At 42.9% G+C, this 72089-nt stretch overlaps 1 protein-coding gene across 3 annotated transcripts; it reads left to right on the top strand.

Annotated features, from left to right (window-relative positions):
* Positions 1 to 33965: 33965 nt before the first annotated feature.
* On the top strand, positions 33966 to 52649 carry pcdh10a (protocadherin 10a). Of its 3 annotated transcripts, none has more exons than XM_034588171.1 (5): positions 33966 to 37121; positions 38444 to 38502; positions 39125 to 39231; positions 49564 to 49724; positions 51963 to 52649. In XM_034588171.1, exons 1-5 carry the CDS (start codon positions 34575 to 34577, stop codon positions 52014 to 52016), a joined length of 2928 nt encoding a protein of 975 aa, XP_034444062.1. In that variant the 5' UTR covers positions 33966 to 34574; the 3' UTR covers positions 52017 to 52649. The 3 variants fall into 3 exon arrangements, with proteins under 3 accessions (XP_034444062.1, XP_034444047.1, XP_034444055.1); XM_034588164.1 differs by having other exon boundaries at positions 33967 to 37121; positions 49564 to 49947; XM_034588156.1 differs by lacking the exon at positions 51963 to 52649 and having other exon boundaries at positions 49564 to 51952.
* The last annotated feature ends 19440 nt before the right edge of the window (positions 52650 to 72089 follow it).

Here is a 72089-nt window from a genome sequence, read left to right as displayed (position 1 = left end):
TCTTTAATACTGTAATGTAGATTTAAATGTAGAGCTCTTCTTTATGAGTGATTCACAGTCAAGGGCAAATTTAAGTGCCATTTTTTGAAAGGGTAGGTTCATAGCTTTATAATTCGTCAGTTATACTCCCTTGTGGACATGCACACGGACAACTGTGAACACTGAGGATCAATTATTCTTCTATTTAGTTCACTTAGAGGAGCGCATGCACAGTCGGTGCCCTTTTGACACAACACATTTGAGGGTACAAGGACGTCTCTTGCACTGCTTCTGATGACTAAATTGACATCACATACTGTACCTAGCACACCCTTGCATCCTTGCAGATGCGCAAAGTACTACACTAACTTCAGGTATTCCTGAAGTAGGAGTTGGTAATAGTAGTTTGTGTTAACTTCGGAGCTAACAATGAACAAGGCTGGGCATGAAAGTTCATTCTTGACCTTGGAAATAAAAACTCTACACAGCCCTTGATCAAGGTCGACTGGTCATTTTCTTCCAGTGCTTTCAACCGTTAAAGCTGATATAATCAACTTGTTTTTAACATGTACTGTCCGTCCAACATTCACTTTCTTTTGGCCCTGGTTTTGGTGACAACCAAATCCTGAGTGAAATACATGGCTGTGCTGTTAAATCTACAGGATGTCCCAGAACTCCTGGTGTAACTGGTCCCGGGTCAGTGGCCCATAACTTTCAACACCTTTGGTACCCTATGAGATCAAAACACAAGATGCATTCCATTTCTTTGAGATTTCAGATTCTGTGGAGAATACTTCCCTAATCATAATCATACTTTAACCACTACATTAGATTATATTGTTGGAGTAACCAGTTAAAAGAATTTGAAACTAAAAATACTATAGTGTCAATTTGTGAAATTGTTTAAAGAATTGGAAGCCAGGTGCTGTAAGCCCCCCAAATCTGAGTCTCGATGCAAAACATCATATGACCATAACATCTGCTGATACTTCTAGGAAAACTATTTCATGTTAAACTTTTAAACAATGTGCGACACAGCAAGGCCCATATATACGTCAACATTATCTTTCGATCCATTGACGGGCTGCACCCATTTTCACTGAATATAGTTCAAAGACGTAACATTCATGTATAGCTCAGATAAAAATGGCTTTAAAAGAAAGACAATTTTTATGACTGCAAACTCTGAGTGTTACATGCTACACTGGGTTTGACTAGTTAAACTCAACTCAAACTGAGTGACACCGAGCCGTTCCCCCTCCACTTAGCCATGCTCCAGCTAAGACCTGCCACTCCCTCTCTCTCCTGCTCTCTCTCTCTCTCTCTACTTGACAATCGCTCGCTTGGCTTCTCTTCTACTCCTCTTTATCCTTTCCCTGGCTACAAAGTGCCACTCTCACATGTTCTGTGCATGACAATATTCACACCCTTATCCCCCTCTGACAGCGATGACCTCTTTCCTCCTCATTTATCCCATCCCTCATTTCCTCCCTGGTTAAGATCTGTCCCATCCCCACAGCATACGGAGAGGCTAATGTTAATACGGCTTGTGAATCCGGAGGGCGAGGAGACAGGCATGGAGACAAAGACGGTGATAGACATGGGCACATGCATATGTATGAATACACACATATGCATAATCTCAGAAAGGAAATTGTATAAATACACACACACACACACACACATACACACTTAGCCTGCACACAAACACTAAGCCACAGCAGGGCAGAAGGTGCACGCACATCTAAGGGAAGGAATAGAGAATGTCATTTGTGTTCTCTGTCAGTCACTATTTCAGCAGAATGGGAAGGAGGAAATGTGCGTAAGTGTGAGATTTTCTTAGTAAATGCGATTGTGTGTTTCGTCAGAAATGGCGTGCACATCCGTGCGGGTCAATTTATGTTTTTCCGTTTCTCTGCATCCTAATGAGCCATCTCATCGGAGGGCAAAGGTGGCATTAACAGCTCTCTGTCCCGAGTTCTTAAACAACTGTGACTCACAGCAGCTTAGGTTCTCTTCCCGTGTGACTGGAAGGAGCCGGACAGATTATCTACATGTAGAAAGGAGGTGGTATTTACACAGGGGATGAGCCTCAGGTTTCAACAAAGATGACTCATAAATATATTTAAATACAGTGTGATTGATTGGGATGCTAGCGAGTGAGGTATGTGGTGATTTCCATGATAGCTGGGGGCTGTAAGAGAGAGAAAGAAAGATTGTTTTTACATGTCAATCTCGAACGCAATTAGCTTCTTATACAGTTTATAATGGAACAGTTTACTCCGCACTCGGCATTTGGTAGCTGACGCACAGTGGTACAAAGATGAGGCTAAAATATTCTGGCTACCGGAGTCTCCGCTCTCAATCGTGATGTCTCACCCCGTTCAAATTACCAAAATCAAACTTACCAGAAAATTAAACCTCGAACATACATTTATGTGTTAAAAACACTCACACCATCAACGTATATATATATAAATATATCAACAAGATGAGCATTCTTGCAAACAGTGTCTTTTTACACATTAGAAATGTACTTGGAACTTGGGGTTGTGTTCATGTCCCTGTGACAAATAGAAGTCCAACATTCACTCCCCTAACTCTTCTTCTCTCTTGACCAACAGGGTCGACCAGTTAGCCGCTAACTTTGTCTGTGTCCTTGGTGCCAGGCCGGCGGAGTAGAATCAACATTTAGAGCTTATTTTGTGAACACAGCTACCTGCTGTGGCTGAGAATAACACTGAATCTAAACAGCACTTTTGCCGGTCGTACACACTAAGCTGCAAGGAGATAAATTGCTCTGCCGATGCATAGAGCTGTTCGAGGGCCACAGCAGTGTCAGAAGATAATTTTCTGGGAGTATGTCTCAATGCATTACCCCTCACTCATTACACACAGTTCTTAAACATTTATTCATATACAAATATTGATTAGTGCAGCTTAAGAGAGGGATTTTCCACAATTTCTTTCAAACGACAGTAGAAAATGTCCCCTTTGGCTATTGAATGCTGATTTTTTTTTATTGTACTAAATATCTGTGGTGGTTGAACTGTGAATACAGCGCCACAAATGTAAGCAATGTCACAGGTTTCATTTTTTTTGCTGTATTTGATCTGTATCTCTTTGGATTTTAGTCGCTGCATGCTCCACCAGGTTTTGCTCGCCTCACCACTGGGCACACTTTCAGACCCAGGCATCCCCATGTTTCAACATTTTGCACAAATCATTACATTCTTACTGGGTTTGATAGTGAGTGATCTCCAGTGATGAATTCAACTCAGTGTAGTGTGACTGTATCACAGAAGCTCCAGCTACATAGAATGGGCTTGCGGGGGATTTCTATCACACAGTACCAGTGGGATACGCCGAGCACAAGATGTTTTGATGATATTTGTACATTTCCCACTGTTGTGTCCTTGCATCTGTTTGATTCTCCCTGCCTGGGGGAATGCCAGTGACAGGCATTAAAAATGAATTTTACACTATGTCATTAGGTATTTATACAATCAGGAAACACTGGGTCTGAGCATGATAAAAAGTAAAGTGACAAGTATAAAGAAGCAGAAACATAATGTTAAGCAGGGGAGCTCCTTTTTTTCCCCACCGCTAATGACACATCAGGGCCAGGAACTGGATGTGATATCGCAGTTGTGCTGTGTGGGTGGTAATTTTCATGTGAAAAGACAAGATCGAGGAACAGGTGTGTTACTTCAAACACCTTGTACTTGCAACAGTAGAAACTGAAACTACTGCATGTACAAGCCTCCACTACCCGTTTAAAACCTGTGAAAAATTAGAACAGCGAAGCAACACTTATTTATTCTTTGTATGCTTGACTTTAGTTGGGTGAGTATTAATGCTCTCTTAACACCAGCCTGTTTCAAAACAGCACGGCTTCACACATTCGCACCTGCAATCAGTCACCCTGGTTAATCACTGGCTTATACTCCTGCATGTCCCCCCACTGCTGTTGACCCCCCCCCCCCACCTCCAGAAACTTTGACATTAATTACCATTTAAAGCTCCTTCCCGTCCCTCCTCGGCACTAGCATCATTAAAGCATAGCGAAAACTAGTGTGGCACCACTGCTGTGACATATGGCTAGCCCACCTGAGAGAGAAAGACTGACACAGACCACCACCCACATATGTGTTGAGAAGATGTGCGTGAGCATGTGTGTGTTTGTGTGTGGATGTTTGCGTACATGTGTTTGAGGTAGAACCAAGCCAACCTCTAATTACATAGTTACTCATTAGTGCCCAGGTGCCAACTTGCTATTGGCAGAGGCTAACTCCACGCAGGCAGCCAGGGTGACATGCTAATGGTGTAATTGTGCTGACCCGTGTACCCTGATGGTTGATAATTACCCTCTCCATGTATTTATAATGTGAGGGATTAAAAGGAGAAGGGATGCTGGAAAAAAAAGGGGCAGGAAGGGACCTGAGACCCCGTGGAGACCCTCTGGGAGGTGCACAAGCAGCAGTTTAATGGCGACAGCCAAATCAAAGTAGAAAGAGAGAGCCTGGTGTGTGTGGCTGGGGTGGTGCAAGATATGTCAGGGGTGGCAATGCCTCAACAATCAGAAAGCTTGGCCTGCTGGGAGAAAATGCTAATGATGGTTTCACTTTACACGCTATATATAGAAAGAAGAAAAAAACTGTGATTATGATTTTCCTCATCATTTAAAAATAACACATTTCATTATCATAGTTATATGGTTGAGCAGTGGTGATGGGGGAAGCTGTTGGCCTAGCTAATAGTTAATGGTAGTTATTTCCATCCACTGAAATTACACCCTTAATGTTGTGTTGCAGCACATCGTTATATTTCCCAGTAATGTCTACGTCCTAACCAGTTCCATCAGGATGTAGTGGAAACCACATTCCCTGACATTGTTCTGGTTTGCTAAGCAACGATGATTAAGTATTATAATTATTCTTGTATGAACAAAGACAGAGCCCTCTAACTGGGCTTTATGGGTTTTAACTCTCAAGCTCACAGATTTACACACTGAAAATTTGAATAATGCACGCTGAGCCAGTCAACCCATGATAAGCCCACAAATGTGAGCCCCATATAACTAACCACTGTATCCACTGAGGTTCAGATACTGGTGGAATGGGAGGCTTTATGGGATTAGGGGGTAAAATTTGATACCAAAATCCCAAACTGTGTCAGTGTAGGGGAAATGCTAAACCCAACACTAAATATGGTCCGAGTGATCAGATCTCAAATGTGTTGTCAGTGCACCTTGAGTGCATTCACACCTACAGTGCCTACAGCTATCTGCTTGTGATCGGATCACCTGGGACAAATGTGAACGCCAGGTCTGAACGGGGCCTTTGTGCCACATGGCTGAGCACAGCTAATAAGTGTGACTACGGACTTTATAGACAATACCCATGCTGTCACAGTGATGAATGCTGGTCACATAGCTGACCTTGATGAGCAAACAACTGAAATTACAGATTGCTGCAGACACACGGAGGCACTGGTAATATCGCCACCTTGATCCAGGCCACTACACGCTCAGGTCCCATGAGAATGTTATGCATCAACCTGGCTATATTGCAGATGTATAGCCAGGTTGATGCATAGTAAGCATAGTGCCGCCATGTATCCGACATAGCATGATGTCGCATGGCATCAGAGGCTGTCACAAAGCAAGGGAAGAATCAAATTAAAATCGAAATGCATATTGCAACCTTTCAGAGAAGGGTAACTGAAATCCATCCTGTCTCATGATGGATCACTGTGTGTGGACAGAGAAAATTACAAAGGGCAGTGGACTTAACACTCAGAGGAAGTATATGTTTACTCTCACTGCATCAAGCAATATGGATCAGGTAGTACCTGCCGTTGTCAAGTAAAACATGCCTGCGTCAGAGAAGGGGGTGGGAGTGCTTCCCGTTTTGTTGACACTGTTGTAATCTCCAGTTGGCTGATGGGTTAACTATTGGCCATGTATAACCTAAAGCCATCATCAGTCAGAATAAATGAGGCTGTCCAGACAGAGGAGTGCTCTCATTCCCTTATGTCTAAAGAGGTCCAGTGCCAAGTCCACTCTGAGAAAGTGTTGGGTGAGCAGGAATATCTCAATGTTATCCTGTTACATTTGTAGGCTTATCTCTTGAAAGCATAACCAAACACAGAGTATGATTGTGTCTCGGTACAATGAAATGTGGAAAGAAGATGTATCCAGTCTATAGATGCAAACTAAGGGCCAGCTGAACTGAAATCTTTCATGGCCACATCAGTTACTAAAATGTGCCATTCAAACAGTGTGACCCCTGAGGGGCCAGGATTGATGAGGCTGTTTGGACAGGACGACCAGTGAATGGTTGTCACATATCTGTGGATTCCTGTCAAGTCAATATATATTTTTCTTAAACTCACAGAGATCGACCTTAGGAAAGCAAACCCTTTCAAGGTGCTGTCTTCAGTTATGGCCCCAATTATTCCACTGTCCTAAGTTGACCTGGTTGTTTCATTCCTTCTTTCATGGTTGACAGGCTGTCAAAGCTGCCAAGTAAGACGTCGCTATAATCCAACCTTCTCTGCTGTTGGGCAGCACTGGGCCCAAAGCAAAGATGGGAGTTTCAACACTATGCAACAGCTAAGGATGGGATAATGCCACAGAGTGCACTCAGTAACAGCATCTCTCTAAACAAGTCAACACCCCACACCCAAACCATCTGTCTAAAGCAGTATAGTGGAGGCGAGGCAGTTCTGCTGCAGCACTTATGTCAGGCAGGGGAACACCCGCAGTGTGTTCCCCTTGAAGCCGCTTGGTAGATGGCAATCCCGCCCTGAACCAGAGCCACGAGGCGGGTTGCCAGCTTTGCATGGGTCAAATACAAGACAAGGTGAGAGAGTAATAAAGCAGATATAAGAATAGAAAATAACAGGACAGATATGCTGGTCTGAAAAAAATTAGATGGGAGTGGTGATAATTTAGCTGCACAGAAAAGGGCTGAGGTCTTGCTCAACAGTATGAGCCTGCCTCGGTACATGGTGTATGTGTATATGAGAGAGTTTTATGTGTGTTATTCCTTTGGGCCATGGCTACAGCCACTCCAACAGCACATAGAATCAGGTAGCACCAGGTACTAGCAGGCTTTAACGGCTTTAACACCTCTCCTTCATTTCCAGTTCAGAGTGTAATAGAGAGTAGTGATACAGCTGGCCAGGGGGTAACACCGCTGCCTCGACACTCGTAAAGGAAACAGATGAGGACCATTCACAACTCAGGCACACTCATTTCGGGCCTGAGAAATGGTTGGTGCAATTCTGTTGCCGTTTTTTCCGGGGCCGAAGTCGGAACAGCAGGGATGCACATACAGGCATATGTGGACTGTGTGAGGACGATGGAGTCATGCACACAATGCAAATGTTCTGCAGCTGCTCTATTTGCTTTCCATTTGCATCAATATTTCACAAGTATATCAAAGAGGCAAAAATTATACAAAAAGCTGCTCCAAAGTAAATTCAATCAAATGCCTCCCAACTTTTATGTGCTTTACCTCTAGGGAATTATTTCCCCGTGTACAGCGCAGTTTCTGTCACATGTATAATGTCTCACTCAGTGATAACACTCCTCTCTTGGTTCTTTGGTATACTACGCACATTGCTTTTGACTCATTCAATAAAGCCTATTGTTCCAGCAAATCCCTTCTTTATATTCCTGAATAACCTTGACTGCCTCTGCACTGAATCCACCACTTGGGGATCCAGGGACTCTCTTTGTTATTAGGCGCTGTTACGCAGTAAATCTGGAAACTAGATTGCGGGGCAGTGAGCTGTGGCAGGGTTCAGGAAGGTAGCGGGATTGACAGTATTGGCAGTTAAATCAAACAGACGAGGGAGAAATACAAACATTTGACTGGGATTCAATTGGCTCTTGATCAGGCTGTATTATAGGTGTTATAGGACGGGCCGCGGCCCTTTGTATTACCATAGTGACACACAAATTTCAGGTTATTAGCAGATAATGCAGTGGGTGGTAGAGGAGACAGGGGAGAATGAAGGAGATTATTAAAGCAGAAAATAAAGAGTGAACTGGTATGTAAATGAATATATGCAGATACAGAATACCAGAGGGAATGAGTGCTGTTTTAAGGAGGCAGGAAGACAGAGAATCAAGGTGAATGCTGATTGGATTAGGGGTGGCGTGGGTGACAGTTCTGATGCAGCCTCTAATCAGTTGGTTTTGTTTTGCTCTGACTCCTATTTTGACTGGGAAGAAAGTGATGAAGGGAAATTGCTAACACTTACTTCAAAGATGAGCACGAATAAACCGCAGCACCTAAAGGTGAACCAAATTAGGGGGACAGGGACAAACAATGAGAGCGAGTTTGATTGCTTACTCGCCTCAGATCATGGAGGAGTGGTGATTGATTTAACAGCATGGCAAACATTCATGTGTAAGGTCGGTTTCATTTAATGTGAGCAGCAGAAAAGACGATCTGATAACTCTGCACTTGGAGCAACTCCTTTGCCTCTGAATGGGAATAGTGAGCCCAGGGCCTGCCTCGTCAGGCTATTAATCGCCAACACAAGCCCTTCACCAAAACGGGTGACTGAGTCATTCCACTTTCATATTCTAGGATTTGTTCTTTATTTCAATAAAAACTGAAAAACAATGTGTATCGGAAAAGGGGAAACAAACGTTGGTGATGCTTTTGAGCTAGATGTTTGGCATGTGTACTATCCATTTGTTTAATATTCTACTCCCAACTACTTTTGTAGTTTCTAAATAATAATATTCTAGTTAATAATAGGCATAAAAAAAGTTAGTGAAAAATATGAAATTGTTGAAAGAAAATTATAATGTTCTTGCAAAGGAAACATGAGGATGAGGACAAAGCTCTTAATCGCACACTATCATTTTATAAATCAACAGAATTACCGCACTGTGGTTGTGTGCCTTCACCAGTGCAGTTTCCATGCACATATTTCTACATATATTTTTGTTTCTAGATTCATAGAAGGTCACTGTGATCTTTGACCTTTGGCAACTGAAATCAAGGGATTTAATTCTTGAGTCCAAGTGAATATTTGGACCAAATTTGAATAAATCCCTTCACGGTGTTCATGAGATCTCGCGCCAACGAGAATGGGACGGAACGCGAAAACATGAGGCCTCCGGCCACCGGCTGTCGCTGGCGCGGAGACATAATTATATTGATACAATTATAAATGGTCATAATCTGTTATTTAAAGGACCATCCAAGTATTATTTTTGTCATCGTTTTATTCTTTACATCTTAAAATCCAGTTACATTTAGTGTGACAGATTTAATAAATGGTTGAAAGTTTGAATTTGACATCAGGCAGTGTGGAGAATGCTTTGTAACAGCATTTGCACCCTAAGAAAATGAAGCTGACATTTTAACTGTTATCTGCACAAATACAAAATAAAAAAGGCATTTATAAAACCATGCCCACAGCCCTGTTCTTAATGTTACATGAATAATAATGGCTACCATTATCCTATTTGTTTTGCAGTCATTTTATAAAAAAAGTATTGATGGGCATGATGAAAAATCTGTGTTTTTATGATTCATATTCAAATGTGTTGTTGAAGCCAGTCTGACACAGTTTTAAAATGTCTGTTTGTTGACTTGATTCCGAACATTATCTCCTACATGTGACTGGGGCTCATATTGGCAATTCAAATTAGTAACACCTCCTTCACCACAGCTCAGATTGGACGATTACACCAAGCAAACCTGCTGCTGTGATGTTTGCAGTTGTCTCTGGTTTGTCTAAATAAAACTCTGCCTCTCAGGGAGAGAATCCTCACAGCACTCACAGCCACTGCTGGTATTCCAGTGCAACACAATTAGGTCTAAGTCATGTGATTTCACATCCTAAGCAACACATGATGAGGATATAAGCCCCCACTAACAATCAGTGTATAATTGAGCTCGATGATTGAAAAGATTTGCCCTGAAGAGAGCTAAAAACAAAATGAGAGCGGGTCTGTGTATGATTTAAATTGCAATCACGTTAATGACCGGCTCAGTCCCAATCACGGTGGCTCTATTTCCACATCTGTTCATAATGTGCATTTTCATTAAACATAACTAGCCTTGTTTCTTATAAAGGCACAATGCACGAGTTCAATGTAAACAATAGGGTTAAGGTACTAAGGAAATTCAAATTGGCTGATGCATCTTTAGATTGCAAGACTAAAAAAGACGAGAAATAAATGAAAGTAATGTTTATTGTGCTTAGAGGTCAGTCATCTTTGTTAGCAGAAGAGTAAAACACACAATTGTGCAATTCCTCCCAGCACTTTTAAAAATGTTCAATTGTGATCAGTTGAAAAAGACTGAACTGCTTCTTTTCCTTGTATCAGTCAAACCACCGTGTGTGAATCAAGGCTGTTTTGTCTTTAACAAGTGCTCTGCACTCAAATAGCGTCTTACGTGTTACATCGTTGTATTTGTGGAAGATTATGCAGCTTGGTGGACACTGACACCCCCTATTGACCCATAACGACGAACCATCTTCATTCTACAACTCACTGACTGTATATCATCAACAGATCCCATCACTTTGATGCTCGGTCACACAGCTCTTCACTCTCTCACACACGGCAGTTTCTCAATGTGTCTCAGCAATTAATCCCACAACGTGTGTGGTAGCCAGCGGCTGTTTCCAGGAACACAGATCAGAGGGCCAAGTTAATGTGTTTTTGGTAGGAGTATGAGGCTGTGATATCAAGCTGCCAACAAACCCAGCAAGCAAACAATAATGTGTCTGTGAACCGGCAGACAAACTCTGAGAATGGGTGGCCTCTGTGTCCCATAATGGCCAATTGCATGCACCCATGGTGTTCAAACAGGCGAACAAACGGCTGAAGCATTGAAACTACTGTGTCCATAAGGGGCAAATTTGATTTAAATGTTTTTTTAGCGCATTTCCATGGATAAACTATGTACATTTTATATTGTTTGTGCAGCACGAGGGGAAAAAAATCGCCCAAAACCTCAAAGTCACAGTTTCATTACAGTTTACTTGAGGGACAGTTTGTTGACTCAAATGATTGGATGGTGACAAATACAAAGCTGCAATCGTGGATCCTCAGTTATTGTTTTGAGTCTCGCAGCCTTCCACACCTTCTCCTTGACCAAACTGGTGTAACTAGAAAGGATAGCTACATATAATTCAGTCAGGAACACTTTGTCATGATTTAACCATTTATTGCACAAATGGGAATACAGTTGTGCTTGGCGTGGATTGCTCCATTCTTTGGATGTTCCCTGGATTAGCCACGCAGCATGCTAAGATAAAACAGGGAACATGTGCCAAAACCCCCAGTGGGCGTAGCAGGCAAGATACATTTGTTCGAGATGAAGACCATTTACAACAACCATGTTCGGTTGGGGTGGTGGAGGCAAGTTGCCGGCAGCAGAGCACGAGTGGCAGTGAGGAGGAGGTTGTATGTAAAGGGGCCGCTTTGTTGAGAGAATGTGCCGTGATGGGTGAGTTACTGACGAGCACCCATAAACCTGGTCAGTAGCTGACAGCTTATGACAGCTGAGCACATGACCCCGTGTCCTGCATGAACTAACACGATGCTTCATTAGAATGATTGTCATTCATCAAAAAAGACCTATCCAAATTTGCAGTTGCTGTCCTCCATGAAACATGCATTGTCTCAGAATATATAACGTGTGCATACCTAAAGCCTTAATTACAGACAAGTATACAGACAAATAGCAATAGTAAAATAAATGATAGGCTATATACATGTCAAGAAAAATATAACTGACTTCCATCAGTGTTGAATCACAGAAAACCCACTCCAGTATATTGTTGCTATGTAATCAATGAGCCTCTATCATCCCAATCAAAAGACAGCATGGCCCCTATGCTCCAAATTGGATAATAGGTAGGAGCACACTTTGCATAATTCCATACAGTATGATCATAACAGAGTTTGACCATAATTTATGAGTGCGAGGTGGTTGCTCACAAATGCTGCTGATCAATTTCAGTAATTCCTCTGTTAACTCGATGGAGGGTGAGATTTCAACCTTTCTAATCAGGCAGCACGGCCCACTTCTCCGATCTCCGAGGCAAACTGACCTATATAACAAGCACCACAAGTATGGTATGGTTTAGCATTACGAAAGATAAGATACAGCAGAAGTTGCACTGGAAATGTCGAGGCAGCCTCAAACTAATGTGGATTTGGCATTGTCGAACTTCTAACGTATTACCGTACTTTCATCTGCTTTTGTTTTTTTGTTAGCAGAATCACGCAAAAACTGCTGGACGCATTACCACGAAAGTTGGTGGAGGGATGTTGTAAGAACCCATTCAATTTGGGTGAAAATCTGGATCAGGAGCAAATCCAGGATTGGTTTTTTTTCATGAATCTTGATGAAAAAAAGCATATTTAACAGAATGATATGTGTGAGTATAAGAAATGTGGTGCAGATCCAAATACAAATCTGCAACTAGTGTATTCAAATGTTGGGTCTTGGTAAAAGTTCCCACTCTACTAGTCTTTGATGATGTTGCTGATTTTGTCGACGTAGCATGCAGATATCAGCTTGGTACAATGCTTGCATAGTTGTTTATTAAAAAAGCGTTAACCTGTACTCATATTGGGCCTTGTCTTACTATAATTTTCACGATGAAAAACATGAATGAAACTCAGAACATGAGTTGGGTTTGGTCTAATAGCACAAATCTATCATAAGACAAGCATATTGGATGATTGTGTTAAATCATGAATTATGTTCGGGTTCTAGGTGTACCTGCTCACATGGCATGTGTATGTCAGTGCATGTCTGAAAGCAGCTATACACACAATTTAATCACTATGATTTGAACACATTTACTATTTTGCCAGTGTTTGTTTTGATTAAAACAAGTTATTTTATTTGCCTGTGATACAAAGGCTGCTTTCAGACATACACTGACAATCCTCCTGAAATGCTCTGGAGGGGGCTATATGTGGGAGTGCGAATGTCCAACTCAGTTGCTCATTACAATCCCCAGAGATTTTCCTCCCAGCCCCTTAGCAAAACCTATACCTAATGTCTGAGTTAGCCAACGTGAGAATACAGCAGGATATTATCTGGAGAACTCACAGTGAGCGAGTGGACGTTTCTAACACGGCCGATGCAAAACTGAAAAAAAACCTAACAGAATACAAACATGTCAGGATGACTAAGAGAAGCCCTACACGTAGAAGACAGTGACAACGATATCGGCTGCTGCTGATGTTGATGTGATGTAAACAAAAATGTTGATTTCTGCAGTGGAATTTATTTCTCATGTCCTGCCTCCTGCATGTTCGACCCAGACGCCAACCCACAGCTGAATGCCGCGGAAATGTTCCTGTTGCTTTGAATGCATCTGAGCGGAGAATCTCCTTCTGCGTTCTTCATTCGTGAAAGGCGAAGTTCAGATAATGTCTGAAAATGGCTTATGTTACAGAGGAACACACTTTTCATGTGCCTTCCATTTTTAAATCAAAGCTCTACTTTAAGAGACTGCTAGCCCCTCTTTGCAACAGCTTTTTCACAAGTTAATTTATAAGCTAATTTACACCTTTTGATTGTTTGATTCCAGTGTTTGTCACCCATACTGTGCAGTAACAATGGTGAGAATATCATGCAAATTCCAGACTGCTACATAAATATTACTTCTTGTATTCTTATAGCTAACAACGCATTGGAGAAAACCAGTCCGGCGTCTCTTCGCTGAGGTGGTTTCTGTAGTTTCTATGTGCGAGCCAACCAAGACTGTCATCTCTAATAGACTCTGTTGAAAAGATAACTGTGTTTTGCTAGTGACGGGCGGTATAAAGTGTGATAATCAACACTGAAAGCGACGGGGAAGGGGCTGATTTAGACCCTTCACAGCCCTGATGAGAGATGCTGTTTATCTGTGGAGTGGACCTCAACATCTGCTCCTGATGAAAGGAGAGATGAGATGAGATGGGGGGGAAAGAAAGGGAAGAGAAGGGGTGCGACGTGGCAACGACACTAATTCATCTTGATGTGCCAGTTAATGCAATGGATCAACATGGCATCGGGCGCTGTTTGCAAGGTTTTTAGATAAAGAATTTCAAATGAAGCCGTACATTTCACACCGGATCATTTTAAAGAATTGTTTATAGGTTTGTTGATAACTGATGTACCTGTGAAGCAGTGTATTCAAATAAAATGCAGATCAAATGGAGGCAACGTGTGCATAGGTAGTGACAGTACTGGATATATCACATCAATACACGTGTTAGACTGGTGTCTTTTATTTCCCTGAGATAGAAAGGGTTTGTTCCTCTTTTTCCTTTTCATTATTAATAGCCGATGTTCATCTCCTTTGATTGTGTTCTCCCGGTCCTCGTGGACTTCAGTGCTGCCTTTCAGCCAGTCTGTCAGGCCACGCTGATTTACAGTTGCAGTGTTGCAGACATTGCGTTGGAATGATATGCTTCTTTTCTCAGCAATAGACTCCGCTCAGCCAAATAACTAACAAACCAATCAAATACAATCAGTCAGAGTGGTCTGATCCGCTGTGCCATGGCGCTAACATGATGCATTTTATCTGTATCACATTTAATTTCTTTGGAAAGCATGAAGTGTTTGATACTTTGATATTTAGCTGGGAGCTGAACGGTGCCCAGTAAAGAGGATACAAAGCCTTGCAGATTAATTGAGGTTAAAGGAACAAAGAGCTGGAACTAAAAGAAATAATAAGGCACTTGTTGCCTCTGACTGTTCCCAGCTTCTTCTCGGTTCGCCAGCTGTAGCCATTGCTTGAACATTGGCTAATTTGAACTCATCATTTTCAATCATTATGATTTGAACACAGTTACTGTCTTGACCAGTGTTGTTTAGATTAAAACACATTATTTGATTTGCCTTTGATACAAAGAAATACAAATCATTACGGCTAAAGAAAAGATCAGTGAAGCATATTCCACTGAGAACCAGTCGGCAGTCCAACTCAAAGCTGGGGCGAGAGCAAGACACGATCAGCACTTAAATCAGTGAAACTTGTGTATTTCAACTACTACTCATCCTTTTTTTTATGGAGTGAGAGCTGGAGCCAATCCCAGCTGACAATGGGTGAGAGGCGTGGCACCCCTTTGACGGGTTGCCAGCAAATCACAGGGTCGACATGCAGAGACAAACAACCAGTCACATTCACACCTACATTCAACTTACAGGTAAAATCCACAGCAGGCAGAGGCAGGAAGTAAAGTATTTATTTCCCTGCGAAGATCACGTGATCTTGTTTATAATGAGTTACGACACCGTCGTCAGCTTTTATCACTACAAACTGTCTTGACATCTTTGTCGGTGTCTTCTGCTTATATAACACCGCTTTTTCACCAGGAAATAATTGTTTTCTTTTTGCATCTGTCGCATGTTAGAGGTGTCATCAACCCTAAACAGGGAAGGCCACAATGTAGCTTTTTTCAAAGCATGACCATGATCGTTGGCTGACCCTCAGCCAATGGGTACTATTGCAACCATGATGCAGACGGTTATTCAACCTTAACGAAGTAGTTATTTAATCCCAACCTACAACTTCCCCCAAACCCAATGAAGCGATTTTTGCCTAAACCTTTTGCCTAAACCAAACATGGTGTTGTCACATCATCAAAAGTGACTCAGTGGTTTTGGATGGCGCAGACAAATCAAACTTCTGAGAGGTGCGTCAGAAACCACCTCTGTGCCTTTCTAAGGGACGTGAACACATGTCATAGAAACCCTTATCATGGGAAATAAACAAGTTGGTTTTTTTTAGCAAATTGAACAAACAACAAATTGTGTTTCTTTTGTGAAGACAGCCTCCAGTTTTGAGCACCTCTCTTTTCGATCTGGCTCTCTTGTAGTGCGAATTGGCATTTTGTCTAGAGCAGGGTCTCATTGTCTTCAATACTTCTGAGAATAGGAGAAAGTAAAAAAGCCTGTTAAACAATCTCACAGTTGGCACAGCGTGGGGAAAAAAAGATCATAAGTTATCAAAACCATTGAAGTGTGTCTTTAACCAGTGAGAATAAGCTGAAAGCTGAAATTACCTTTGTATAATACCCGATAACTGCAGGTTCTTTCATGTGCCGCTGACCCGTGGACACACTCATCTAACTTTTTGGGGCAGTAGATGATAGCACCGCATTCCAACAGACCTCTCATTTAGTCACTTTCAGTCTTGTGACTGAGAATGTACCCAACCGCTACAGTCTGCTAAGACTGGTGTTGTTGTAATCATGGTCTTTTAGGGTTGACTGCTTATCTGATGGAGACTCTGTCAGTGTTATAATAAGCAGCTTGTCTTTAAGGTTTCAAAATCTCTCTACCTGTAATTCAAGCTGTGTCGGAACTGCGCCGAGGCTTTGCACTCACCAGATCTGAAACCTCCACCGTTTCCCTTCCGCTTCACACAGACCTTTTGATTTTGAGCTCCATCTATTCCGAGCACAAATCACGTCCAAGTCCTATGCCTCCGAGTATAACCACCAGCTTGATATATCCCAAGCCCATCATTCATTCCCCCAGTGTCATTTACTCTCCACCTACAACTTCACCTTTTACGCCACTTTCAGAAGTCATTGCCACCCAGAGAATTACACCCACCTGAGGATGAACCCACGGAAGAATCAAAAGAAGCCCATTGCTTTTGCATCGACCGCCTCGGGGCGTGTTGGGTAACCACAGGGAAAAAAAAGTGATATTGGAATCAGAGTGAAGTGTGTTTCGTTGTGGAAGGTTTAAGCCTCATTTCGTGGAAGCCTAGGGGCTATGTAAAGGGAAGAGGAGAAGGATTGAGGTATTTCTCCAACGCAGGCCTTGAGGGGTTAAAAAATTCACTCCACCGAGGTTGAGATTCAGGTTTGATTCGCCTCAGTGCGCCGGTGTGAGTGTATGACTGGTGATGAGTGTGCGCGCCAGCTTTATGTGTGTGTCTTTGTAGGCAAGAGATGAAGTGTATCTGCGTTTGTGTGTGTGCATATGTGTGTGTTTCTGTCTGCAATAAATAGACAGACACTTGAGCATCGCCCCCCTGGCTCTTCTCGCTTTAGTGCATTTCAGACTAGCTAAGCCCCCCGGAGCCAAACATCTAACTGGATCTGTCAATACTGACACAGACGAAACACACTTTCTCCATACTCGCCGTTACAGAATATAAGCCCTCATGTTCAAAAACTTCATGTTGGAATAAACCGCTTAAAACGACATGCATTCTTATTTCCCAAGAGACAAATTCTAATCCTTGACCAAACCAAAACTGTCCTTCTACAGAAGTACAATAGTCACTTCTGCTGCAATAATAACAATAATAACAATATTAACACACATTTCAATATGGCACCTCACAAAACCGTGACAAAGTGCTGTACGAGACAAAAATGAAGACGTGACAAGAACTTCCTTTGTATGATGAGAATATGAATGATATTATATGAGGTGAACAAAGATAGGTCACACCTAGTCAAGTTAAAAACACTGAGTCATCAGGCGATAACATATCCTCCCCACAGCCACCAAACCTGAGAGAGCAGCCCATGTGGAGCTATCACAGCTTCCTGAGGACATACGTCCTAACCCCAAATATCAAAAGGCACAAGTTCACTACTTGATTAACATAATTGTAAAATTTCATGAGAACATTTCAAATGGGTTTAATTTCTGTTCTGGAAATTATACAGTTAGTGTACAGTCAAACAGATAGGATGGACATACTGAAAACAAATTTATATCCTCTGCATTATTTGCCCGGGGAGAGTAAAATCAGGACGCTTCTTCTTGTAGTTGGAACAGGCGCTGTGAAACAGCTCATTGAAGAAATGAAGGTACCAACACATTTCCAGTCCAGCATCCATGTTGTGTGAATTGCCAAAGTACTTGCGCCCATCTGAGCGGCCATGGGTTTGTTGATCTTAAAGGGATAGTTCACAGGAAAATGAAAATTCACTCATCTTCCACTCACCACTATGCCGATGGAGGGGTGGGGGAAGTGTTTGAGTCCACTAAACACTTCTGGAGTTGAAGGGGTAAACAGTGTTGCAGCCAAATCCAAGACAATTTAAGTAAATGGTGACCTACACTTCAGATGTAATAAAACAACAGAAAAAACTTAACATGCCTCCATACTGCTCCTGTGGTCTCACCCAAGTGTCTGCAAGCCCCGACATTCATATATGACTCGAAACAAGGTCATTTACTCCCTGTTTTTAGCCTAAAAGCCCACTGGAAGTGGCTAAGCTAGCAGACGTAAACCACGATGGTGTGTCCGACGGTCCGTGAACGCACCTTGTAGGAAGATATCAGAGGACAGTCGCCATTGACTTCAATTGTATCGGACTCGGCTGCAACAAAGTTTACCCCTCGAACTCCAGAAGTTCACCCACCCCTCCATCGGCATTGTGGTGAGTAGATGATGAGTGCATTTACATTTTTCGGGGAACTATCCCTTTAAAATGAGGTGTACTCAGTTGCATTGTGGGTGCATCGTTATCTTGAGGCAGCAGAGGGCTTTTTGTTTTGACCAACAAAAATTCTGAAATTAAAGTTAAGCATTCACTGATATTATAAGGGCACCTCATCAATATAGTAATATGCGCCTACATATGCAGACATGTATAAATAACTACTTGTCACAAACACAGGTGGTTTGCTCTTCCCCAATGTGAAAAATCACAGAAAAGCATGATTTCCAACTACTCTACTCGCTGGCAAATCCTTCCTTTTCGCAGCAATCTGCTAAAGTGGAAGCACACCTGGCTTTTAAAGGGAATGAGAGATGGCACTCTGATTGGTGTGCTGCATTTTATGCCCAAAACACACCAATGATTAATCAAGAGCCTAAGTACAACCATTCTGAACCGTGCACCTGCCGCAGCCACATTTTCTTTTTTTCCAGCATTAAAGCAAAAGTGGATAAGGAGTAAATGCACTTGATCAAGCCCCAGAAGTTGCCTGAAAGTCACCATGTTTTTCAAAGTAATCCGGTGATCCATGGGTGCACTTCAGACAGGAGCTGCTAATGGCTAATTTGGTCCTTTTTAGTGGTGGCACTGTGTCAAATTGTAATAAATATATGCTGAATTAGGATATATAGTTAACTGTATAGTCAATTAACTGCCTGTATGGCTACATTATATTTCCCATTTACATTCCCTGAACAATTATTGGAACTGTACTCGTAAAACTAGACCTCGGGGCAGACACAGAACTCGTAGGAGGTTTTAAAATCTGGGAACCTGGGAATGCCTCGGGATCCCCCAGGAGGAACGTCTTGCTGAGGAGAAGAATGTCTGGAAAACCCTGCTTACAGGCTGCTGCCACCATGCCCCCACCCCCCATGCCCCCATACCATGCCCCCACCACCACCTCAGAAGAAAATAGATGGATGGATGGATGAATAGAGAGAGAAACAAAACCATTATTATAATCTTTTTTTCAGGTTATAATCATATATACATGTCATATTCAACAATGCTGAGGTTCAGAATGTTCTCTTAGAATGGGTGAGAGGGCAGATAATTATTTTTCCTCTCTTTTGTGGGGGTGTAGTCTTTTCTTTTGTCAGTGTCAGGTATTGAAACTCCCTGATCTAAAACAACCTTCATAAAAGGCTGATTTGACTCTATCATGATGAAAAGTCAGGTTGAAAAGCCTTCAGAAAAAATCCCAGGTGGCTTCTCTCACAGCTGCACCGAGGCAAAACACACATTTTCTGTATCGGTTTAAATCATACCAATTTGGGCTGGCGACACACAGTGCGTGTGACTTTGAAACACTGACACTTAGAAAATGGTTGAAATTACAAGCTTTGAATATTTAGCTGTGACCTAACTATGTTTAACTATTTTTTTTAAATAAAATACATCAATTCTGAAATCAAACTTATCCTCTATGTTTACAGACACAACATTCAAAAGAAAGGATGAAAATGCAGAATAACAAATGGTGTGCCATCACCAGTAACTGGTGTCAGTACAGAAGTTTCATGTGAACCCTCAGGAGCAAGTGCTCACAAAATAGACTTTACGACTAAAAAAGGTAGCTATCCCATTACGGGCCGGGACCGAAAACACCGGGATGACATTTACTGTCTCTGCCTGTCGGTCAGAGCATTATCCAATCAGACAGTGACATATGGTGAGAAATAAGGCCTTTGTCTTGTGAGATCTGAAGATAAGAATCGTATTTCCATTAAATCAATGAGCTGTGTGCTTTACTGCAATGAATAATGCATCGCCCCTTCAAACTGGCTTCTCTCTCTCTCTCTCTCTCTCCCCCCCCCCCCTTCTCGCTCAGTGCTTGCGATGCTCGCACAGTCGTACAGTGTCTCAAGTGTTTTCATACCTTTGCACTTCATAATAAAGTGAAGGTCTTGCTCCCTCTCCGCGAGTGCTACTTCATTTACTCTTAACGATCCTCCCGGGTTGACTGATGAGGGCGGCAGGGGCGGGCACCGGAGATGTCAACCAGACCTTTTGCTATCCAATGATCTGCTCTTTGCAATGATACACGGACTTGGAACAAGCGCTAAACAACTATTTATTCTTTTTCCACACTCTTGTCTCAAATTGTCTCTTGGATATTGCGTGAAAAAAAAAAAAATCGACCGAGGCAAGTGTGTGTGTGTGTGTGTGAAGCCACACACTCTCACTGTAGGTTAGCGCCAAAGTGAAATCCCAGGGAACTACCCCCAAACCAACTGCCTCTCTGCGTGTGCCACACTTCATTAGTCCACCTCTTGTACCTCTCCTTCTCTTGTCTGTCTCCTCTTCAACACTCCCACACATCCCACATCCATTAGCTCCATTAAGTCCCATTCACCATCTCCCCCACTGTGAACTTAAACCAAGCCTACATCCTTTACGCCCGTTCGCTCTGACAAGGCTGCAGGAGACACAAAGGGCCCGGTCTCACTTCCTTAATAACTCTCTGTATAGAAGTGTACGGGCCCGTGTAAAGCCCTATTGATCCCCCGTAGAGAGGCAAGGCCAGTATTCCACCGTTGTGTGCAGCGTTGACCTTGCCTCACTCTATGTAATTAATTAAAACTTCACAGCGGGACTGACAGCTGATGGATCGCCCTCTTGTTGATTGTTGCTGGTGTGGTAAATTGCGCACACACACACACACACACACACCCACAAACACACGAGCGGACACGGTCTGGCAAGCCGAGCTGTGTCCATTCACACCACGTTGAGAAGGAGCAGGGAGCACTCACAGGGGGACGGAGGGTGAGTGTTGTGGTTGTGTTAATGGTGACGCCAGCAGTGCAAAAATCATTATGTATGTGTGTGTGTGTGTGTTTGTGTGTGGTATTTGTGTGTTTGATTAGAAAAAAATACCCACTTGTAGCTCTAATGCAATCCCCGTGATTGAAGTGTTGCTAACTACAGACACCAGGTGTGTGTGTGTGCGTGTCTGTGTTTCCTCATACTCGCTACACACACCATGGCCTGTCTACCTGTGTCTTTGTACTCTATCCCTTACCCTCCCTTCATCCTACTCAGCCAAGCAAAACTACAGTGTGTCAGTCCCGTTTCATCATTTTCTCTCACTCTTTCAAAGTAAGACCCTTTTTTTTTTTCTCCCGCTCGCTCGCTCGTCTGCCTGAGCCACACCGAGGCCATTTGCACCACCACTGATCTGACATCGGCCGAGCGAGGATCCGAGCCTTTGGATTAATGTTGCATATGACACATTTAACACTCATCTTCAGCAATCCAGTGTGACTGCAGCTACTCGTGTGCAAATAATGATTGTCGATATCAATTCATGGGTGAGTCCCTCCGGTTTTTTTTCCTCCTCCCTTGTTCTCTTTATCAGATGTACAGGGAGAGAAGTGTGGAGCTTCCTTCAATCATACTTTTCTTTTTCTTGCAGCGTTGTTTTGAGAAAGAGAGAAGGAGAGAGAGAGGGTATCCAGATCCAAAAGGAAAGTGGCTGGCAGTAAACAGACTGGCTTGGGATCCAACAGCTGTCTCTTGGCTTTCTTCTTAATCAAAATTTATTCACTGCTACCAATCTATACTAATTGACTGTCTTTAATATGGATGTGAACAGAGAGATTATGAGTAGATCCCCTGCCAGTCTTTCTAAATGTATTGATTCGATTAAAGGCATTAACTGAGAGACTATGAGGGGGACTGCTGTAATGAGCCACATGTGATTGTCTAAAACTATTAAAAAAAGACTAATTGACAATATATATTGGAATGTAATTTGCCTATCCCTTGGGCTATTAAAGCAGTATTAGAAATATGAACTGGCTGAAGTGCAAAGGTACTAGTTTGTAACCTAGCTTGGACATAAGGTAAAAAAGAGGTAAGGTAGGATGTAACATTGCAGCATGCTCACCAAACGAAATGTTGAAATTGGTTTGTATTACAAAACTCCCCATTATGGTCAACTACACGTTATCACGTTGAAATGTCTCGACAATAAATGATGTCTCAATTTTAACGACCCCAAGAAAAAATGATCTAACAGACTTTGGCGGCCCCCTGGTTTTTCCTCTATTGTCACCATAAGGTTCACATGTGTGGTGTGGAGTGAAAAACACCTCCACAACTTTGGGATGGATCGCTGTGAAATTTGAGACACACATTCATGACCATTCTCAGGATGAACTGCAACTGTGGTGATCCAGACCTTAACAGGTCAACATATGAAACATTCCAAAATGACCAGAGACATATTAGAATGCTAGCAAGCTATCACAAGATGGTGAAAATGGCAAACAATACCTGCGAAATATTTATAACAATTATACAGCCATTAGTCAATATTGGTGAAGGTGCACCAGTGGTAAGACGGGCTGATAGCATTGAAGTGACAGGTTAAATGGAAGATGAAATGAAAAGCATATCAATAAGCCTGATATGCACACACGAGACAGCGCCTGAATCATGCTGAGCAACAGGAGGCTTTAATTCAACAGCAGAGTGACATGTACTATCAATCAATCAATCAAATTCATAATTCATTCATACTAGTAAATAACATCATATAAAACATGTGTGTCACAAATGAGGTTTTCTGTTACTGTTTAGAATTTTAATGTTTCCTCGCTGGATTTTCGAGATATTCAGTTTTTAATGACTTCTCAGTCTTTTAAGCTGATATTAAGTTCAGCATCACTCTTGAACTTGCTGGTCCTGATTCTGAAATTGTAAGCTAGGACTTTTAGACAGTTATGCATTTCTCACATACGAGACCTACCCACTCGCAACATAGAGCAAGAACAGGCGTTCAGGAAGAGGAGTGAAAATGACAACAGCACCATTTTCCCTATTCCAAGTCAGTGAACCATCAAAATAATTTGGTGGGTGATACTTTAAGGTAAACCAGTTATTTACCACTGCTTTCATTATTAGCATGGCCACATTATAGATACAGTAGATATACATATGAGCAATTTAAAGTCCTTGGTTAGGATTACGTAAAGATTATGGATATGATAAAATGTACTAAAATGTAAAGTAATAACCACACTGAGACTAGATCTATTTTTCAACCTTTGGCACCGATGAGGAATGTGTGCTTCACACATCCACAACCTCAGCCCCCATCCTGCTGTGCGGTATGAACATCACATCCCCTCCTGCGGCGGAAACGACTGTCAGCAATCTTCATTTTTGTACTTGAGAATGTAATACATGACCTAATTACTGGAAAAAACCAGAGTCTACATACAAATGGTGGGTCATCAGATTCCTTTACTACTGAGCATTTTGAAACAAAGGCTGGCATATTTCAGATGCAGTGTGTGTTCATCTAAAATAAGAAACCCATTTAGTGATACATGACACTCCGGCTCGGAGAGATTCTTATTGGTGGGAGCGTTTGGGCTGACAGTGCAGCGATGACACTTTCTGTCATTAGAGACCACAGATTTTCCTCACTGTGAGCACATATCTGTTTAACAGACAACCTACTGCTCAGCTGGGGAATACACCATGCTATTTTGATTTCATTTATTTTAGGTTCAGCTGACATTAGTGAGATTTATTTTCTGCACGCAAAGAGGACTCACTGCTAAACAAAAGATTCTCCCCCTACATCCCACTGCAGTGCTGCAACAGAGCTCCCTTGTCACATCTGCACATGCAAGCATTTAAAATCGCTCACTAGAAAACCATTTATATAGTGTACACATGACAAAAAAATGTGTTTTGTTTTTTTTTTGCAGGAAATTAGCTTTGCTTTGGTGGTTTATTCTAAGTAAACAAGGCTTGTCATTTACAATATGCCTATTATATCAGTTTCTGATGTTATTTGATATCTACAGGAAATGTATTTATTACACATAATGTCAATGAAAAAGACGAGGGTTTATCATTGAAACTATGCAAAATATATTCCTTGTAGATATCAAACAATGATCAGCCTAACACAGCTTCAATATACGTGTAACATGCTGTGACTATTACAGACAAGCAGAGCTGAAGAGTGATAATTTTAACTTGAAAACAAGTTAAAATCAAAGCCAATAAATCAAAGGCAGCTCCAGGAACAAAAAAAAGCATAAGTCTTGGAGTCAAAGAGACAAAGAGCACAGAGAAACTATTAGATCCAAGTCATCTCAGCTTGCCTCTGTCTCCAAAAGGACTTCTAAGTCTCAACTTTCCAAACGATCTCGACTTTTTTCAGTTGAGGAAATGAGAGGATTATGCAGTAAAGACTGAAGAGATTCTGCCTGGAACGTCAGTGAAACCACAACAATACCTCGGTGTCTCCCTCTCCGTCTTGGGGGAGCTGAGTTGAGCTAATTAGCCATAATATCAGCAAGCAAACTCTCCTCGCTTCGTTGACACACACAACGGCCCCTAATTGACTGCCAGGAGTTTTGAGGCTTTAATACAGCGAAGCAGCAAGCTGTACCTTGGTGATTATGAGGTTTGGGGATATACTGAATTACATACAGCACATTCTTGCAGAACCAATCCAATGTCACGAACTCCGAATGCAACACTGCTTGAATAAACAAAGATGTGCTCAAACATTCAAAAAAGCCCAAAGGGAAGTGAAAACATTCGGCATTGAAGTTTGAAGCTAAAGGCTTTTGTTTTTTTTTTGTTGGTTGATCCTCTGAATACAAAAAGCAGCACACAAACATGCAAGTGTATACACACACACACACACACACACACACACACACACACACAGAGAGAGAGACAAACCCTATGCTAGTTTAAATGCTCTATCACTGCTATAGTTTGCACATCCATTAGACCATGAACCCTTCAATTATCACAGCGGCGCAGAGTATCAGGTTATATTTATTGTTGTATCTCCTTGGCTTCCAGCTGAGATGGAGTGTTTAGCTGATATTATATGGACAGCCTGAAGACATAGGCCCCATAGCCACACACACACACACTCAGGAACACATACACTCACTGGAGATCGATCATAACTTATTATGCCAACCACATAACAAAACAATTTCAGAATTGAATGAGACTGGGGTGGGGGATGAGTAGAGTTGCAGAGGGGAAAAAAAGCAAGGATATTGAACATAAACATCTATTTTCTGATGGGGGTTTGGGGTGGGGCACATGGCCTCTTCAGTCATTTAGACAATTCATCCATTTTTAAAAGGGATTTGATAGAAACCAATCCCCGTTTCTGAATCTCTCAAGCATTTCCCCCCTGGCTCTAGCTATGACGGGGATCTCCCCGCTTTGCTGTCAATCAATCCCAAAGCAGAGCGTGTCCGTCACTTTGAGTCGGCAGGCGTACAGTATACCTGCGCGAATAGCAGCGTCGTATTTGTTTAAGTGTCCGTCCCGTCTTCACTGGATTAAATCTTTCATTTTTCTCAGAGAGCGAGGAAGAGAGAACAAGACGGAGAGAACAAGAAAGTGGGAGGAATATGATGGGGGCCTCTGGGGAGAGGCCAGTGCATTAGACAGAGAATAGATCAGTTCCAGCTAAGATGAATATGAGCACATAGATTGGTCTACTGTCTGGGGAGACTCAGAAATGCAGTTTTGTGTACACCGAAGCTGCGAGGCTCGGAGGCAGCGAGTCAGGAGGGCAGGGAAGGAGGCAATCACTGCATAACCAAACAGACCCTGAGCAGTGCACATCAGAGCCAAGGGCCAAGCAGAGACAGATACAGATTGCTTATTGAGCTGTTTTTAGAGTGACGGTATTAACAGCATATGGCTGAGGAGAAGTGTTTTTGTCTCACTAGCTCACGCTCTGTGGCTTTGACAGTATGCAACGGAGAGATGGTGATTGTATATTAATTTTTCCCTCTGTTATATAACAGCAATGATATTATTATTGCTCATTTCTTGTTGATTGCATTAGTCGTGATCTTTGTTTTCCTCCTCCACCTTCTCTTAAATCCTTATCATCACCATTAGTTCAAGTCTAGTATGTGACTCGTGAGGTGTTCATTTATCAGTGTCACCACTTTCTAACTGTCATCATAACCATCATCATCAATATAATTGTCACTGCTCCTCTGTGTTTTATTGTTTATTTGATTGACATCAGCTGGTTATTGAAGATGGTAAATGGTTTTGTATTTATATAGCGCTTTTCTAGTCTTGATGACCACTCAAAGCTCTTTACAGTACAGTTTTTTACATTCACCCATTTACACACACATTCATACAGTGCATCTATTAGCAGCACTTTGTTGTTCTATGAGGGGCAATTCGGGGTTCAGCATCTTGCCCAAGGACACTTCGGCATGCAAGACTGGGGAAGACTGGGGATCGAACTGCCGACCTTCAGGTTGGCGGACAACCGCTCTACCCCTCAGCCACAGCCGCCCACATAAGATAAGACCCTTTTACGTAATTATCAGCTTTACTTGTGAAAAAAGTTTTCTCAACAAAGTTACAGACAACAGATGCAACAAAATGAAATAGAAAACTGTAATATTCACAGGGGATATTTTTAAGGACTTAAAAGCAGTTACAGATATTGCAAATCTCATCTCATTAGAAAAGTAAAGTACGTTTTATGAGTGGCCAGACTGCAAAAGTGCGATAGCCCTAAAGTCCCCAATGGGCTCAGGGAACAAGCAGAGGGGCACCATCAGCTGATCTGAAATGGCGCCCAGCTTCATAGGGTGTCAGTAAATCAATTTTATACACAGGGGCTTGGTTAAGTAAAGCTATAAATGTCATCAATAAAGTTTCAAAATCAATATGAAAAAAAAATTAAAACCGGCATCCAATGCAGTGACGCCAGAATTGGTGTTGTTGTCTTACACTAGTAATAAGGTGGTGAAGGGAAAGCCGTGTCATACATTCAGCGCATTACAAACATCTAATAGTGAAAAAAAAAAAAATGCCAAGGACAACTGTGTGCAAGGCCTCAAATGCTAGGGAGGATGTAATCTTTCAAATTAATTCAAGTTGGCAAAAGCCGGACAGAACAACCTTCTTAATTTGGTCATCAAAACAAATGCCAGAATCCAATTACACCCTTAGATTTCTGGCAACTGGCTTAAAATGTTGTGATAGGGTTATCAGATTTTCACCTATACGTCTTAAAGAAATTTATGTGCCAAACGGTCTAAATGCAGAGAGGTTGGTAAGTTAAGTTCGGAAAAGTATTGGAACATGTGTGCAGCAAAACAATAATAATGCGCATTATGCTCAGTGATGATCTGATCCGAGGGCGGCCTATAAATGGAAATGTCAATTCACCTAGGGTTGACCCTTGAAGGAACCCCATAACTGAAATGGGAAGCTCAAGACTTGAATTAATATTCACAGCGACAGACTGATTCACCCTAAGTGTCTGAAGTGTCGCTCCTTCCTGCAGCAGTGAGACTGTACAACCAGCTCTGCTCCCAGTAAAAACTACATGCACCCCTATTATGGGCTGCACTATAACACTTTAAGTCTCAACTGTGCCATATTCATTGTGCTTTATTCATCTGTCTGTGGCTCAGTCACTGTACATATTCTCACACTGCATATATTTATCCTGTCTTTACACTGTATATACTAGTAAATTCAATTTTTTTATATTCCTTAGACTTAAGTTGTAACTTAACTTGCATGTTATTTATTACTTGCTGATGCCTTGTTGACTATTGCTGCTGTAACACTGCACATTTCCCCATCGCGGGACTAATAAAGGATTCTCTTATCTTAGAGTAAATTACAAATATATGCAGGGCTGGCACTTAGCCACATAAATGTTTGCTGAGGGTGATGTCAGAGGAGGCGTAAGGCAATGCATCAAATTCTATAAGATCCTCATATGTCTGTAGCATCACTGTCCTTTTAGAACCATGAATCTCTAAAAAAGAAAACATTGCACTTAAATTCAGCAGGTAGAAGAGTGCTATACAAGTCTGATTGATTGATTGATATGTTGTTTTAAACCAAAGGTCCTCCCATTTATGCTGCTCGCACATTTGACACGTGTCATCAGTATTGACTTGCCCCGCTGTTGATGTTGATTTATGTTTATATACATAGGATATAAAGTTTGAGTTCTTCATTGATTTAAATGAAACCAGTATTTTTTATGGTCCCTTTTAATGTTTTCTAGTATCATGCCAAGATGCTTGAAAATCATCTCTGTGACTCCTCCTGATGTACTTACTGAAATGGTGATGGATTCTCTCTGTGAAAATAAACCAATTACCTAAAGTAGCACCAGCTTCATCTACTCCTCTTCTCCCTCTTCCTCCTCTTCCATTTCTTATCGGTACCACTCAGTGCTGTCACACCCAGATCCCAGATCGCCCTCCACCCTCCCTTTTTTTTCCTCACCTTCCCTCATCTCGTCTTAACACCTCAACCTCCCGAGGTCCCTGTTCCTCCATCGGTCCCGCTCTTCCCTCATGCTCTCTCGCTCATCCTTCCCTAATCTACTGTCCACTCTTTCCTTTAAGCCCCATCTCTTCCCCCTTCCTTCCTCACAACCCTTGCTTTTCTTACCCACCACTCGCTCTGCTATCCCTCCATCCATCAGACTGAGTAATGGCCACCGGGGCAGGGAGTCACCCTGCAGCTGTCTGGGACAGACACTGATCACACACACAGTCACTTCGGTCTGAGGGCACAGCCATCCATTTTGTACATGGCCTCGTCCAGCTCACAGCACACTGCACTTTCTAGGCTAACACAATTACAGGGGACCAAATGTTACAAATGAGGTCGATCACACTCATTTGAGGTTAAAGAGCGAGTATACCATGTCTTTAACACACAACTGTATTTGCGCCGTTCGCAGAGTTTCTCTTTACAGGCCTATGAAACGCCGGAATAGAATCTATCAAGTGGGAGTGGGACAGTTATTAACAGCAAATTGTGTTTGCTGTGTATCGATCAGTTTTCTTCTCAACCTTGATCATTGCAACAGCAAGATGGACGGACTCTCATTTACATTGTTTGTTTATTGACCTGTTCTGCTCTCTTTTTATAGTTTCTACGGCGTTTACTGCCCTGGGGCTTTAGAGAGCCAATGAGTTTACATCACAGAAATTATAAAAGGCTCTTTTCTTTCTCCACTGATGACCAGGAGTACATTTAAACCAGGCCCAGAGTAATTTTCCCAAACAGTGATTGTGCACTTAAATCCAAACAACACAGACTCTTGTTGACATATTGAAAAGATCCTTCCCATTTACCAGATTGTCATTGGGCAACAACTCAGTTCTAGTGCAGTTTTTAATCAGCGGCAGGGTACTGGGCTATAGAAGGGCTCTTTAATAGGCTTGAGGTATATCCTTTGGGTGCTCACCTCCTTAATGATATCTTAATTGCCTTTTTGTTCATATTATGAAATTTTAATGGCCTTCTGAGCTTTTACCTACAGACCAGGCTTAGTCCGTTAGCCCCACACATCAAGGCTGGTTATGATATCATTTGTCAAAAATTATGTCCCATTTGTCATTTTTGAAGCAGCTGAAATATAAATGTGCCTCGAGTGAAAGGATACTGACCACTGATGTTGTACTCATGAGGAAACAACCAGGAATGAAGTGCAGCTAAACGTAGTTAACCAAAGACTTTATGCGTGGAAATATATTTTTCTTATATTTCCGCAATTTTATGCCGTGTAAACTTTATCCTGGGATGTAGTATTGAACTAATGCAAAGGCTCTTTGGAGAATAGTTTGACATTTTGGGAGGCTCACCCATTTCATTTCTTGGCAAGAAGTGCCTGATAAGATTGGTGCCACTCTCTCATCTCTCCATTAAACACAAAGGTACAGCCAGGAGACAACGAGGATGGCGTGACAGTGGTATCGACCTTCTCTTCCAGCTCTCGGCAGGCAAATAAGGGTATTTCCCAAAATGTCAAAGTTGTGGTTCAGGTAGAAATGAATGAATATAATAGGACTACCCTCGGTTACTTGCTCATATTAAAGTCTGTCTCAGTGCACATCTGTATAACCCATACTTTGAGAGGGCTGAGCACTTATGATGCTCCCACACAGATGTTTTGGGTTGACTGGCTGCCCCCTCATGATGGTGCACAGACCGCTATCAATGACATGCACCTTTATCATTCTGACAGGCCTTTCTTTCACGGGAGATGTTTTGACATGTCACCAAAGAAAAGGAAGTTGTGTAAATAATAAAATAAAGGCCGGATGATCTGTTTTGTACCTTTGGTTTTCAGGGAGCGGGCTCGCTTCCACACTGTCATTGAGCCGTTGTTGAGGTTCTTAGTAACACCTGAGCTCGACAAGCCAACATGTCTGCTGTGGAAAAGCCTGTTTGCACAGCGAGTTTGGTGACATGACCTAATTCCCAGCATGACTCTATCCAAGTGGAGGCTGAGCTGCAGTCCCATAACCATGAACACACCTGTGGGCCGGCCAGAGCCTATGATCACACACGTACACTGTAAAAATGTGTTAATTTCCTAAAACAAGCCTACAACTACAGGCTAAGTGGCTCACAGCTGAAGTTAAAGTGCTCAGCTGTCGTATTTGTGATGCATTAGGAATAACAAGCACTTGTTTTGTTGTTGAGACTTGAATTGAAAGGATATTAAGAGATTTGGAGGACACTTGTGGAAAATTATTTGAGCCAGCATTTAGACGATTGCATTTGTGGGATATTACAGTGAATGGGGTAATGTTGCCTTGTCAAATACTACATGTAGATCGGGCCTGTGGCACTACTGAAATTTAGACTTGTGTTTTTATTCTTTGTATTTCTACTTCACCACATATTGTGATTTTTTCACTAGACTAGGTTATTTATCTGACTTACATAGTTCAAGGTTATATTGTACATTAAGATTTCCAAGACATAATGAACATACAATATGTTATACAACTTTTTCAAGTAATAAATGTTTAAAAAACATAATAGTACGCAATGGTTATTAAAAATCTTAAAATTGTCTTCACCATCTAAAGAACTCACAGTTGAAACTCTGTATATTATTGACTTTCTATTACAATATAAGTGTGATTTCCTTGGTTTAAAGCTGGCCTGGAACATTCTGTCTTCCCTCACTGTGAACTGTAGAAAAGCCAGTCAAGTTGTGTAGGTGTTGTTCATCACGTTCTTTGGCATATGTAAAATATCGTGGCGCGCTAACTTCATGTGCTTCAGTGTGTGCCTCTGCAAATTGTAGATTATCCCTGTGGCTCACCCTGGGGACCCAGCACAGATTTCCTCGGGGCCCGAGGCTCAGCAGGTGGAGTGGGTCAATCGTTAATTGCGGGGTAGGCGGTTCAATCCCCAGCTCCCCCCCGTCCACATGTCAGGGTGTCCTTGGTCAAGACACTGAGCCCCAAATTGCTCCCAGTGGACAGAGCAGGACCTTGCATGGTGCTCGCTGTCATCAGTGTGTGTTTGTGTGTGTGTGTGTGTGTGTGTGTGTGTGTGTGTGTGTGTGTGTGTGTGTGAAAGACAGTGCGAACAAAAAGCAAAACTGTTAAACCTCGTGAACTTACTGCAGCTGATGACTACATCCCATATGAGTGTTGGTGGTTGGTTGGTTTGTGGTCTGCTCTACAGATCAATATTCACCATGGGAACATGATATTTCTGTTGGGTCGTCAGTAGGAAATACGCAAACAGGCAGATACTAATTAACCTGTGTTGAAAGTATCTAATTACATTACATTGTGTGTGTATATACAAACATACATATATATATATATATGTGTGTGTGTGTGTGTGTTTACATTCTGTTGTGATCACTGTAAAAATATGATATAATTTTATGGAATAAACATTATATTAAAAAGTTGTCTTTCATCCTGATAACTACAACAATACAATGAACCTATATATTAATAAATCAGTAATAATGCTCCAGTTATACCATATATAAAAACGTAGTTGCATGTGTCCATGTACTCTTATGTCCATAAAGTACTTTTACTTTGCACGAGTTAAGTGTTTAAGACCTTATTAGGCCTACGTGTCGAAATGGAAACATCCAGCTGGCCTGAGAAATGCGCTGCTGAGGGCAAACCAGTGTCCACGGGTTCTTCACCTCCAGGAGCATTAAAGGAGAGAGTGGGCAGACGCGAGGGGGCGACGTTGGTCTCTGTAACACCCTGACAGAGACGGAGGGGCCGGGAGAGAGAGGGAGAGGGGCGGTGCTGAGCGGAGCGCGCGGCTCGGAGATCCGACTCCGGTGTCAGCTCGATTCAGTCACACACGCTCCGGCTCAGACATGGGTGGAAATCCATCTAACGGCTCCTCTTTGTTTCTCCTGACTCGTATGGCGAGATGCGGAATCGAGCATCGCTCGCTCTAATCCAGCGCACAATGGGCACGTCGCTCTGCATTACGGCCGCCGCTCGCTGCGCTCCGTCTATTACACTCGGAATTAGAGACTTATGCTAATTAGTGTCAATTACGCTCTTTCTCATCTTTTTGTCATCACCCCTCCGAGTGGTGCGCGAGCAGTCAGACCCCCAACTATTTGTGTTTCCCCCATGGCCACCCCGCCATTTGCATTTTTAATTTATGCCTTATGAATTAAAGTAGACGCATGACGCAAGTGCGTTGGAGTTATAAGGGCCAGCATGAGAGGGGGTTAATGATAAGACTGGGAAGATAGGGGAACTAATAGGCTCCAGGCTATTAGCAACACGGCAGGACTAAAGTATACGACGCTTCATTACACTGAATTAAAGTAACTCAAGTGTGATCCTGCTCTGGCGGAACCTCGCGGATCACTCTGATGCTCACTTTCAGACAGCGCTGCAGATAATACTTCATTTAAAATGTGCCATTATTGTCTTTTGTCTTCTGTTGTGCGGAGATGTGTGTTCATCAGAGAGAGAGGGAGAGGGTGTGTGTGTGTGTGTGTGTGAAAGAGAGCGAGGGAGAGAGGGTGTGTGTGTGTGTGTGTGTGTGTGTGTGTGTGTGTGTGTGTGTGTGTGAGAGAGAGAGCAAGGGAGAGAGAGGATGGCCATGGCTCTGTGAGGTATTGCGTCACTACTGTCTTTACTTGCGCAGGCTCTTTACATGGTGGTCTTTGGCTGTGGGCATCCTCACTTCTGACTCATCCGCTGGTATAAGAGCAGAGCTTTTGATGCCGGACTGTTGAAGTACTTTCATCAAGGGCAGCCTTACAAATCCCATGGTCCTTTATTTAGCGGAATGCCATTTATCAAAAGAGGAACACCTAAAACACACAACTGAAACGTTTACTATCATACAAATACAAGCACTTTGCTCTTGTTTATGTAATATTTAGGAAACACCAACATTCCGATGGCAGCGGCCCTTTTACGCACGCACAGCGCCGCCGATGCCATGTGTCACCTGGTATTATTCGACTTCCTTAATGCACTGGATGTGTAAAACATTTTAATTTCCCTGCTACAACCGAGGCAGGGCCTGCCTGGAGGAGGAACAGGGGGAGAAGAGAGGAGCGCAGCGCCACTGGTTTTGTTATGAGGGGCCCGATGTGCGCGCTGGCTGGCGTCGCGGAGCCCCAATCAGGTGCCATCACACCCGGTGTTTGAGCCTACCATTGGCTGGTGGGGAAAGGAGCTGCGCGCAAAACCAACCCTGCTGCTCACACTCTCCTCACAGAAGCCGAGCTGAGAACATCATCCGCTTTGAGCGCTTAGGCGCAGTGATTACATCCTCACACACAGAGAGAGAGAGAGGGATAGAGGGAAAGTCCTGTTATTCGCCGAGTCTTTATTCAGAAGTTGCAATTGTTGTAGATCTGGGCGCAGCGCGAACAGGAGTTTTTACTCTCCTCCTTTTTGTTTTTGAATTGCTCGTGTGGAGTTTCCTGTTTTTTTGTTTTGTTTTGTGACTTTCTGCGAAGAAGGGGCAGTGTGCTCTGTGCACGGGGAGAGCTGGCTATGCGTCCTGGCTCCAGCCTGCGATGTTTGCGCTGACGCCAAAAACTCACAGACCGTCGCAGAATTGATTAAAACAGAGAAGCTGGGATCAAATGGCTGTGCTCCTCACAGCTGAAACGACACAATGTTCCACTGACCCGAGGCTGAGGAGAGGAATTTTGGAATCGGACAGCCTTGTTGCTGTTAATTTCACTGCCTTTTTACGGACAGAGGAAATAGGAAATGCTCGTTTCTTGTAAGAAAAAGGAATAACACTCTTTTTTTTTTCCGTCTTGAAGTGCACTTTGAGAGAGGGGGAGGAGATGATTCGGTTAATATTCCTGCTCTCCATCCTGGATGGAGCGGTCTCCCAGCTGCGTTACACCGTGCCAGAGGAGCAGGAGCCTGGCTCGGTGGTTGGGAATATTGCAGAAGATTTGGGGCTGGACATCACCAAACTTTCCGCTCGCCGCTTTCAGACGGTGCCCAGTTCACGGACACCTTATCTGGAGGTGAACTTAGAGAACGGTGCGCTCGTGGTGAAGGAGAAAATCGACCGTGAAGAAATCTGTAAGCAGACCATCCCGTGCCTATTGCACCTGGAGGTGTTTCTGGAGAACCCGCTGGAGCTGTTTCGCGTGGAGATCGATGTGATGGATATCAACGACAACCCGCCCAGCTTCCCGGAGACGGACATCTCCGTGGAGATATCGGAGAGCGCCATCCCCGGGACCCGTTTCCCGGTGGAGAATGCCTTCGACCCGGACGTGGGCACGAACGCGCTCAGCACATACGCCATAACGAATAATAACTATTTTTACCTTGACGTGCAGACGCAGAGCGACGGGAACAAGTTTGCAGAGCTGGTGCTGGAGAAGTCGCTGGACAGGGAGCAGCAGGCGGTGCACCGCTACGTGCTGACGGCCGTGGACGGGGGCATCCCGCAGCGGACCGGGACGGCTCTCCTGGTCGTTAAAGTTCTGGACTCTAATGACAACGCGCCCACGTTTGACCAGTCCGTGTTCACTGTGAACCTGCGGGAGAACTCTCCCGTGGGCACGCTCGTCATTCAACTCAACGCCACAGATGTTGACGAGGGACAAAACGGGGAAATAGTTTATTCTTTCAGCAATCATAACGCGCCGCGGACAAAAGACTTGTTTAATATTGATGCCAGAACAGGTAGGATAGAGGTGGCGGGGGAGGTGGACTATGAAGAGAGCAACACGCACCAGATTTATGTCCAGGCGAAAGATCTGGGCGCTAACGCGGTCCCCGCGCACTGCAAAGTGCTGGTTAAACTCATGGACATGAACGACAACACACCGGAGATCGGTTTCAGCACAGTGACCGAGTCCGTGAGCGAGCAGGACGCGCCGGGCACCGTGATCGCACTCTTCAGCGTGTCGGACCGAGACTCTGGTGAGAATGGACAAATGAGCTGCGAGATCCTGGGAGATGTTCCTTTCAAGCTGAAATCGTCTTTTAAAAACTACTACACCATCGTGACGGACGGACCACTGGACCGAGAGAGCACGGATTCGTACACCATCACCGTGGTGGCGAAAGACAAGGGCCAGCCTTCACTCGCCACCAGCAAGTCCATTAAAGTGCACGTCTCCGATGAGAACGACAACGCGCCCCGTTTTACGCAGGCGGTTTATGATGTGTATGTAACTGAGAATAATGTGCCCGGTGCTTTCATTCACGCAGTGAGCGCTTTGGACCCTGATATAGGACAAAACGCTCTTATTACTTACTCCATATTGGAGTGTGACATACAGGGCATGTCTGTGGACACGTATGTGTCCATAAACCAGGACACCGGCTACCTTTACGCGCTGCGCTCTTTTGATTATGAGCAGCTGAAGGAGTTTAGCTTCATGGTGCAGGCTAAGGACTCAGGTCCCGCTGAGCTCTTCTCTAATGCCACTGTAAATGTGATCATAGTTGACCAAAATGACAACGCTCCAACTGTAATAGCCCCCATCGGTAAAAACGGCACAGCCAAGGAGCACCTGCCGCGCTCTGCGGAGCCCGGCTACCTGGTGACGCGCATCGTGGCCATGGATGCGGATGATGGGGAGAACGCACGGCTGTCCTACAGCATCCTGCGGGGCAACGAGATGGAAATGTTCCGCATGGACTGGAGGACAGGGGAGCTAAGGACAGCCCGCAGGATCTCACCCAAGCGGGACCCACTGGGCTACTACGACCTCCTGATCGAGGTGAGGGACCACGGGCAGCCCCCTCTCTCCTCCTCCGCCAGTGTGAGTGTAATATTAGTGGACAGTGTGGTCGAAGGCCGCAGCGGGGACCGCGGCTCGGCCTCCAAGGCAAAGGAGACCTCCCTTGACCTCACCCTCATCCTCATCATCGCCCTGGGCTCCGTTTCCTTCATCTTCCTCCTGGCCATGATCGTGCTGGCCGTGCGCTGTCAAAAGGACAAGACACTCAACCTGTACACGTGCCTGATGGCCGGCGAATGCTGCCTGTGCTGCAGCTCCTGCTGCAGCAGGCAGGCCCGGAGCCGGAAACAGAAGAAGCTGAGTAAGTCCGACATCATGTTAGTTCAGAGCACCAACGTGACATCAGGGGTCGGGCCCGTGGGGCAGGTGCCCGTGGAGGAGTCTGGTGTGGGCGGCGTGGGAGGGGGCTTCGGCTCCCACCACCACCAGAACCAGAACTCCTACTGTTACCAGGTGTGTCTGACACCGGAGTCCGCCAAAACGGATCTGATGTTCCTCAAACCGTGCAGCCCCTCCCGCAGCACCGACACGGATCACACCAACCCCTGCGGTGCCATAGTCACCGGTTACAGTGACCAACAGCCGGACATCATATCCAACGGCAGCATCCTGTCTAATGAGGTAAGAGAGGCCGGAAACCGCCTCAAACAGCTTGTGCCACTTGTTTTCACATCAGAGGTGGTAAAAGTGAACAAACCCCTGATTTGAAGGTTTAACCTAATTTGAAAGATCCTCCAGAAATCCACAGCTGTGCCCTCTTCACGTCAAAGCGCCTTACCCACCCAGGTCACGCGCAACAAAAGTGTCAGAGAAGATGGAAAAGGAAGCTGCTATTGACTCCGCTCTTCTGCTCTGTGGCCTCACTGTCACGGGGAATAGTGGCTGGACGTGGCAATGGTTAAACCTCGTGTGGCCTTTTAGGTGTATTCACGATGGAGCGCTGTCAGATCAGCCTTTATATCATGCGCAGCCGAGTGTGACAGGGATCCTGACTCTGGGCGTAAAGTGCTTATAATTTTCCAGTTAAAGCACCAGGTTGGAAGAGGCTTTAAAAAATTCAGTGTTTGATGCTATTTAATCTGACCCATATTTTAACCACAAACCAGACACAAGAGCGCGCAGAGGGATATTGATTTATCTCTTAATGTATTCAAAGTTTGAAATATTTCCGTTAGCTTTGTGACAAGGTGTGACACCTGCCGTGACAGTGAGTGTTAATTTGTATATATTTGGAATGAAGTGGACACCTGAAATACATTTGTAAACGGTGGATAAAATGTCGCCAGGAGCGCACTTCGTTACGCGCAACACAGTTTGATTCCATTAGACGCCTTTACCTGCTGGTCCTTTGTATTGCATTCGATATATCCCACGCAGGTCATAGAGTTTTGGGTGGCAAACATCATCAGGAGTGGGGGGGAGTGGGGGGGGAGACGTGTAATTTGAGGGCCCTGTTTTGTGTTCAGCCTGTGCGCTCTGCTCGGGGGAAGCTGTGGAGTTGGGGGCTCTTTTCTTTTCTCCCCTTTTTTCCTGTTGATTGCGGTGCGCGGCTGGAGAGGAGCCAGACACCAAGTCACAGCCCTGCCTTTGCTGCGCGTTAAGTATTCCGCGCACGACCCAGCACGGCAGCACCGTGAACAAAGGTTGTTCAGTTTCAGCGTCGGGCGGCTCAATCATTTACGCATTCAATCGCCTCCCTAACGCACTCTCCCAGGCTCTCGTCTCCTCTCACCCACTCACTCGCTCACCAAGTGGATGCGCGGCACCGTCGTTTCCCCCCCCCCCACCCACGCCATGCGCTGCCACAGCTTCCCCTAATACAATTACACGCTGACAACCTGTGTATGCGTGTAATACGTTTCTCATTCTACATGTATGTAAAATGTCCATGTGGCAATTTGGCATAAAAAGTGACCATATGTGTGTTTCTGCGGGGTTTCTAGACAAAACACCAACGAGCGGAACTCAGCTATCTGGTGGACAGACCCAGACGTGTCAACAGGTATTGTAGAACGCACACGCACACACACACACACACACACACACACACACACACACACACCTTGTTTTTTACTAGAGCTCAAAGCCTAGGGAGCCACATACCATCTGCCATCTGAGGCCCTCTAACATCCAATAGGCCTCATGGATCCATAACCTGCTCACATATCTGTAAAATTGAATATTACATCAGTATGAATCCCGTATACTCCGCATCGTTAATTGTGGCTTTGAGAGGCTACATGGTTCCCAGTGTATCCATAACGTTCATCTTCAATTTGGCATCAGTCCCATAACTGACAGAGCAGCACCTATTAAAGCCCTTATGCTGGATTTCATTACATGCCATGTGTAACATCCAATTTAGACTCCTGACGGCTACCGTGACTGTATTAATGTGGTGTTGATTTCTGATTCTCCCTCTCTTTCTCTGTCTCTCTGCCCCTCATTAAATCCGTCTCCTCCTCTCCCTTCATCTTCCCTCGTCCTAATATTCTACATCGACCTCTCTCTCTCTCTCTCTCTCTCTCTGCCCTCTCCATTGTTTTGCGTGGCTCTCTCCTCTTCTTCTCCTCCTCTCCTCCTCCGGCACGGCTGTCTGCTGTACCATCCGCCTCTTCCTCCAGCTCGGCATTCCAAGAAGCAGACATAGTCAGCTCCAAAGACAGCGGCCACGGTGACAGCGAACAGGGTGACAGCGACCACGATGCCACCAACCGGGGTCATTCAGCCGGTGAGTCCCCGACCCCTCTATCACAATATTACGCTGTTATTTCAGTTCTCTAACTCCCTCCTGCCCGAGTTCCGATAGTGTGTGTGTGCGATTTTGAATGGGATGATGCTGACTTGTCGGTGCGGACCACTGGCTTTTAATTTCCTTAATTTGAGAGTGTGCGAAGGCCTGGGCTCCGGGGCCACTGGCTGGATGGCTGGCATGAACAGCCCCAGAGGTGTTGATTGTATTTCACACCCGGATGAAAGATTGGAATATTTGGGGAATTCTCTTTCTCCTTCTCTCTCCGTGCCTCTTGCTTCCTCCCCTTTGCTCTTTCTAACCCTGCTGCTGTTTTCGCAGAGCGACACTGAAAAGACAGCGACTCACAGCCAGCCAGTGTGTGACGCCCACAGTGCTTTAGTGGCACAAATCAATAGGTTCACTCAAGTGAAAAGAAAAGGTATTTAGGTTAATTTGATATAATCAGATGCATTTCAGCCACAGAGTCAGTGTTGTACTGTCCTTGTTGGACAGTACAATCAAACACATCAGCAGCTTTTTAATTTTTTTAGATCTTTGGAGTTCGTAAAAGCAAAGATAAATTGTTAAAGTTAAAGAACATTTCTCCATCCCCCTATCCACACTCTCACTTCAGGTTTATTTACTGACTCCCGTTTGTCTTCTGCACTTTACAGTGTGGTCGATTTTTTCTAGACAAGGTCTTATCATAAGCATCCCCCTGTTCTCTCTAAAATTCTATTAGGCTTGTACCTGTTTATTGATCAAAGTGGAGTCAGACAAAAAGCGGAGCGATACAAAATCGCATTTCTTATTGAATTGCCCTTTCCTTCTGAGGGATTGTTCCGCGCGGCTTGCGTTAGACCCCTGGCCAGACCGGAACCTGCCAAATATCATATCAGTGCCGGGAATACAAATAGAGAGCAGATAAGGTAGCTGTTGTAGGATAGTGAATGGTCCTCATCAGGCTCCATTATCAATGAACCAAGCCAAAATAGAGAGCCAACATGAAGCAGTGGTCGTGGCACTCCCTGGCCTCGTTGATGAAAGAGGCTGCGAAGGTCAAACTGTGTGAGACTGGAATGCAGAATTGGAAGAAATCCAAAGACTCCATTCTTTCTCAGTCAAGAATAAATGTTTTTTGTAATATAAAGATTAGCATGGGTATTTAATTTCACATTCAGAGTCAGATATCTTGCATCACAATGTGAATTTATCTATAAGTGGAAGAGTACAGTGAAGTCATGCAGAGTAGCCTGGCTGTGGATAAGTGGTACGCATTTAGCCCATTCAGCCGGCAGGTAACCCCCGGGCTTCAATAAGGAATCATACATGACACTCTATTCCAGGACTGGCCTGTGAATGCATTTGGGAATTTATTCTGAAGCGGGATATTGACTTGTCGGTTTACTAGCACAGTTACAGGATCGCATTTATGAGCCTGTAACATGTTTCCTTTAGCTTTATTTAGCTCCGAGCGGGATCATTTGGCAGTGGCCTGGGAGCGTGCACAGTTGGTGCGGCGCTCCGTATTTCATGCTAAGACAGCCACATTTGTTCCTCACGTTGAATTTAGAAGGGAACAGCTTACCACTCCATGGGAGGTTACTTCGCACGGCTGGTATTTTTGGAAGAGGGACGCTTTAGTTTCACCGACTTCTGTAAACAAAACCAGACGGGCCTGTTTGAGAGTGTGTGGCTGTAAAGGTATACCTTTGTCTGATTTAATATGTAGGTGTATACATGATACCTGTATATAATCTGCTTGTGTGTGTGTGTGTGTGTGTGTGTGTTGTGTGGGAGAAAACAAGTCTCGGTGATGATGACAGAATAGCAAAGGAGTTTTCCTTCGAGACACTGCTCTGATAAGCTTAAATGAGATTCAGTTTATGAGAGGAGAGTGGTCGCTAGTGCTTGGCACGCTGCCAGGTGTATATTGCATCTATATCAGAATACACATTGCTCATTTTATGTCTCTGTATGCATATGTGCACCTTTTTTATTGTGTAAATATATGGGGGATGAGAATATGGTTGCTCATCTCGCATGGGTTGTGTGCCGTGTCTGTGTAAGTTTAGTGCTGGGTTCGCGTTCTTTAAGCAGAGAGCCAATCTGCATAAGCCTGAGCGAAGACTATGTATAGACCATGTGTATTTTTATGCCCTTCTGCAGCGTTTGTGTGCATAAGCAAATCCGTGTGCGCACATGCATGCAAACACTTCCAGGGTTTGTGGCAGGGTCTCATCCTTCATTCTGTCTCCCCCACACGTTGGCTCTCCGCAACACTCGGCTGATCAGTAATTCATTTCTAGAACCTTTTGCATAGCAATTATCAAAGGAGGGTTAGAGGCAAGGTTCCCTCACGGGACCGCGCGGCGCACTCTCCCTTTTGGTGCACCACGGAATATTTCAAATCAAGAGGAAACCATTTCCAGTTGGCATATCATCAACTACACCTGGCGTAGCTTCCCGCACGGCCGCTCCTCTGACACTTTAGAAAATAAGTCTCCCAACGTGGTTTTAAATCAAAGGGACACTGCCTGTGAGGCTGGGATATCACCGGATACCTTCAGAAAGTGGGCAAATGGCTTCTCTGAAAGCGGCGTGTCTGGAGTGAGGCGCAGCTGCGTCAGGAGCCAAAGCACTATTGATTGACTGCTACACCTTTTACCTCCCCGCACCCGCTCCTCTTTTTAGGTTGTTTGATTCGCATTAGACACTGTTTACCTCATTATTTCCCTCATCATCCTAATAGAACACGACGGGAAGAGTGAGCAAGCAAAACAATAAAGGTGACAGATAAGAGAGGATAAAATATTCATCAGTGAAAAAAGGGAAAAAAAATTGGCATCTCAGAAACATTCGATCAGCTGCGGAAGGCTGCGTGACGGGTGGGAGACTGGAAACGATCATTATCATGACGTTTGTTTTGGTGAGAACAACAGCCGTGACAAATGGGACAATTAAATCACTGTGGCAATGGTGTATTAGAAGGCTGATTATGAATTAGTTGTGGGCACCATGTTGCAGTTTCCCATGTCAGTGAGCTGTCAGAGGAATTTAGCTCGCAGCGTTTTGACACATCCTCCTCTCAGGCCCCAGATAATGACAAGACAGGAGTGGGGGGGGGGGCATAGAATGAACGATTGGTGCACAAATATAGATTTAGGTCAAAATAATACAACATATATTTATGTCTGGGCCTCAACAGACCTCAAACAACGCCCTCAAAAGACAATCAGTTTGCTTATATCGCGACATAACAACAAATAGCACCAAAAATAGGCCACTTATCCAAAATCTTTCAATTCTGATCAAAAGACTTAAATCAGAATGAAATTGCATCAAACTATCAATTTCAACAGTTGTCTCTCAGTCACTCACTCAACATTAATATGTCAGAAAATAGCAAAGCAAGTTTCCCAGGCGTGACTTGGTTAAAATGCACATAAAGCACCAGCTCACTCTCGAGCAGAGGAGAGCATACAAAAATCTCAATGTGACTTGAAAAAGCAAAAAAAAAATCTATTACAGCAAAGAGGATTAAGCAACGTCGCCTCATTAAAAAAATCTATCTGCATTTTGCCTGCAAAAGGTGGAGATGTCACCACTTACACGCTGAGCGCTTTGTTCAATGTCAATAAAAGTCAGTAAAAGTCGTGGCAGAGAAAAGGGTAGATCGATCAGTTTGATGAACTAACTGCATCAGCCGGCGACATGTGTTTTCTTATGTCAAACTCAGCAAGAAAAAGGACAAAAAACACTATTTCACATGACCTCTTTACAGCATGAAGACAGACAGAATGAAGAGTACAGTCAGAGTGTTGTGATGGATGTGTTCTTGGTATGTGGTTTATGAATGAACTGGATGGCAGCTTGAGTGTTTCCGGAGGGACGGTGACTCATCCTCATTTTCAGTGCCAGTATTTATGAAAATGTCTCACATCAGCTGAAAAGAGCGGATCAAAAAGTGAAAAGACGCATGTTGCTGGCCTCTGACAGGTGCCGTGGATATTTATTACTGAAGTGGAACATAAGGCAGGAAGACGAATGGAAATCGCAGCAAAAGTCCTGGGAGTCGTAAAGATGCTTTGGCCACGAGAAACGCACATATCATTCAGCTCAGAGATTTAATATCGGCGAACATCTGCTCCAGCCAGGTTGCAGCGCAACACTTCTGACAGAAAACACATAAAATATGACATTAACATACGTGATGGTGATGTTCAAAGTGATCTATGACCAGCTGATATGATCAAGAACCTTACCGACATCACTTTAGTGCACATTTACGTCATGCGAGTAACACCAGTTTATTTCCTCCACCAAGGCGGTGAGGGTTTGGTCGGCCTTTGTTTGTTTGTTATAGCAGAACTTCTCAAAAACTACTCATGTGATTCCCATGAAAGTTTTTGAAGGGACGGGGTGTGACCTTGTTGTTTGGTGTGGATCTGCAACACTGGGCAGATCTAGGAAAAAAACTAAAAACGTTTCAATTTCTTTAACATTACATTTTTCAACATTTCAGTTGATTTGCCAGAGAATATTGAATGGATCTTGAAAAACAAAAATCCAGACATATTTCAGGGAATGATAACTATGAGTGTGTGAAATTCTGTGCAGATCCAAATAAAGATCTGGATTTAGTGAATTTAAATGTGCTTTCATCAGGGGACCTTTGGGGCTTGGTGGAGGAATGTGTTCTCTGAGTGCCCTTCAGGTTACTGGGGTCTTATTTCTATCGGTCTGGCTGCATTAAGATACAGGAATAAAGGTGGGGCTAAAAGTATGTATGCTTGGCTACTTGCAGGTTTTAGGTTAACCCTAATGTTAACCAAACTTATTTGAAGTGGATAACAAAGGTGGCTGGTTGTAAATTGCTAATATAGTTTAGATAATCTGACATATTAGTTCATAGAATCTGTTTGATTCTCTTCTGCTTGCCGGGCTGGATTTCCAATAGCAATGTAATTTACCTATTATAACCTCCTATTCTGCTGTTATAAACTCTGATCAAAAATGGTTAAATCAGATGAAATAATACCTGAGTGCTAGTAAATTACCCTTAAATGGTGCAGTCAGGCCTCTGTGTATAGACTCTAATGTCTATGTGAGGTATTGTCAGAGCTCTACATCGTAGGGTGCTGCCTTCAAAGAGAAGACCCAGTGATGAAAAGCGTACAAACCAGAGATCAATAATCAGTGGTCATCCAGAAGCTTTCCTCTAACAATATATAAGGGGCCGTATTAATCAAACGGACACTCTTAGGGCAAGCGGCCATCTTGGCTCTCTTTCCCCAGCCCATTTGCTCTGGAACAAACATCGAAAATGGTAGCTGCCTCTCAGAGACTCGGGACAATTTCTCTGTCTGTCATTACTGGACATGGTGGGAGCCATCTTGCTCTGTTTTGGCCCTGGGAGGTCTCTGGTTTACTCATCACAGCCTCACTGGCCAACTCATGTAAGGAAGCCATGCTACTCCCCTGCCGTCCTGAGCTGCTGTCCAAATATTGACGTTCTGTGTCTGTAGTCTCTCCGGAACAGTGGAGGACAAGATGAAAAACAGAGGTATGGATAGAAGACACCCTCTACCTGAGGGAGGTGGAGTGTTTTTTTTTTTTTTTTTAAACAAGATAACTACAGAGGAAGAAACGGCCAGAGAGGATTAAATGTGGGAGAAAATAACGAGACAGAGAAAGAGGGGAAGAGACTCAGAGGGACTAATCTAGACAGAGAGGGAGACAGACAGATGAATGAGTGCTGGGAGGGAGCGACTGCAAAACCCGAGTGCAGCAGATATACACCCGCAAAGTGAATTCAAACACGGGGCTCGTGTTTTCTCAGGATTTGTTTTCCTTCGTTTCCCCGCTCCCGGTTGCTGGATGTATGTCAGTCGGCGGGCGCAATTAGTCAAATCATGCCAACGTGGGATTTCGGCAACACGCAGAGACGTAATGAAAGAAAAAAAAAGAAAAGAAACAGAAGTGCTGATTGCTTATTAGCAAGTAGATTGTGTTCGCGTTATGTAGCATCGTTTACATCTCCTTGTGTGTGTGTGTGTGTGTGCGTGTGTTAGTATATTTGCGTGCATGTGCATGTGCATGTGCAGGCGTGCGTGTGTGTGTGCGTGTGTTCTTCCTGCCTGATGAGGTCACGATGAGAGATAGGGCTGCTGGCGGGGCCTGTCATTGCCAGTCACCGTTCTGGTTGTTGTTTTGCTTCATGCCCGAGGAAGAAAAGGTGCTTTGCGAGGATCAACAGCCACCGGGTGTCATGAGCGCGTGGCCTGTCTGTCTGTTCACTTCCGTACGTCTACATATGTCTCCGCGTTGAGTATTTTTAAGTGTGTGTGCTTTCGTGAGTGCCTGGAAACGTATGTGTTGATGTCCCTGCATTTTTTTTAAGAGCGAGCCGCCAGGCAAAAATCACTGAGTAGTTTGGAAGCAAGTGACAAGAGTTTCTCCGCGCCCGATGCACGGTAAACAGTGACTGCTGCAGACTATATTTACACATCATCTCCAGAGCACAATACGCCCTGGTGCCTGCTTGAGAATATAGTCAGATATGAGAGATATGGAGCAAAAAGTGAAGCTTTCTCTTAATCCTCTGACATTAATGTCTGTGTGCTTTCTGCAAAGTTGCACGCGACTTTGGTTTTTACACCTAGTGCTTCTGTCGTTCAGCTCATTTGTTTTCATGTTTAGATACAAATGCATCGAGGTGACCAACCACTTTATCACAGAGGTGATTGCGGGGCCCTGAGGTCGAAATTAAATTGCGAAAACTCCATTAAAAGGCTAAAGGCTAACAAAAAGGTGGGGATTAACAGAAATAGCATTTATATGCCCCCCCAACCTTTAAAGATAGCATGCATATACATTAGTCCCAGGGGTGAATCGGAGGCCAAATGCAAGTAAACACCACTAAAATTCCTTAATTAGGATTTACACAGCTCTGCCTGTTCTCCACCTGATTGGACGCAGTGCAGAGCTGCCGCTGACACACAACCCACACGTGCCGGGTGGTGATGAAAACAAATGAAGCCTTTGGCAGCAGAAGCACTGACTGCTGCTGATTCTGTGGGGCACACGGGAAACACAGAGGTAAACAGACCAAAGAGGCATCTGACATGTTCCAAACTTGCTGAATCAAACACAATAATAAAACCCCCCCCACAAAAAAAAAAAAAAGGATCTTTTAGCCGTTATACAGAGTTTTAATTTGTTGGTGCCTGTTCGGCGGCATTTTCTTTTGTTTTGTTTTTTTTTGTAAATAAGAGGTGATGAAGCAGAATGCAGAGAACTCCTCAAAACCCTCAGGGAAAAAAACAAGTTTGCGCTGTTGACGTTGGTTAATCAAAATTTAGGCATATTTTTTTATTTTTGCGTTTAACTTGCATTTAGGGAACAGTTAGAAAAAAGGGTATAGAAAGTGAAGGGTTGGATATTTGTTGCAAACATTTTTTTATGAAAGGGGTTGAAATAGATTAAAAAGTAGATTTCAATTTGCTATTTTTCATTTCTGGTGATTAAAAATCAAGGAGCTCCCCCCCCTCTCTATCCACCTCTGTTTAACCCCTCTCCCGTCTCCTGCTGCGAGGCCCTGGTCTCCCCCTGTCTTTTCTGGCCTTTGCTCATTCCATCTGTGATCGCCTGGGTTTCCCTTCCCCTCCCTGATGGTTCCCGCAGTCTCGCTGCCTCTCCTGCACGCAGTCTCGCCGTCTGTGAAATCTGTGCCCCCCCCCGTTGTTTGGCCCTCGCCGTCTCTTGTGTGTGAGCTCTGTGCCTCCTCCTGGCTCTCCGGTCACTGCACGGTGCCGTCGTCTCTTTTCACACGCCGCGAGGCACCGTATTAGGAACTCGATTAGATCCACACGCTGCTCACAAACACCAGAGAACAAATCAGCCACGGTGGCAGTTCCGAAGACAACCTGTAATACATGGTTTCACATGTGCTCACATGACATTTACAGCTAGAATAACTATGGATCATCATTCTCCTTCCTTCTCCTCCAATATCTTTTGTTACGGTAGTTAATAAATAAAAGTGGATTTTTTTATTTTTCCAAAATAAAAGGTAGAATAATAAAAAAAAATTTAAGTAGAAAAAAATTAAATCCTATGCAAATTTCCGCTTTAACCCTGCTTAATTTATGTTTTTTTGCCCTTGATAGAGAGATGCTAATGCTGCATTAAATCTTCAGTACAAAGAGCTTTGTGTGTATTTTTTTTTTTTAAGGGATTATCATCAGTAACTGCAAACACACATTAGAAACGTGCTGAATATGACTTTTTTCTGCATTGAATTGTGTCTGCAGGTAAACACTGTGTGTAGCCTGAGAGACAAACCCGAGGGCAAAAAGAAAAGCCACGAGCCCCTCTCGCTGCTGCTTCTTTAATCTTATTGCTTTAAGTGCACAGTAATGACTGAGGCCGACTCATATGAGCATATCAACATTGTTATCGAGCCCTCCCTTCTCCCGTCTGGACTATGGTGGTCAGACAAAGTACAAGGATGATGTTTGGAAAGAATTTAGGAAGAAAACCATCCTGAAAAAAATAAACAGGATTCCAAAAAGTAAGGTAGACATGCTCCCAATCCTCGGGGGAAATTACACCTTTGCACAGCTGTCATAAGACTGGTTTGATATTATCCCACCACAATAACGTTGTGCTTCCCGTACACAGTTTTTTTTTCATTTAGTTTTAAAGTCTCAGACTTTTGTGGCGTCATATTGTGGGAACATGTCGAGTCCAAGCTTTCAGTCCGACAGAGCAAACAAGACAAAAAGGTAACCAGTGTGCACCATTGCATATATGACCAGAGACACATCTTTTTCTGTTGCTCTGCCTCTCTCTCTGTAGGCAAACATAATCCATAATCCATGACAGGCTGATATTTTGAGATTTAGTCTTAATGTGCAGGAGGGGTGAATGTAGGGAGGGGAAAGAAAAGCTTTTCCTCAAAGCTCCAGGTCAAAGTGAGGCTGCCACAGAGTGAACACAGTCCTTCAGCAAGTTATACTGTTGCAGATAATAGCAGGTTACCATATTAATTCACTGGCGTGGTTCTATTGAGCTGTTCTGATTAGTAGAAACAGTATTTCGAACGCACCTCTAAAAGTAACTGTGTATGAATACTATAGGCTTAGCTTTTTTGTGTAATATATATTACAGAGCTTTGTGCTTTTAGTCATAGAGGAACAGTGGCATTATCAGTGGAGTGGATCAGTAGAATAGATTTGTGTAAGTAGACCCTCTGATCTGAAGCCCTCTCAGCCTCGGGGGGATTGCAGATACCAGGATGTCCACTTCTTCTTTCTCTGCCTCATTTTGTACCTCCCTTTCCCATTGCATCTCTTTCCTCCTCAACTTGTCAGCGGTTTTTCCCCGCTTTGAACGCGTCATTCCAACGCTTTCCCGCATTGACCCGGCTTCGCTGGAAAAAAGCAGGAAAACTGCGAATCCAATCTGCGCAAATGTCGAGAATGGCTGCAGGGTCTTATTATGATGATGACTCTGTTCATGTCTCTTGTTCCTTTCTCTAGCCTCTTTATAATCTCTCATACTCGTCTCGCCCCCCCCCCCCCCCCCCGTCCTGCTCTCTTTATTCTCTCTAAGAGAGTGTAATTAACATAACTGGTACCTCTTTCATGCTGGACGTGTGTGTGTGTGTGAGTGCCTTATTCTATTTTATCATTTCAGATGTTAATTTCATCTTTTTTTTGTTGTTTTTGGCAGTGGCTCTGTGTCAATTACACACTTTGCTGGTTTGTGTAGGGATGACTGACATTAGTGTGATTAAGCAGCCAGTGAATATGTTGTTTGTCTTTGTGGTACCATTTCGTAAGATGATTGTCATTTTCTTGTGCAGGGTTTTAGAATATGGATTCACATTTTGTCTCTTGGTGTTTTGGAATCAATTGTGAGTCTGAGGATGTTGATGCAGGGAGTGTGGGGGGGGGGGGGGGGGGGAATGTTTTCGCCACACCACATCACTTTGATTGCACATTTCATTCGGAATGAATGAGGTGAGGAGGAAAACAAACAATTCGCTTCATCAATGTTGGCCTTGTCTCTGTGATGAATAGCTTTTGCTGCACTTTTTCTGCTCGCGACATTGGCAAATGATTGCTAACTTGTGTTCCCTCTTCTGGTCTCTTTCTCTCATCTCCCTCCCCCATCTCGTCTTTCCACTCCAAATATCCGCGCCGCTTCTCCTCCGCTGCTCCCTCTCCTTCCCCTCCATTATCATCCTTTATATGTCGGTAATCTCCACCTACCTCACCCCGCTCACCCTCTCCATGCCTCCATCTGTATCTCCTTCTGCAGGCACCGACCTGTTCTCCAACTGCACGGAGGAGTGCAAGGCCCTGGGCCACTCCGACCGCTGCTGGATGCCATCGTTCATGCCGTCAGACGGGCGCCAGGGGCCGGACTACCGCAGCAACCTGCACGTGCCCGGCATGGACGCCACGCTGCCCGACACTGAGGTACCCTCCTCCGTCAACCTCTCCGACCAGCTCACCATGACCTCGCCTACCGCCTCGTCCAACGATAGGTCATTCTCCACCTTTGGCAAGGACGGTCAAAGATCACAGTCACACCACAGCCTTCACCATCACCTCCATCAGCAACAGCAGCAGTACAGCTCCAGCACGCTAGAGAGGAAAGAGTATGATAGGGGGACCCTACCGTACAAACCCACCTTTCTCTGTGAGTATCAGTATGAAAGCTCCCTGGGACCCTATGACTTTGGTCTGGTCCAGTACAGATACTGAAGGAGGGAACAATTATTCTGCCTCTTGATTCTGATCTGGACTTTTTATGTTGTTTATCAACTCTTATTTCTTATATTTTTTTATAATATACAGCTTAATGTTTTGTTGAATTGTTTTATTGCTTATTTTTGTAAATTATAATTTCTTCTTTTGAATGTAATGGAATCTACCACTGCTAACTCCCCTGCTCCAAAACACCCTTTGAAATTCTTAATCTAACCCCATCCTAACTCTTAACACTGTCTGTAATCATATGACTTATTATAAAATAAACACAATTTGGATTGGACTCATGTGAAACTGCTGTGGCCCCTTTTTCTTTATTTTATTATCCTTTTCTCTAAATTTGACCCCTCAAAATCCCTTTTTATCTGATGCTCATATAGGAAAAGGTCATAACACACAAGCACACCCCATGTTTTTATTCCGACCATCCTCACACGCATACAATTATAGAGAGTTAATAGCTTAAACAACAGGATTTGAGTGTGAAGGGAGAAAATAAAAGCTACATCATTTCATATTGAAAAACACATCTTTTTTTCCATCTGCTCAACAAAAGGAGTTTTGCTCAAGCACAATGACTTTCCTACTGAACAGCTCGAAAGGTGAAAAGCACAACCCACGCTTCTTCTTCTCCACGAGGAATGAAGTCCATTTGTTCTCAAAAGCCAGTCTCGAGTATCTATACTTGCTCGCCAGCCGATCAATACCTGACATAAAGAGGGGTGGGTGAGGTGGGCTTTTCAAACGTGAGGTCACAAATCCTCAGCTGGAAAAGTCTCGTACACAAGTTTGTTTGTTGTTGTTCTTTTGCGAGAAAGGAGAAAAACTACCACTAGGTGAAGTCAGTTTAATTTGGCAATTGAAACATATTTATATACGCTGGAGAAAAACTGAATTTCTTGCTGGGATTTCTAAAGAGATTCTTCTGAAAAGGATGGCTTTCAATTGCTTTCCAAGCTCTCGCACATTACATGAATATTCTATTAGCTCTAAGAGTAGAGAATGGATTCGATATACACATTCAGTAGAGAAGTCATTTCCAGGCAAGTCACCACCATCTTAACTACCATCCTCCATGATACTGCATGCTGACTGTGGGTTGTCTCTCAGGTAAACGATGAATACCATAACCTGCTTTTCTTTTCATTTTTTTCCCTCCTCTTTTCTTGTGTGCGACTTGGCAAACAGAGCCAAGCAATATTCCTCTTGCACATCAGGTCTGTGTGAAAAATAATTGGTATTTAGCCTTTAGGTGCTAGAGCCTGCTTTGCTCCAAATATAGCTGCCTGCGTGTCTGCTCATCTCATCTGCCTCGCAGGGTTAGGATAAATGCACTCCTTATTCGCTCAGACCAAAACTCGCCACAAATTTATTTCATTTTACTTTTCTTTTTTTCTTTTTTGATTTACGATTTCTCACATTTTTCTGGTCTGTTGCAATTAATCGACCCCACAAATGCCATGGCAACGTTTTGTTGTTCATCAGTCTGTAAAGAATATGGGAATGGTCCCAGAGGCTGAGGCTCTATTAACCAATCGGCATCATGTTCTCCTTTTAAAAATAGCACCAAATGCTACTAGTGGCTACGGCAATGCTCTGATCACCAGCGTTGCCTTGATAAAGGGTTTATGAATGTTTAATGATCCATTTATAGATAATTAATGAAGCAATTAGTGCTCTGTGTATTTTCTGTGCATGCATTATGTAGCCACCAAATTCTGAACATTTATCTTCGCTGATGGACATGTTTTTACCCAATTCCCAAATTAGTTGTAGCGTTACACTGCGACGACCAGCCTTTAGGGTATATAAATAACTTCACAGAGAGTCCTCTGTGGCATGTATCCTTCCAGAGATGGTATTTCGAGCCGATTGTGTCACTAAAAAGTCCCAAGGGGAAGGGTGTCATTTGTCTTAACAAGTGTGTTCTCTGTCTTTTTGCAGCCCGCAAAAGGATTTGCTAGCTCGTTCCATGTGGACCTGTCGGAGACAGCGTGAATTTCTGTACCAGACCACCAACGCCGACGCTATAGACTGCGAAACAAAACTAAACAAACAGCAACCTGGACAAGAGCAACCTTCGTTAAACTTCATTATCTCGGCTGGCGAGCTGTAACGAAGCCTTGGCAGTGGTTGCCGAGGGAGGGGAGCAGAAATTGAACTAGATACCCGAGGAACAATCCAAGGCCTTATTCCTCTCAGCGGGACTGAGACCGGGGCCAAAACACTTGACATGTGACGATTATGAAAATCATCAGCAGAAAGAAGAAAGGAACTGATCTGAACAGAGGAATACAAAAACGACAAGTGAAAATAGGAGAGACGGATTCACTCACAGAGGTGGTTTGTCTTTTGTTTGGACTGAGGAGTTAGCCTCTAGAGATCTGTGTGTGCCTGTTTACATGGAGAAAAAAAACTAATGTTTCTGTACAAACTACAACCAACGTCACACGGAACCCTTTAGCTATTTCTATGGTCACCACGAAGCCAACTGTACAGAGACTGTTTGGGGAGGAAAAAAGGAGACTGACAGCCAGAGTGAGAGAAAGACAATTAGGTAGAGAGCAGGTGTTGTACAGGTATGAAATCACAGGAGAAAAAAAAAATGAAGGAAAGGGGGACAAGTAGAGATGATGTGCAGTACTATAAATTCTGTATCTCTGGTTTTTTGACTTGACTGTCTTTATATAACTTCTCTTTTTTTGTTTCTGTTGTTCTTTCTGTGTGGTTAAAGTGTGCAGACTCTAAAGTATTCCAACGTACAGCTACAGACAGGAACAGGCGCTCCGGAGCCGGGTTCAGTCCTCTTTCGTGTTTAGCCACTTCAGGAAGGCGAGTTAAACAAACACAGACGATGCGCAGAAAAAGAAAAGGAGTTTAAACATAATCCTCATGTTGAGTCTGTCAATAAAATATCACAAATGAATGTTCTCATTTCTACACTAGTGACTAACAGTTCCTTCCTGAGCTGACTGCCGAGAAAGTGAAATGACCCTTTACCAGGATGTGGCTCCCTTGATTCCATTGGCCTATACATAAACAATCAGATACATTCAGTGGTTTTTATCATGTGTGCAAAGTGTTTACTGTGCTATTTTAAAAAGCTTATAAATGAATATAAATCTATATATATAACTCTATATATATATATATACATATACAATATACTTTTTTCTGAAAACTGTGTAACCATTGGTTAGTTTCTACACCTCATATTGTCATTCAATCTAACAATACGAAGTACTACAAAATCAAGACGTGTATCGATTCAAACAGAGAAGGAGTGCTGAAGCCGACAAAGCAAACCCCTTCACATTAAACCATGGATTAAGTTGCTGTTACTTGTTACTTTTCACAGTTTACAGACGCGAGGCCTCGTTGTGTGTAGCCACGACACCCGTTTGAGTTGTTTTGGCCTGTTGTGTATTTTTACTAGCAGAATATGTGTTCATGTACAGGAAGGGGGACTATCACAATCGAGCTAGATATCAAAGTTTTACAATCATACAGGAAAGGTATACACAGACAACACACGGCGAGGCACAATATGACACGCAGGCACGCACCCACACAACACACACACACACACACACACACACACACACACACACACACACACACACAGGTCAAGTGGTGATAAATAAACAGTGTAATTGAAGTTCTCTTATGTGTGTTTTGTCACGTTCACCCGGGAATGATAGCATATAAGGGATCAATAAAACACAAGTAGGAGCCTGCAGCCTTGCTTGCGGCTCTGGGAGGCTGTACTCCGGCACAGGTGTGCTATGAGCTAAATGCTAACATCAGCATGGTAACATGCTCACAAGGACAATAAAAACATATTGATGCTACGCAGGTGGAAGCTTTACCATGTTCATCATCTCAGCTTGATGCATTCACATTTGCCAATTAGCACTAAACACAGAATGCAGCTGAGACTGATGGAAAAGTTGATTAAAAAATTTGAGCTGATGATGGCACTAAATGGAAATTTGAAGGATCACCAAAGTTATTACAATCGACCCTGTGGACATGCGTAAATAAATACATATCAAATTCCAAGGCAACCCATCCAATAGTTGTTGGGAGATTACAAAGGGGGGGTTTCTATCAAGGCTCATATCAATTTGTATGATGTTCTTCCTCATCCTTTAGGTCACACTAAATTATTAAACATGTCACACTAACCCCTCCGATGTGCTGGCTGGAAATGCTTTGTTTTAGTGAGACATCTGATGTCAAATGGTATTGATGATAATGGTGAAGATGATAATGATGATGATGATGATGCAGATGGTTTTATACAAAAACAACTTGCTCAAACAACCTTTGGTAGTGTCATGTATGGTTTGCAAAGAGACTAATTCCTCCCTTGCATCAAACACTGCATTGATCCTGCACACAAATGTTGGGAGTCGTTACCAGAAAAACTGGAAATGTCTTTTGTCATCCTTCAGTGTTTTTTTTCATATCAGTAATCTGCTCTACGGTGGTTCTTAAAGACAAAATTACACGTCTAGCAGCTCTGCAGTGGCCACAACTTTCCACCTTAGCTTTTAACTCACTCACCACAAAACCGAAAAAAACCTGGCCCTGTTCAGACCTGGTATTAACACCAGCAGTGAGGGACTCCATCACAAGTGGAGAGCTCTAATTTTGTCTGTTCACACCTTGCATTGAAATGCATCCTGAATGGGCCTCCAACGACAACTTGTGATGGGAGCTCACTTCCAAAATCTATATGAAAATAATCACGCATGTCATTTGTGTCCGCAAAGACCAAATTACATTGGTTTAATCCATTCTGTGTGTCAGAGTGTCGAGTGAGCAAGAGAGAGACAGAGACGTGACAGCGCGCTGAGTCAGGAGGGCTGAGATAATCAATGAGCTGTGTGCAGAAATATTATTTTATCTATTTGGAAAAAGTGGCCAAAAGCAAATTACATATATCAAACGAAAAGCATAAAAATACATTTGACAAAGAATACGATTCATTGTGAAACTCTAAGGGGTTCGGAGGACGTCAGATGAATAGGTGGTCCTTCAAATGTGGCCCGGCACACATGGTCTTTATACCAGGTCTGAATGGTGTCTTTGCGCATGACAGGCAGCTTTCACCAGACCTCATTCTGACAGGCTCTGCTGAAGAGAGTTAAGTTTATCCAAGTGCATTTGTCCTTGCAACTCATTCGGTTTAGCTGCATGTTTCCAGCTGTAATGAAGCTGAAAATTTGCCTTTTTCATTACTGTGAGCACATCCCTGCAAACCAGGCCCAGTGATTTATTTTACTTTGACAAAACAGTCATTGGCCATTTCGCTTGTAAAACTTCACTTTGGACATGTGATACCTTCGGGATCACCATGATGCTTATGAAAGATGATATCCATCCAATATATTTTAAAATATTCTGGCTAATTAAACCGATAGCAAACCAACAACAGGTCGACATTACCATTCCTAGATCCATGGAGCTTGCTTGGTTAAAAATAACATTGTATACTTGGATAAAAGTGGCTCTTTTTTACAACCATTGGAAACCTGCTGCAGAAACATTCACCGCCAAAAAACAAGCAAGCTATGAACCCGCTTCTCACTTCAAATCCTCACAGGGCACTTCTGCTGCTTTCACTGTTGTTTTTAGAACATGAATTTTCATGAAAATTTATTCAGCTATCCCAAAAGAATCTCGTGGACTTTCAAGATGTAATCACCATGGTTGTGCTCTACTTTCCTCATTCCCCGACCTCAATAGCTCATCAGAAAAAAAAGAAGAAAAAAAAACTTTTTCTGGTGCCTGCCACTCTAGCCTTCTGTCCATTTCTGTCAGAAACTACCCCTCAACATCTCAACCTCGCCCCTTCACTGCAGAGTGATCCTCACATGGCCTGGCACAGGTTCACAGAGACAAAAAGAAGATGAAGAGGAAAAAGAGTGCTGGAGTCTGGTTGTGGTTTTTACTGCTCAAAATGAGGTCCAGGGTCATGGGGGAGAAACAGCAGTCCCTCACTTAGCAGCCTAAAAACAGAGACAATCTGTTCAGGTCTATCACAAGTTAGCCTTCTTTTACGAGCAGGGAAACATGTGACCAGTGCATGTGAGCACTGGTGGTTGGGGCTGGAATGGATGGCCTTTGGGGTTTCTGATGAAAGCAAAAAAAACAATCCAGCGCATATTTGTGTATGAGACTGAAAAATGTGGGAGGAAAAAAAATAAACATAAAAGGAAATAGCTTTGTCCAATGTTGAAATAACAAGGTTTCATGATAATACATTTGTGCACTGTTGTTATGATTATATGATTTAATAATGATATTTTCCCAATAAAAGGACCTTATCCCATTACATAGAAATATGGTATTATCCTAGAATTACCCTGTTGTGAAAAGGTTTGGCCCTCACTTCCATTATGAAAAACTGTGAATGTAATATAAAATGTGACCAAAGGCTGGGTATCATTCGACACAACAATCCTTTTTTGTTTTTTTTTACATGTAACAACACATGCCAACCTGGTCTGTGTATCAGTGTTAAAGAACTTAGATGATGAATTGTGTGATAAACCAATAAAACAAGTTTAAAAGCTGGGAAATGATGGAAAAGACTATGACTTCATATGACATGTCTATTGTGTTTATAGCAGTTTACATGTGAAGGCCAGGCTTTTGCTTTTTCATCGTCTTGCTGTGTTTTGTATAATACATGCATACATTTGACAGTGGAGATGTGACGTGAGAACACAGCAGAAGACCTGCCACAGGATTCAACACGAGCAAGTGTGGGGGAGTGCGATGACGTTACTAACAGGCAGCAGACACAAAAATTAAATAAAACAAACAAGAAAAACAAATATCTCCGCATGAAAAAGAAGATACACACACGTAGGAGACACCTTCGAAGATGTCAAGAGAGTTTGTGGCGATAAGAGCCGAAACCGGTGACGATGTGCTGTAAACAAAAAAATGTGATCTCCAAAGTGGAATCAATTAATTATGTCCTGCCTCTCCCTGCTGCAGCTCCCCTCACCTGAATCCTCTGGAGGATTTGTTGCTGTGCTGCTGCGTTGTGCATGTGTGAAAGAGAACCTCTGGCGAAAGTCTAGACCCAAGTCTCTGGAGTTCCTCCGGAGGTCATGTCTGAAAATGGCTTAACGTGGCTTGGTTAATATTTTTTTACAAATTTCAGATACCAGCACAATATCTGATAATCTGTAACTGAACGATCCATCTTCAACAGCCTGTTTGTGGAATATGCACAATTCCTTCTGGATAAAGTTTTTACTCACTCCAACACAGACTTTCTACAGTGCTCAAAAATCTGTGATAAAATGTTCTTAACTGAAGTTTCACTTATGGGCTTTTAATGGCGCAAGATCCAGTCACACATCCTTGTATAAGGTTTAATGAAGAATTAACTTCTAAGATATAAAATATTTAGAAGTCTCATATCCGCTGCTAGTGCTGCTAAGAAATCGAGAAAGTATAGGCAAACATCTTGGCTTCACAGGACAAGCGGGTTAACCCACAGGAAGAAACACGCATCCTGTCATTGGCTGTGAGATGACCTGATCTGGTACAACCGAATCGTCTTGTCCATCTCTCCTCTTCTCTCCGCCCGTGACTGAGGTGACCTCGCAGTCGGTCTGAGCCTCCTAGCGTGTCCCTCATATTCTTCCCCTGGCAGACGCACTTCATTACTCTGGCTAAATAGACTTTCGAGAGACCCCATCAACCATCATTTACACAGCCCGGCCCCATCACCCTTCACCGATGCCCCCTCATCACACATAGGCACCCTGCCATTCACACATGCATTACATGGCTCGCCAATGTGGACACACAAGTGCGAGCAGGACGCACCAACCGCTCTACTTCCTCCTTTGCCTTCTTATCCCCAGCTGGCCCATCAGTCAACACACACACACACAAACACACACTCAGGCATCCTTGGGCTCTATTCCCCAGCCACCTCATCAGGCCAGAGCAGACAGCTATTACAGTGTGCACTCTGGTGCCCGTTTCTCCTCCCCTCTCTTTCCTTATCTGCTGGCTGGCGGGGTCCACAACAACCTATTGACCTGAGACGAAGCCTCACTACCCCGTTGACCCCGACGCACTCTGCGTGCATTTATCGGAATGCCTGCAATCTCTTCACCCGCCAAACTCCATCTAACAACTCTTCATTTTATTCATCTCACCTCTGCAAGGGCAGGCCTGACATCGTGTTTGCCACCTGGGCCAAACAGTTGTCTGGATGATGTCATGATGTCAAGACGATACAGAAGAGTCAAAACGTGTCAGCGTGAATGGATTTCAGTTCACTTCACGGAAATATTTTTACTCAAAGAGCAATACAAGCACATTGGAATCAGACCTTTAAACATAACGTATAACCTTAAAAATTAAGCACTGGTAGCTACACAGCAATTTGAATGCATAATGAGCCATCATAAGTCCAAAGATTATTTTTTAATTAAATCACTTATGGAAATGACTACTCTGAATGTTAATGTTTCCAAAGTGAGGACAAAACATTTTTAATTACATTTTTGATTATAGACAACATGGTTAATTAATCTTTTGCATGACTTGATAGATTCTAACTAAAGCTTTTCAAGAACAGACGCTCACTATTTTCAGTCACTTTGCCTTTAGTTCTCCTCAGGTTAGGGTCACGGTTGTAGTTTGCAGCATCTTTCACAGACTGATAACTCATGGTCAGACCGTACCCGGAACGCTATCCAGGGTAAAACTTTATCTTTATCTGTGCTTTTTCTTATCTGTTCCCAGGAATGAAAAACACTTGTTTTGGTTTTCTAAAATGACATTCACCAAATCACTGCCAGTACACACTACAATTTTCACTTTTGATCCAAACCTGTGTGACACACTTAAAGAGTCAGGTCTTGCGTTTATTACCTGAAAGCAAACATTATGTTTGAGTGTAGATTTTAGGATGTTCTGTACTTTAGAGCACAGTCTGCTTTGATGATGATTTCAAAGCCTGATTAGTTGAAAAGGGTCGCTTGTAATCATAAACCCACAGAGAATTATCACTCCACTCATCGGTTTCCCTCAGTTTATCAGATGGGTTTTCTATCTTTTAACTCATTGTGTTACAGTCCTGATAAGTCCACTGTGGGCGACATGGTGGTTGCCTCACAGCAGGAAGGTTCTCGGTTTTGAATTTTGGTTCACCCGGAATATTTGTATGTGGAATTTACTGTGTGACTGTGGGTTTTCTCCACACACTCCAGCTTCTTCCCATAGACCAAATACATGCAGATTTTGACTAGGTTAATTGGATATTCTAAATGTTGTGAACATGAGTGTGAATGGTTGTTTGTCTTTTCATGTTGGCCCTGTGATAAGCTGGGATCTGTCCAGGGTGTACCCCGCCTCTCGCCCAATGTCAGCCGGCCCTGGCTCCAGTTGCCCTTGTGACCCTCAAGAGGATAAACAGTATAGATGATGAATGGATGGATCGAGGGATTGATAATTCCACTGTAAACTACCTGCCATGGCATATATTTGCTGCTAGATAGCGAATATTAAGCATTGAGCTGCTCAAGAGTCAGTAACATTTTCAGGACTCAGTGGAGACCAAAACAAAACTAGAACAAGAGTCAGAAATAGACGTATCAGGTAGACACAAGCAAAACTCAAAATGAATGCAAACGTCAAGCAACCATCACCTACATAATTAACTTTCAATTGATACATTTTAAATTGGGTTGCCAAGGCTAGTAACTACCTAAAACAGCTGTTGAATAAATGATAAAATACAATATTTATATATGTACTTTGTAGTGTGAATGAGTTTCATCTTTATCATAATGTTACAGTACTTTTCTGCCAGTGGCTATAACCCCCACCTCTCCACTTCAGAGAGCATTGGAGAGCCAGGTGATCAAGTAAAATACTTCTTGTAGCTATTGTGAAATGTGGGATGATAAGGTCAGAAAATATGTTCTAGAAGTCCTACATGACATTTTGTAATTGCTCTGTACTGTTATTACATATTTCACATACAAATCTAGACATAGCCTAACTCAGTGCACTTCTTGGTCTTCATTTAGAGTCATTGTGACCACTGTCAGCAGCACAGCGACACAAATTCAGCCAGCTTCACTGAGATATCCAGTTGTCAGTGCAGAGAAATATGAAAGCCGATGATTCAATTGGACATTCGGAAATGATTGGCATCGTTAAACTGATAAAATATACATATTTGCTTTTTTAAACATAGTAGTTCTACCATGCCGAAACAATTTTGAATGGAAAATGCTGTGGGGAACGGTATACTTAACTTGGAGCCTAATAATTAAATTTAAGATGAGGAGCAACCACAAGGCTCGAGACCAGAGAGTGAGGAGTTGCATGCAGAGCATCAGGGGACACATCAGTCACGTTCATGTGAGGGGGGTAATAGCTGAGCAGGGGAGTTTATGTATAAAAAGCCATAACCGTAAAAAGTGAGACAAAGAGAAAGATAGGTGCTGTGGACAATTGTACTGTATTCTTACATTATGTGGGTTATTATGGAACTGAGGAAAAATTATACTCAAAGAACATGCATAAACATCCATTAGCTATATCGCTGGGATTTGAACTGGGGATCTTCTTGCTGCAAGGTGATATCCTGCACCGCTGTTCCACCCAAGCAGATAAAAAAAGATTCTTTACACCATTCCGAAATATTTGTGTACAAGGAGTTTTTAAAATGTAAGTGTAAGAAAAGTGTCCCAGAGTCAAACATAAAGGCTCTGAGATCCGGCTGTCCAAAGCCCACTTTTCTTTCTAACTGCCACAACAAAGAGTAATTTTTGTTTTGATTTGCAGACAATTTGCCCGTGGACGGTAGAATCTATACTGTATGTAAAATGACAGCTCTGGATACAAAGACAGGATATGTCACTCCTCTGGGCTCTGTCATTCCAGGGCAGAAAAACAAAAGATTTTCAGTCTAGATCACAATTACTCTGCTTTTTCACTAACGGCACACATGCATGCACGGACGCATATACGCGCACACACATACACACACACACGGTCATGCACTCACAGGGCCTGAAACGTTTTGCCCTCAGCCACCATCCCCTCTCATTCTATATTCTGAACAGGAAGTACTGAGTTGGTAACCTGGGGTGACGGAATCAGGCCTCTGACTCACGCCCTGACCTCAAGGCAGGAACAACCCAGTGAAGGACAGACCTTAGCCTCCAGCGCTAGGCTAATGCAACATGGCTGACAGAGACAAACAGGCTAACCACAGAGCCAGGATGACTACCATAAAAGAACAAACATCACTGAGAGCAATCGCTGCCTGCATCCAAAGCCAAAAAGAGGGCTGGGTTACAGCTGGTATGCTGTCGAAACACGAAAAACAGCCCTCATGGATGCAGGGGGAAATCAAATAGAAATTTTAAACGGTTGTTAAAACCGATTTCAGCATCAGCAACATGAAACAAGAAAGTTGATGACTTATACACAGCTGCTTAATAAGACAAAACCGATGTTGCTGGAATAGCTAAATAAAGGCACAAATCCCCAAAACAGAACAGCACTCAGTAGAATGCATATCTCAGTCCCCTACATTCAGTCAAGCTACTGCACAAACTCAGTCACACAATCAGTCCCATCAATGTAATTTTTCATCAAGATCTGTGCAAATAATTACCTGAGAAATCTTGCAACGTTAAATCAAAAAATGTTCTTTCTTCGCCCATGTTCATGTCCTTCCACAATGAATGGTGGAAATCCATTAAGTAGTTTTTGCGTAATCCTGCTGACAAAACAACCAACCAACCAACCAACCAACCAGCAGACAGGGACAAGAACATATTATCCTTGGCGAAAAACAACAAAGAATGCCTACCTTGTTTCCAGCTGTCACATAAAGAGCTAAAAACAGTATCAGTAAAAGCTGAACAGAATACACCTGACCAGCTGGAAACAACAGAAAGAGTTTGGTCCGAGGAAATAGAAATGCTTGAGTTGCTGACTCAGTGCCTGGCATCCATTTCAAGATGTGTCAGGCAGAGGGAGAGGTGCTGGTGGGGGCATAGAGGTCTGCTGGGGGATGGGGGTAGGGCGGGGGTGGAACAACAAAGCTAGTAACCTTTAGAGACCAACCTTATCTGACACCTTGTCTCTGCCCCCTCCCAACCCTGCAGATGCAGGTGCAGAGATGCCAAGTGAAACATGAGGGTATAGGGCTTTTTCCCACCTATCAGTCGTGCCCCCTCAAAAGGAAAACACCTGGTCCCCAAAGAAGGGGAAGATGGGAAGGAGGGGTGGTCTAGTGATAGCCTTCACCTTTGAGTATCTACCTTTTGCCCATCTCCACCTTCCTCAAATTCAAGCCCCGTCTCTCCTCTTCCTCACCCCCCCTCCCTCCCTCCTTCCTTCCGCTCTCGTTCCGCTGTCTAGCTCTCCGCTGTCAGACTTAGAAATGGCAGGCGAGACAGGGGTCTTCTGCCTGGGGAGATGGGCAAGAGAGGACGAAGGCCTCCAGGCATGCATGTGCTCATATGCACGCATATAAATGTGGTGTGTCCACCCGTCCAACCTGTGCACATGTTGAGCAGCATCTCCATATTTTGACACAACACACAACGGAATGAGGTTTCACCTTAAAGAGTCAAAAAAGGGACTCTGACTTAACTGATAACTGTACCTGAGAAAAGTGACATTTGTCAGTTTTGCAGCCAATCAGCAGTGTATGTGTGCATCCTCTTCCCTGACTGAGGCATCTTATTTGCATGTGTATGAAAACATCCAAAAATACACATTTTCTTCAGAGATATTTTATGCTGATTGCAATCAAAACTGGATGATGAGGTTGAGACATTAGAGAAAAGTTTGCAACCAGAGTTTCTTAATTGTGCTACAGTGACAAACTTCTTCACCATAAAATAACAGAAAAAAAGATTGTAAGGATGAGGCTGTTTTATTGGATGTATGCATATTGTCATGGGTCATATTTTCCAGTTCAAGCAACAATTTGACATTAAGGAAAACATTCTTATGTGTGTTCAATGATAATGATTTAGTTTCTTGGCTGACTCCATCTAAAAGGTAAAATAAATCTGTCTTACAACATGTCTTAATCTTACTAATTAGTTAATTACATCTTGTTTACACACAAACCAAAATGAAACATATCCGCTGGAACAACAATGTCTTGCCTGGGTGCAGAGACAACCTGGATTCGTATTGTCACAACCAGTGGAGACTTTGAACCTGGTCACTGAGAAGTTCCAGCATATACCTCCCTGTAATTCCCCCAGCTCCCAGTCTTTATTCTAAACTAAGCTAATGGTCTGCTGCTTTCCTGCTATGAACCGTTAAGATTCCATCTATTCCTTTCACAAACAAATGTGCATATACAACGTAAAAATACTATTTATAATCCATACACGGACTAGTCATGACACTGCTGTTTTTGATAAGTGATAGACTGGGATTCATTACATCAAATGGGAATGTCTAAACATCGAGCTCACAGCCCTCTTCACTATCAGCGAGATATGCTGACAAGATCAAAGAAAACGTACACACTGACTGAACTTTGTTCTCAAACTTATTTCCAGACTTGATGTGTAGACAGTTTGGAGTCAGTGTGTGTTAGCCAGCCTACTTGTTACTCAATCATCAAAAACAGACCTGTGCTATTGATGATATGGCCCCATCAGAGCTGATGTAACCCAAAGCCCAAAATACACAACTCACAGCTGATCAAAGCCTTCATGTGCACACCTAACATAATATACTGTTGCACCAAAGCTGTTTAAAGTTTCAAAAAAAGATCTGTAAGGCTCAAGTTATTTCATTTCACCCACTTTCATTAGCTGTTGATTTGACTTTCATGTTGCTTCACGTTTTGCCTGTGATGTGCATCGCATCTGAGGGGCAGTGCCCTTCAAGCCGAAGCTTGACATGCAATGATGTCATCAGCAGCATATTCAAACTGATGTAAAGAAAACATGGTTGCTGTGGTAGCAAAAAAGATACAGTTACGGGTTGTCCATTTCATGAATAAAAAAATAAACTGCATAAATTTCAACAGGGTAGCCAGGCAGGCAAAACTAGAGCAGCATGTAACTCCCTGTATTAGTAGGTTGGATAGAGCCATGCTAGCCAATCCCCCTGCTCCCAGATTTTATGCTTTATACTGTTTGTAACGCTTGAATTTCAATGAGGTAGCCAGGCAGTGATTAGCCTAGCTTAGAACAAAAAACTGGAAGCAGGAGGAAACATTGAATCTAGTATTGTATCTTTCTTCACAAAAATGTGCGGATATATGGGGAGTTATATATATATATGCTGTATATATCTATTTCTACCCTCGCCTCACCTCCTCAACTAATGCTCCTTGGCAGCTCACTAGAATATTTAAGGAAATACAATATGTCACCATTCAATCCTTTTATGATCCAGAAATCCTTTTCTTTTATTGGCATTTGAATATTTCAAAATCTCACACCCACAGAATAATTAAGTTATCTCAATGAAGCATTAGCATTCTATCTCTTTTTTTATTAACTGTACATCCTGACCATTCTACGTTGCTGAGCAATTCCACGTGGGTTTCGATCCGTTTGGCACAGCGTCCTTTCATCCGAGGTGTTGTCAGCGGGCCATTTGACGGAGAAGCGCTCACATTAGGCTAAAAGAGAGAAGCTAAACGAGCATGTATTCCTTATTTCCGACAAGCATTGTACTGTTAACAACGACGAGCATTGTAATGTTAACAATGACAATGGGAGATCAAAGCTGGGTCTTTGTTCAGCAAAAACATTCATTTAATGTTTACTTAGGGATTGTGTCGGGGAGGAAACAAATTTGTCTTTGACGCCTGTCTTTGTAGTAATAGTGCGATATTTTTATAGCGAGCGAAGGTACATCTGCTGGAAAATGTATACATGAAAGAGGAGAGTGAGACAGTGGTGGTGGAGAGAGAAATTGAAATCTAACAGTGTTAGTCACAATTGGAAACCCCTTGTGTGACACTCCTGTGGCACTTTAATCCTTAACACCACATGTGGAGACAAGAGGAAAGAAGCCCTCAGGACCTGGTAAAGTGACACATAGGAAAACATGAGAGAGAGAGAGAGAGAGAGAGAGAGAGAGAGAGATACTGTGCACGTCTGCTCTTTATACACTCTTGGGCCAACCAGCTGACTGAGGGCTCCTCCGAATTCACAGGACAAACTCAGAGGAAGGTCACGCTTGAAGAAAATACACACCTTCTAAGTTGTTGCATGCAATTACATCACTGTGTATAATCTGTGATGCATCTGCATAAGAAATAGAGGAGAAGTGGAAGCACCCTGCTGCTGGGAGCAGAAACGGGCAGATTGAGATATACACAGAGGTTAAAATACTCTTTCTACATCATTCATGCACACACACACACACACACACACACACACACACACACAGAAGGCCCAACTCTGTTTTATTAATGGGCTAGCATTCATCAAGACCTGCATGAGAAAAAATGAAGACATCCCAAATGTAAGGGCTCTTTTATTTACACAATAATAAACACACGAAGAAACTTGAGTGCAGCACACTGAATAAATCACATCTCTAAGGTCTCATCTTGTAACAAGTCTCAAGTGGAGTATTTATTCAGTAAGACACTGTGTGCGTATGCTGTGTGTGTGTGTGTGTGTGTGTGTGTGTGTGTGTGTGTGTGTGTGTGTGTGCATAGTCAGCTGCTTGGTTAACTTCACAGAGTGCATTGTGCAGTATTTCATCCATAATACAGAACCGGTAATTTCATACTGAAGGTTGCGGCCATCTACTGCTGTACAACATTGCCTGCACCCTCTGTCTATGTCACACGAACGTATGCACACAAAATTACACAATTCAAAAGCTTCATATTCAAAGCCGTTGAGCGTAACTAGCCGTACCAGAAAACGCTTTAATAAATGAGGAGTTTTTCTCCCACTTATTAACACTTACTAGCATCAGAGCTGAAGGAGTGAGTGGAAGCAGCTTGATACTAAAGGCAATGCTTTCCAACGAGGCTCCCCAGACCCCAGTTAAAGGAAGTCATTATATAAAGACTCCACATTACAGTAACTATACATGTCCCGCTGTGTCCGCTCACTGTACTGCCAATTAAAATATATAGCAACTAGGAATTGGGTGAGAAGGCTACTGTCTCGGCAGTTTATGGAGCTCTTTGAAGGGAAGATGTTTTTATTAGAATCATGGGTTGGTAAAATGAGGGCCTTGATTCTCTTGGTATTCATATGAAAGTGAGAGGAAAAATGGCTCCGGGAGAAATTTTGGGCGTCTTTGTCTGCGTTTTTTTTTTTTTTCTGAGCACAGAATGAAAAGAAACCTTCCCTCTTTGTCCTTTCTGTATTTAAATTCACTTCGCCTTTGACGGCCTGATGAGCGAATAGAATAGAATAGAATAGATAGAAGAGGTAAAAAAAACCCCCAAAAAACAAGGAACATGAATTATTTCCTCACCTTGGTGGCAGACTTGGAGTTGCATGGTTCTGCTTTTTAAGCACAATCAAGCATTTTTGGTTTTATCGACAAAAACATGAGAGGACAAACAACAAACAAGCCCACAGGAGCAGCGAGAGCGAAAACGTTTCAGCAACTAGAGGCGGGTCTCCAAGGTTACATGTTGTATTTAATCCCCAAAACCCCCCACAGGCCTGACGCTGGAAGAGTTTTGTTGATGTCTCAGGTTGCCTGCATGCTCTGTGTGCATGCATGTGTGTGTGCATCTTCCTCCCCCGAGCCACAGTTAAACCCCAGTGACATCAGCAGCCATGTCTTATTTCCCCATTACAAAAGGTCCCACTGTAACACAGTGTGTCAGAGCAGGGACTGCTGTGTCATACACAAACACACACTCATTAGCTCACGTGCTGCGCAGACACACGCTCACACACACACTCACACACACACACACACACACCAGAGGGAGTGAGCAAGAGAGCAGAAAAAAGGCACAAAAACAAATTAAACCAAGTGCAAGATAGGCCTTTCATTATAATTACCATATTCAATAAAGCGCAGATTAGATAAAGCAGAGAAGCTCTGGGAGAGAGGAAGGAGTTTGTGCATGTGTGTGTTTGTGTGTGTGTCTGTATTTGAGTTTCTCCATGAACTTGAAAGATGTGTAGAGGATTGAACATAATTTACACTGTAGTTTTCAAAGCGGCCTCTTTTCAGCAGATGGTAAAAAACATAAAATATAGTGGCCGCGCTTTACTCAAGCATCTAAAGTTTCTGTAAAGTACTGAACCTTAAGTGATTATAAGAATTCCAATCTATTTTAAACTAATTTCAGGTTTGGCAGTGAGCTGCCCCGTTTCATTTGATTACATTATTTGTGAGTTAATTTTGCAAGAGAGCCCAGTTATTTATACCCATTGAAGTCAGTGCTGACTTGAATGTTGCACTTTTGTTGCTCATTCAAACAGTTGCAATTTAATTAAATTCTCCCAAAGAACTTGATCCATTACATATGTAACAATTGGTCTTTTTTTATAAATGTAGTGAGTAGTTTATAGTTTCAATAACTTGTATATATGTTGTTGTGGTATAAAAACATGCATTTCTTCTTGTCATTTTGCATGTATCAGTAAGTACATGCTATCGTGTGCTGTTAAAAATAATCATTAAGAACTCTGCAGTCTTCTTATTTGTTGATGGGCAGCGTCTCCTAGCGACAGCTAAATAGGTAAAGTGTCTATGAAGGTGTAACGGCTCAGAAAAACAACCTAATACACCGTTAGCACTTAATTTACTGTCACTTTCCATCCCACTGCTACATCTGAGGATTATTCTCATTATCAATACCACATACAAGGCAGAGCAAGAACCTTGTTGGCATTTTCGATTGTTAAATTACTGTTTCCACCAAGCACGTTATGTTTTTGTGTTTGTTTGGTTGTTTGTCTGCTATCTGGAAGGATTTCAAATCAACACTGGGTGTAATGATGGGGTATCGGATTTACATTTCCGTTGATGTCTAAGAGAATAATTTATGGATCTTGATTGAAAAAAAAAAAAACAGGTACATGTAGGGGACTGATATTTATTGGTGTGTACAATTGAGTGCATGATCCAAATAACAAAAAGATCTCGTAAATTTAAATGTGGTCATGTGAGGGCAGACCTCTTTTCACAAAACTGATTTTTTTTTTATATGAATGTCAATACATATATTTTTTTTCTATCAGCTTTAATGCCATGTGACCCACTGACAACTGGGAACTGAGGTTATGATTTCATTGGTGTGTGTGTGTTGGTCATCAGGATAACTCAAAACCTGCTGAACTGATTTCAATGACATTTTGTGGAGCAGTGGAGACTGACCCAGGGAATAAACGGGCAGATCCAGGATTCTTTTCACTTTCTTTAATATGGCAAGAAAGGGCGGTGCAGCATACAGCGTTCCTCACTGCTTTACAATATAATGTGTCTCCACATTTTGTGATTTTACAATGACAAATTTTTTTTTTTTAGGGTTTGAGGAAATTCAGCTTAAATTTTAAAGCGAAATAATTAATAATGGAATGGTTTATGTGAAAAGTCAAAAGTTTAATTTCTGGTAGAACTGTGCTGGTGCAGCCGCAGTGTTCTGTCCTACTGTTCTTTGTTAATTGTTGATTCACCCTGAAGTGCCTTACTTTCTTTGTGACAGTAATTCTGCACTGTTGCACAAAAGACTGTGGTCTGCAGGACTGAGCAAAGCCTCATATGTGGAATCCATTATTACTACTACTATTAAAAAGTAGCTGGAAGAAAAAACTTAATTGTCACAGTAATGACCAGTTTTATTTTCTTCCGCATTTATACTGTGCTATCAAAATTTATTTCAGAGTGATGCACTCGTGTTAATATTCGACACACTGGCGAGAATTCTATTAATATTCCTCTTGGAGAAAGTTACGCCATTTGCTGAGAAAGTGTTCTGTGTGAGTTGAAGTCAAGGTTAAGTTAAAGTGATGTTTGATGGTGGAAAAAAAGAGAAATACTACTTTTGAGTGTTAAGTGTTGTAGGCCATTCCAGTCAAAGCAACACGTATGTGACCTTGAGGAAGAAGGACAGTTTGAGTTTCAAGGCAAAGAGTCGGGCACAAGGATCACATTCAAGAGGGACTGCATTTAAAAAGAGACCTTGGTGCAAAGGAAGACAAATTTGAACAGAGCACAGGTAAAAGACAGGGGGCTTTAAATGACTACATTAGGAGGAAATAAAAGCTTAATATCTAATAATGGAATCAGGAAGTGTTATGAGTCATGTCAATGGCTTCATTATTTGCACTTGGACTGAGGTTAGTGTTTGATTGTAATTAAAAAAAAAAAATCTATTATCAAGTCCAGTTTGTTTCAGCGTTCAACATTTGGAAACATTGTAGAAAGAAATAACCATGAATATGTTGTTTGGATTATCTCAGCTTTTTTGTGAGTGTTATGGGAATTCTAGAATGCAGATTTGTTTTTAATTCCTTATTTCATTCCAGGATCATTTTAATCCTTAAATAAACTAAATCATGTAATCACCCCAAAATCCCTTAACCTGAAGATTCAATTTAGGTCTGCATTTTGAAACACTACAGTTTTGAGGCATCGCTTCATTAGTGTTCACAACCTGTAAACACAACCTGTCAATGAACGGAGCCGCAAAAGATATTAAGTGTTGATTAATTGTATCCGACACATAGAAACAACAAGGTGTAGTCGACTAATTTGCAGTTTGCTAAATATGCTCAGGGTCCCAACTCACAACTTAGCTTCAATTTTCAATCGAGACAAAATGATCAGAAAATGCAAACTACTGAAATTGACACAATATGATCAAGAAATTGTTTCACTTAAGAAAACATCATTGATCTTGTTGAACTTTAAAAAAAACGATTTTTTTTCACTTGTCGATGAGCATTTCAATGACCTGCAATCTTTGACCAACAAAGTCTGACAGTGTGGTTCCGGAAGTAAAATTCCCATAAATGTTTTTGAATAGAGATTCTGATTGTCAGACATGACATTGTAACCATCCAAGGTAGACTTAGCACAAGCTCCAGTGTTATTTAGTCCTGCAGAAGCAACAAGGATGATTGATATCGATTGCATTTTAAGAAAAAACATGTTTGTTTTTTTGCTATGTCAAGTAAAGTACTACACTACCCACAATTCTCATGTGTAATAACGACGTCTGTTATTGGTGGAGCTCACTGTTATAACCAAGTCGTCAACGATTGGATTGTTCAGCGTGACTTTACGTTTACCGCAGAGCAACCACGATCACTACAACAATGTTTAATCGTTAAATTTAAGAAGCTCGCAGAAGGTTGTTGAAAAGCATTGTGCATTTTTTTCCTTTTTCCAATATTTTTTCCTCGAAATTAAATGTGTGATGGTCACGATTGATCTTGTAGCTGGTGGCTCCAGGTTTTTGAAAGGAATTTCTGAAATGTCAATGAAGAAAAGGTAATGGGAAATGTCCCTATGGAACCAGAGCCGTTCTTAAAGTGGGCAGTCACTGTTACACTCTATTATAAAAACCATGTTACACAGATGGACGGCAGCCAGAAGTTAACTTTTGGACTTTTGTACGTACAAATTTGATGATAATTAGCAACAGCTACTGCAATGTTAATCACTTCAATGAGCTAAAAATCAGATAAAGATGAGAGGCCTGCTTGACTTGAATGCTTTCTACACTTCTCTTAATTAATAAAGAGAACAAGGGACAAATACAGATTTAATATGATGAATATTTTTGCAAACCATATCTGATCAATGCAACTGTCTGAATCCAAACCCAGACACAATATCCTAGAATTTTAGGGCTCTGCATTTTGTATTTTGTGCCTGTGCATGTGTGTGTGTGTGTTTTTACGCATTACTCCCCTGTGGTGAAGCAATTCGAGCAGATTTATTTATTTGCTCCTTAATTTGTCAAACAAGGTCAAACGCCCCGGTGACATTTTATCGGGACTGTTTTAGTCCATTGTTTACACCCCAGCCAGACACACAGATTTCTTCACGCAGGCAGGCACAGAAGCGCATTGTCTTTTATCTCTGCAACATTTACAAAGCTGCCGGTGCCCCCCTGCCAGCCAAAACCTAGCCGTACCCCTCCTTATAAATTCAATGAATTTCATGCAACAGCTGCTGCGACATCTGACTATCAGGTAGCAGGGCTGTACAGTCCCATACTAATAAACCTTAATCATCTGCCTGAAAAACAATCACAGCAAGACACTCAAATCCATGCCCATGTTTGCCAAACCATTTCCACACAGCCACTCCAGGAACACGGGCTCCATATCTCAACCACCTCCCAAGAACACACCCGCGCAGACACACAAAGAGGCAATGAAGATGAAATTGTAAAACCAAACCCATGTATACACCCAATGAAAGCCAACATATCTATAAAAGATTCCCTTTCCCAAAGCAGACAAACTTTCATTCATGAGTAAACACTCCTGATCTCTCGCTCTCTCCCGGGTGGATCATTGTGGCTACGTCTCTTCCTCTGTGGGGTCTCCAACAGTGTGACGGAGGCAGAACTAACGCAGTTAGCAACCGAAGTCTGGCAGAAGGAGGAGCCATGTACGTTGTGCCGTTCCGTACCTGTACCCCCCGCCCGACTCACCCACGTGTGCATCCCATCAATTTGCGTGGCACTAATGGCTAAGCATGTCTGGAAATAGCAAGAGGACACCGCATTGAAAGGGACATGATTCAAGATTTTTCCCCAGATATGTATGGCGAATTTTAGTTTAGTCACGACTGCAAGAATTCAGTCGGGTATTTTCTATCTCATATGGAAATGCATTACTAAAATTCATAGACTGGGGGGGCCAGTGGTGTGCACAGACTCTCTTAGGGGCAAAAATACAAAGAGACATCTCTTATCTGTGCAGGATTAGGGGAACACAGAACCGTACTTGATCTAACAAGAAGGGCATGTGGGCCAAACTAAAGAGCCCTTTCTGGCTACTTAACCTGACCCTGCCCGGTGGCCCTCCGCCACCTGGTGGGACATTAAGGCAAAACTAAAGCATGGAAATG

This window comes from Hippoglossus hippoglossus, chromosome 1 (genome assembly GCF_009819705.1).
Source record: "Hippoglossus hippoglossus isolate fHipHip1 chromosome 1, fHipHip1.pri, whole genome shotgun sequence".
NCBI lineage: Eukaryota > Metazoa > Chordata > Actinopteri > Pleuronectiformes > Pleuronectidae > Hippoglossus > Hippoglossus hippoglossus.
Note: the sequence above shows the minus strand (reverse complement) of the source record. Positions and strands in the feature narration are given on the sequence as shown.

What these genes read in the sequence shown, in the direction of transcription:
- pcdh10a (XM_034588156.1), top strand. Translation starts at nt 34,575, where the DNA reads ATGATTCGGTTAATATTCCTGCTCTCCATCCTGGATGGAGCGGTCTCC. An exon ending in GCAGCATCCTGTCTAATGAG is followed by an intron (nt 37,122 to 38,443) that starts GTAAGAGAGGCC and finishes CGGGGTTTCTAG; the next exon opens with ACAAAACACCAACGAGCGGA. An exon ending in CAACCGGGGTCATTCAGCCG is followed by an intron (nt 39,232 to 49,563) that starts GTGAGTCCCCGA and finishes CTCCTTCTGCAG; the next exon opens with GCACCGACCTGTTCTCCAAC.